Below are 71,936 nucleotides of genomic sequence, written 5' to 3'. Positions count from 1 at the left end.
GCTCTAGTCAATATATAGAAAATGCCCCAGTAAATGGCACACAAGAATACGAGGCATCACTCATGGGTGTCCTAGGAGCAAGAAAAGGGCATTGTTGTTGTGTACTGCAGGAGACTTTCTGTGTGCAGGGTTCTTTTGTCTTTTTAGGCTCTTAGCACCTGCCTTAACCCCAGGAAGCTGCTGCTTCTATCCATGTGGGACATTTACTGAGAACACAGACCATGGATGCTGCACAAGTTTTATTGCTGGATTTGATGCTCCTTCTGGGGCAGCTGACAGGGCTGCTCTGTGTCTGCTCGATCCCCTGGTCTCAGCTCCTCGCTGGCTCTCCTACATAGCTGTCACTCTCAGAAGAGCTACACAGAGATGAGTTGCAAAGTTTCTTGCCTCTTTGTATAATGGCATGTTGGTTTCTATGGGGAGAGGGGAAGGAATTGGCTACGTCATTTTAAAAATCCCTTTTTGCCAGCTGAAGCTATTTACTGAATGTGAACCAAAAGTGTGAATAATGTTTGTGCCATGAAAAATGCCCCAAAAATAAACATGCCCAGCTCTATGCATGATAAAATCGCAAGAGATGGCAACTCTGCCAGAGCCCCATTGAAACTCTCACTTGAAATTCACACCCCAAGGCTTTCACTGGGACTTTGGTTCTGTGGAAGCAGGGAAAGAAAGAGAGGGCTTAAGTGCAGCCATTTAAGTGTCAAAGACAGAGCAACTGTTCTGTCAAGTCTTAGCCTAATATCGCGAGATCTGTAGAAGCAGGGCTCACATCAGAAGCGAGTGGAAAACAGCAGAATAGTCAGCGTGACCTAGTCTTGAGATAACAATGTTTGAGAAGAGAAAGTGAGAAAATACTGGAATAGATAGCAAATAGCCTAAATAAAATGCAGATGTTTTTAATTAACGCACATCACAAAGGGGTATAAATGCTTGTGTGATTTTGCTTGTACTTGGGAGAAACTGAGGCAGAGATGCTCTCTGTCAGCTGTGGTCTTCCCTTGCAATTGCAGGTCCTGAATAAAGCTGTCTCTGATTTTGTTGCTTTCAACCTGAGAGTGGAGTTCGTTTCTTCCACAGTTCTTTGGGAAATGTTATTATTCATCTCCCATTGGCTGACAGGGCTACCTGTGTGTCAGGAGACCGGGTGGTGGGCAGTCCAGCCTAGTGGTGGGAACAAGAGTCAGGCTTAGTGTGTGGAGTGAGGATCAGACCCAGAATGAGAGATGCCAGAGACCAAGGTTGAGGCAGAAGCAGAAGCCAGGATTCAGAGCCCAAGGTCAGAACATCACCTACTTTTGTTCACCAGAAGATAAGTTACTGGAGCCAGAATCAGAAAGAAACCAGCTACAATGCACAGTACGATTTCTAGTCTCAGTCCTAGGGAAAGGAGATAAACACGAAGAGTCCTGTTCTGGCAGAGCGCCAATAACATAGGTCTCACTGCCCCAGGGAGTTTTCTGGGTTATTACTGGACAGTTCATACAACTGCTGTAACCATACATTTGTGCCCTCTCTCCCTGCCCACACTGACTGCCAAATGAGCCAGTTGTTATGTTTGAAAACATCCAAACAGAGAAGTTAAATAAAAAACATACATCCTCAACTCACCCCAACTTGCTACCAGCTGGCTCTTGGAAGACTGACTGCTTCTAGACACAAATTGCATGCTTTCCTACAGAGCGCCCTGCATGCAAGCAGGACCAGGAAAACCCCCTGAAATTGAACCTGACAGCTTACAATTTTAACATGGTTTTCCATACCCCACACCAGCAATGCCACAGCAAGAGCTGGACAAGGATGGAAGGGACCTCTGAATAAATAAAATGGGAATAGATCTAAAACCAATGTCTGCAGCTCAGGGAGGATATGGTCTCCTGGACTGTTCCCTGGCAGGGGAGAGTGGGTGGGAGAAAGGGAAGGAGAGATTACAGGGTGGGAGAAGGAATCATTAAGTGATGGAGATATTATATAAGGGGCCTTGGAGACAGAAGATACTGAACACAAATAGATGATCCACAGAGTTTCTCTCCGCACATTAGAGCCTCATTGCCCTGCCCTAGACACATGCAGAAAAGTGCTGGGCATTTTAGGGAGAGCCATACTTGGGGGAAGCAGAGAATCCCTTGGGGGGAGGGATAGCTCAGTGGTTTGAGCATTGGCCTGCTAAACCCAGCGTTATAAGTTCAATCCTTGAGGGGTCCACTTAGGGATCTTAGGCAAAAATTGGTCCTGCTAGTGTAGGCAGGGGGCTGGACTCAATGACCTTTCAAGGTCCCTTCCAGTTCTAGGAGATTGGTATATCTCCAGTTATTACCTATCCAAGATCAGGGGCCCACTATGCTAAGTGCTGTACAAACAGAGTAATAGATGGCCCCTGCCCCGCAAAGCTGACCGTTGAACAAGACCAGACAGACCCAGAGTGAGAGAAAGCACAGAGGGCACCAGCAGAACAAGGAATGCGATGTCAGCAAATATCCTGTTGGTGCCAGTTTGGGGATTTTTGGTCAGTTTAGTTAGAACAGGTCAGCAAAATGGGGAAATCTAGTGCTGCTATTCCAGCAGTTGGGGGGGCTTGCAGGGTGGCAGTGCCATGCCTTCCCTCTCACACAAGCCCTAGGAGATGCTGACAACTGTGCAGAGTGAGAGGGGGGAGCAGTTGTGGGGAGATAGATGGGTTGAGTCTCTCTCAGCCATAGCCAGTGCTGTGTGTGCTGGTTCCCCCATGCTCCCTGCTATGGAGCAGGTTGTATGGGGGCTGCACAAGAAGAGGTCTACAATGGGACACTCCCCTCCCACCTCCAAATATGGAAGATGCCCAGCATTCGGGCTTCATCCACAGCCCACTGGACTGAGTGCCAGGGCCCCCTGTGGCTCGGACACTGAGTGTGAGATTTTGAAGAGCTCTGAACCCAACAGGCTCTCAGTGTGCTGAGCACTGTGGAAACCAGGCCCGTGGTGAATACAGTCACTCATCTTCCTGAGGTAGAGTTTTCTCAGGCTGGCCAGTGACTGGGCTGTCATCAGCGGGAGCCTTTCTGTCTGGGCAATAAACACAGGAAATATCACAGTGTCTTAGCTGGGAATGAATTCAAGTGGGGTTTGCATCTTACCATGTATGAATACCTTTACATGTTTGGGTCCTGGCTCCCCGGTAGCCATAACTTGGCATGCCTACATATGTGACATCTCCAAACTTCCCTGTCTTCACTACAATATTACCTCGAGTTAGTTAATTCTAGGGATGAACACAGCTGTTTTTCTATTGAATCACAGTTTTGGGGGCAGAGAATGTTACAAACAAGCCTGAGATGGTCGGGTGGGGGAGGGGTAGCATGGAATAACGTATTAAATGCCTGATACCCACCATTTGAGCCCTTTCCCCTGCCCACAGTGTGTAGCTGACAGCCGATCACCTGTGACCTTCAGTTGCAAGGGGGCACTGTGACTGGATTGGTCACCTGTTTTTTACCCACAGGAATAGAATCACAGAATCATAGAATATCAGGGTAGGAAGGGACCTCAGGAGGTCATCTAGGGAATAACACCCTGCACTCTTCATGGAGGTTGTAAGAAGCAATGTAAAACTAATTTGTCCTGGTTTCAATTTTTGGCTGGAAAGATCCACCCCATCTTTGCAGAAAACAGCTTTGGTAATATTATAGTTTGGAAGATCTGCACATCAAGCTAAACTGGGTCTCCTCCTGAGCTGACGTCATATTCAGGAACAATGTAGGCGCGTGGAGATCACCTAGAACAACAAAGAGACAGGGACATGTGCCTGAGAGGGAAATGACAGGGAGCTGAGCGTTAGCGATCACTGAGATGAGAAATGCATTGACTGGTGAAAGGAGAAGGGTCTGTTCCCTTGGGAATTCACAGAAATATGGAGTTTAAAACAGTAAATCTGGGCACCATTTTGGAGCAATGCCCTGATTGCTGTCAAACACCACGACACGGGTCAGACTTGCTTATTTAGTCTGTTTTACTTTTGGTGGGTGTGAATCCCTGCTATGCTGGGCCAGATCCCCAGCTGCTCTGAACTGGCATTGTTCCAATTTTTATTTTTATAATTTCAGTAGACAATAATAACAGATGTTTATTTTTAACCTTTTCATTTTTTTTTTCAATTTTTGTCATGTTAAATTTTCACAGTTGCAGGAAATTATGAGAGACAGAAAATATTTATTTAATGACAATCAATGCTAAGATTCAAAAAATGAAAGCTTTAGACCCATTAAAACACAAATTGTCAACATCACCTATAAAAATATACAGAGTAAACATCCTTAAATCAAACTCAATAAAGTCTTTTTCTTACTTTGCCTAGCTAGACATTTCCATTATTAATGATAGAAGTATTTTTTCATCGGTTTCTCTGTGTGTACAGTGAAATCAACATTTATTGGTCCCTGCTGATAAAAAGCTAATCCCTCCAAGCCTAGTCTTAATAAAAAGACAGTCGCTGCCCTGGAGAGTTTACAGCTTATGTAAATGATGCATAATTTAGCCCGTGGTCCTTCAGAGTTAAGTACATGCATAACTTTACTCATGGGAGTAGCCATGTTATTTTCAAAGGGATTACTCACAAGAGGAAAGTTACGTATGTGCAGAACTGTTTTTCTTCCAAACTAGCAAAGCCGGGATTTCTCACTGAGGTGTGGCCATGTGGAAAGTGGCATTTTAACCTTCATCCAATTAAGCATAAACTTCTTTGCAAGAATGGTTTTTTGAACTGAGAAATGTCGCTTTTCCATTCTCTTCCATCTCTAAAACAATTGAACAGCTCTTTGCAAAGTCTCCCACTGGATGTAAAATAGTCTCTGATTTCTTTTCCATAGCATAGCCTTTCCACTGGAGGGCAATGTCAGCATCCCCATTGTATAGATGAGGAAACAAAGGTTGGATGAAAAATTGGGAGAAGAGAGCAGGGGGAATGAGCAAACATTTTGTCTAAAATTTTCCCATTTATTTGCAAAGTTTAAAATATTGTCAAAATTTCAACCCTGTCTAATGGTCCTTGTTTTCTGCAGACTTGATTAATTAATCTTCCCAGAATTTTTGATAACAAATAAGTCACAATCAATGTAGATGTGATAGGTCTCAACACAGATACTGGTGGAAAGACCCAGTTAGGAATATGATAAACTCTGGCTAGTTACAGAGGAGGCTTATAAAGTCTACAGCGAGTTTGAAGGTTTGACCAGAAGTCTGTTGAAGTCGATGGAAAAAACTCTCCTTGACTTCAGTGATCAGACTGTAAACAAATTACCTTTAATAAGAACGAATCCTCCAGTAATTCCCTGGGAAACTCAGAACATGGAGCATGGGAACATTTTCCAATATTTAACACCTTAATATTGGCATTGCCTAACATCAGAGTTTTTTAGTTTGAAACCTCAATAACATCCTTTTAACGTAGTTTCTGTGTATGTATTTTTAGTATTCTCTACTGCAGTGGCCTCTAGCACTGCCTGTTATAGACCAGGGGCCAATTGTGCTAGGGGCTGTACAAACACAGAACAAAAAGTTGGCGCTTACCCCAAAGAGTTTACAATCCAAGGAAACTCAGGTTCTAATTTTCAAAGCTATCTATGGGATTTGGATCCAAATTGCATAATTTTCAATGGGAAATGGGTGTTTCAACAACTAGGCTGCTCTGAAGGTACATTGTATATATGATCCTATGATGCCTTCACAAGGGCACGTAGAGAGGGGAGGTTATTACATACATTGGAAGAAGACTGAGAAATCATTTCAGACATTGTAAGAAACTGTGCACCATGAATTTATCAACAGCTTTTCAATCTGAGATGAAATAACCATCCGGATCCCACTGAAATTGCCATGTGTAGCCTCCATTTCAAATATTTTTAGCATAATTCTGACCCCAGACCAGTCCCCACATCCCCTCAACCCGGGCAGACCATAAACCTATCTCTCTCCCTGCTGCCTGCACCCAGAGATGCCCCTTTCTTGAGCCCGTTGGCAGAGAGCTCCCCAAACTTACAGAGCAGCCACAGCAGGATCATGGGGAGGGGAAGCCGGTGACCAACCCAGGGGACTCTGTAGCAGCATCTAGGCCTCAGTGAGAACCCCTGAAGCTTTGTGCATCCAGTCCCCTCATCCCGAGGGGCAGCAGAAGAGGAACTGGTGGGTTGTGGTCTCTTGTAGCATGTCTGGGAGCAGCCCTGACGTGTGTGTGGCCAGAGGGGCCCTCCCCGCATCAGATGTGAGTGGAAACATTATCCACCATTAACTCTCCCTTCCCCCAGGTTTCTGTGTTTGTGATGGCTGAATGCGCCGGTTTCCCATTCACATTTCTTTTTTTCTCCCCCAATTGGAGATATACCAATCTCCTAGAACTGGAAGAGACCTTGAAAGGTCATTGAGTCCAGCCCCCTGCCTTCACTAACAGGACCAATTTTTGCCCCAGATACCTAAGTGGCCCCCTGAAGGATTGAACTCACAACCCCCTGGGATTTAGCAGGCCAATGCTCATACCACTGAGCTATCCCTCCTCCCCCCCAGCATACAGACTACTAGCCACAGCTCAAGGCTGGTCTCACTCACAGGGAGCAGTGACACCATCTCCACCTTCAGGTCAGTGTTCACCGTGTCTCCAAGGGGGACCGCCTGGCTCACACGGGGGGCAGTGACCAACACCAATAGCATAAAATTTTCAGCATCACAAACTGGGGAACTTCCCTAGGGGCAATTTTTAGGATCGTGAAACACTCAGACAGGACACACAGGGGCATGTGGATGGCATGAGCTGATGTCTGTCCACACAGCTCCAGACACCACAGCCTCCTAGGCACATTGTGCCCAGAGCAGGAGCTTAGCATGTGGGTAAGTTTACCAGCAACCACTGAGCGAGTGACATTAACCAGGGCTCTGACCTCCAGCACCTCTCTGGTAGCATCAGTCTCATCCACTGCTCTTCACCGCACATCCTCAGCTAAGCCCCCAAGCGCCCCTCCAGGGGCCATATGTCACTATCACACAGAGCCAGTCCTGCTCGGCCCAGGCACACGGATAGGACAGACATCATGTGACTGTATGACAACCAGCCATGCACAGAGAGAGAATGGAAACCTGGCACATTGCAAGTGTTCGGGCATCCCATGGAAAAGAGGGACTGTGCTGCTAATACAGGACTTGTGGTCTCTGCACAGCACTCCCACTGGGTAGAGCTGGGGATTGAGTGGCTTCTGGAAAGTCCTGGCCATGCCCCCATTCCCAAGCCATGCCCCCTCTCCAAATTCAGAGTGATACACTAGCCAGGGACTGGCTGGGCAGAGGAATGTCCTGGCTCTGCCCCCTTTCCCAGTCCACTTCCCTATGCCAATAGCTGGGTTGTGGCTAGTCCAGTTGGCACATACTGCTTTGAGCTACTAGTGCAGCTTGTTCCATGGGAACAGGGTCAGTGGGGGGAGAGGGTCCTGCACTGCAAATGCTTCTGATGACCCCTAGATGGGTCAGTAACCACAGCTCCATCTATATTAGTTTACAGGCCGCTCCAATTCTGGCTCTCTCCTCCATCTACTTTTTCTTTTTTTATTTAGGAAACTTTTTTAAAATGTGCCTTAGAGTTTGGCCTCCCGATGGGGTGTTTGAACAGCCCGGGCCCCATAGATCCATGGAGGTTAACGTCAGAAGGGATCATTGTGTTCCTCTAGATTGACTCCCTGCATCACTAATGGTCATTAATGATTTGGAGGATGGCGTGGACTGCACTCTCAGCAAGTTTGCAGATGACACTAAACTTGGAGGAGTGGTTGATACGCTGGAGGGTAGGGATAGGATACAGAGGGACCTAGACAAATTAGAGGATTGGGCCAAAAGAAATATGATGAGGTTCAACAAGGACAAGTGCAGAGTCCTGCATTTAGGATGGAAAAATCCCATTCACTGTTACAGACTAGGGACTGAATGGCTAGGAAGCAGTTCTGCAGAAAAGGACCTAGGGGTTACAGTGGACGAGAAGCTGGATATGAGTCAACAGTGTGCCCTTGTTGCCAAGAAGGCTAACAGCATTTTGGGCTGTAGAAGTAGGAGTATTGCCAGCAGATCATGATCATTCCCCTCTATTCGACATTGGTAAGGCCTCATCTGGAGTACTGTGTCCAGTTTTGGTCCCCACACTACACGAAGGATGTGGAAAAATTGGAAAGAGTCCAGCGGAGGGCAACAAAATGATTAGGGGGCTGGAGCACATGACTTATGAGGAGAGGCTGAGGGAACTTGGATTGTATAGTCTACAGAAGAGAAGAATGAGGGGGGATTTGATAGCTGCTTTCAACTACCTGAAAGGGGGTTCCAAAGAGGATGGATCTAGACTATTCTCAGTGGTAGCAGATGACATAACAAGGAGAGATGGTCTCAAGTTGCAGTGGGGGAGGTTTAGGTTGGATATTAGGAAAAACGTTTTCACTCAGAGAGTGGTGAAGCACTGGAATGGGTTACCTAGGGAGGTGGTCGAATTTCCTTCCTTAGAGGTTTTTAAGGTCAGGCTTGACAAAGCCCTGGCTGGGATGATTTAGTTGGGAATTGGTCCTGCTTTGAGCAGGGGGTTGGACTAGATATCTCCTGAGGTCCCTTCCAACCCTGATATTCCATGATTCTATGATCACTCAGGTCAGAGAATCTCACCCACTGACCCCTGCATCCCACCCATTCCTTGAGGTTGAGTTAGAGTGTGTCTTTTAGGCACAACAATTTTGACTTACACACTCCAAGTATGACACCTCCCATGTCATAAAATCATAAGCACCTACAATCATCGCTGATAAAGTCTTCAGAGGATACAAAAAAACTGGGGTGCAGGTAAATAATGACTAGGTCAGATCACTGATTCAGAGCCACCTAGATCGATTGGTAAACTGGTAGCAAGCAAACAATATGTGTTTTAATGCGGACAAGTGTAAGTATGTACAAGTAGGGACAGAGAATGTAGGCCTCCATTACAAGGTGGGGGACTCCATCCCTGCAGTGGAAGCAGGGACTCTGAAAAAATTTGGGATCATGGGGCGTAATCAGCTGAACATCAGCTTCCAATGCAATGCTGTGGCCAAAAGGTCTAATGCAATCCCAGGATGCATAAACAGGGGAATCCTGAGTAGGATTAGAGAGGTTATTTTAGCTCTATATTTGGCAATGGTGTGACCTCTGCTGGAATACGGTGTCCAGCTCTGGTGCCCACAATTCAAGAAGGATGGTGGTAAACTGAAAAGGGTTCAGAGAAGAGCCATAAGAATTATTAAAAATTAGAAACCCTGCCTTATAGTGATAGACTTAAAGAGCTCAATTTATTTAACTTAAAATAGAGAAGTTTAAGGGATGATTGATTACAGTCTGTAGCTATCTACACAAGGAAGAAAATTTTGAATAATGGCCTGTTCAGTCAAGCAGAGAAAGATATAACACCATCCAATGGCTGGAAGTGGAAACTAGACAATTTCAGACTGGAACTAATGTGTAAATGTCATGCTATATGGAGTAAGCGAGAAAATCAGCCTTGGGGCAAACTGTTAAGAAGGGGGGCAGGAACCCCAAACTGGTGGTGAGTTCTATATTTTGATTTCACCAACCCCAGTAAAACGTGCAAACTCCTCCGGCACTGTACAGCCTTATCATGGAGTCGCAGACAGTGCCCTGGGGCATTCTGACCAAGCTTGCCATGCAGGAAAGCTTGACTTAGTCACTTCACACCAAAGATCATAAAAGTTTCAGGATACTTTCAGTTGAAAAGCCCAGTCACTTACCCAAGGTCCATTTGCACCTTACATCCCACACCAAAGGCAGTGCTTGTAGCCAATCCTATAGTGAACTAATTTAAGGAATTATTAACTAAGACAGAAAAATAAGCAAGTTATTTACAAGAGTAAAACAGGTGAACATACACACACAAATGTGTTGCAGTCTTAGGGTCCAGATGGTGATAGTGCTGTTGAAATCTACCAGCTCTGTAGATCCTTAGGGCTAACCCAAGTACATCATGGGGATCTCTTGCTTATATTTAGGAATCTTTGCCCCTTAAAGTCAAAACAGCATCAAAAGACCCCAATTCCTTCTGGTCAGGGATATTTATCCCTATTTCCCTAAAGTCCAAGCTGATGGGACGAGCACATGCAAACTGCTATTTCACACTGGGTGATGCTTCTTTGCTGACTGGATTTCAGTTTCAGAACAAACGTTTTTGCAGTTGCAGACCAGACACTTAAGCATTACCTTATAGTGTGGCTTACAGATATTATAAGCAGGCAGCAACTTACAAGCATTTCATAAAGAGTAAACACATTGTTACAAGTCAAATACCAATTTTAAGGCTACTAACACACTGGTGAGTCAGACTGGTATCCAGCTCTGCATTTCACAGTGTTCACTGGAGGCCTTGGGACCTTGGCATCAGCTGGCACCTGACGGGCTGGATTGACGGTTCTGGAGGCTTTGCTCCTCCTCCTCTGCACTCTGATCCACCCACCTCCCCAGCTCACTAACACATGTTCCCATTTCTCTTTGCACCACAGAGGCTGTCGGTGGGAGTGATGCTGTGCTCTGGTGGGGCTGGACACCCACACTCCTGCAGCTGGGTGAGCCCCATGCAGTTGGGCTGAATTTAACTGGGGACTCTGGTGGGCTGTGTGTGCTTTGAGACCCACAGGGGCAGAGACTTTTGGGTGGTGTGCTGTAGCCTGACCACTGGGGCCCCATGTGTGAGCAGCTCCATCCCTGAATGCACTGAGCTGACTGAGGAGATATCTGTCTATCAGTGATTATCCGTGAAAAGTCATGGGAAGATAGGAGAGATTCCAGAGGGCTGGAAAAGGGCAAATCTAGTGCTCACCTATAAAAAGGGGAATAAGGACAGCCCCAGGAATTACAGACCACTCAGCTTAACTTCAGTACCCAGAAAGATAATGGAGCAAATAATTAAGCAATCAATCTGCAAACACCTAAAAGATAAAAAGGCGGTAAATAACATCATGGATTTTTCAGGAACAAATCATGTAAAATTTAAAACAAACCTGATAGCTTTCTTTGACTGAGTACAAACCTTGTAGATAGGGAAGAAGTGGCAGATGTGGTATATCTTGACTTTAGTAAGGCTTTTGATATTGTCTCGCATGACCTTCTCATAAACAAACTAGGTAAATAGAACCTAGATGGAGTTAGAATAAGGGCAGCATAACTGGTTGGAAAACTGTTCCCAGAGAGTAGTTATCAGTGGTTCAGACTCAGACTGGAAGGACATAATGAGTGGGGTCCCGCAGAGATCAGTTCTGGGTCTGGGTCTGTTCAATATCACTTATAAAGTTTGTGGATGATACAAAGCTGGGAGGGGTTGCAAGTGGTTTGGAAGATAGGATTCAAATTCAAAATGATCTGGACAAACTGGATAAATGGTCTGAAGTAAATAGGATGAAATTCAATAAGGACAAAAGCAAAGTACTCCACGTAGTCAATTGCACACAGCTAAATGGGAGATGACTGCCTAGGCAGGAGTGCTGCAGAAAGGGATCTCGAGGTCATACTTTATCACAAGCTAAATATGAGTCAACAGTTTAACACTGTTGCAAAAAAACCCAAACATAATTCTGGGATATATGAGCAGGAGTGTTGTAAACAAGACATGAGAAGTAATTCCTCCACTCAACTCAGTGCCAATTGGGCCTCAGCTGGAGTATTTTGTCCAGTTCAGGAAAGATGTGGACAAATTGGAGAAAGTCCAGAGAAGTGCAACCAAACTGATTCAAATCTAGAAAACATGACCTGCGAGGGAGGATTGAAATGATTGAGTTTGTTTAGTCTGGAGAAAGGAAGACTGAGTGGAGACTTGATAACAGTTTTCAAGTGCACAAAAGGTTGTTACAAAGAGAAGTGAGAAAAATTGTTCTTGTTAACCTCTGAGGATAGGACAAGAAGCAATGGGCTTAAATTGTAGCAAGGGCAGTTTAGTTTGAACATTAGGAAAACTGTAAGACACACAATACACAATGGTCAACTAGGGAGATAAGCACCTCCTGCCTGGTGGAAACTGTCTCAAGGCACACATCCTTTGGGTGACCTGGCTTTAACTACAAGGTGTTAAGAAAACAATTTCTAATATATACCTGTCTCCTTCTATATTATCTGTGCATACATTTAGCCAAGATTCTGAGGACCAGGCTTCCAGTAGAATCCTCATGACACTCTTTGGTGAACTAGAATGTGTCTTCTATAGGCCGGGTTGCCTGGTCAGCCCATTCTTCTATAATGTGTTGTGTGGTCTTGGTGCACGGCAAGATGCATCATGGGAGTTTTGTCATCAAGCCATCATCATCATTTCATTTTGGCAAAAACACAGCTCATTGCCGGCTCCACAACAAACCTTTCTCAGACTCTATTGTTACTTCCTCAAAACAGGTCTTACTTTTGGGCCTTTCCTAAAGCATCTCCCCTTTATGCTTTCACTCCCTGCAGGTAACTCCTATTAGGGCTTCCACTTGGCAGAGCCCAATCCCAAGTCCATCCCCCAACCCTTCCCTGATTGGGCCAGCTCCTTCTTAAAGAAAGTGCCACCTCCATGCTGCCATCACCCGACAGGTACACCAGCCCCAAGCCTTGTAACAGGGCACTGGGCACATGCACTCCAGGGCCAGCATCCTTTTACACTCATCCCCAGTGTTTAATGTGCTTCTGAGGCAGAGTTATTGCATGTCATCTACTCTCAACTCCCCATGGAGCAAAACAATTCTTCCTCCTCGAATTAAAGTCACTTGTGGGATAACTGAAGCAAATCACTAATGCAGGAAACAAGTCTGGGGTAATTACAACTAGGTTTGGCAGATTTCAATTTTTATTTTTATTTTTTATAATTCCTACAGATAACATTGATGTTTTCTTTGTATTTATGTATTTACTTTTTCTCAGGTGTGGGAAATTATAGAGGCATCAGAAGACGGGGGAGGGGGGTTTAAGACAGTAAGTGTTTAATGCCAGGGCTAGCTCAGTGGTTTGAGCATTGGCCTGCTAAACACAGGGTTGTGAGTTTAATCCCTTAAGGGAGCCATCTGGGGCAAAAATTGGGGATTAGTCCTGCTTTGAGAAGGGGGTTGGACTTGATGATCTCCTGAGGCCCTTTCCAAACCTGTTCTACAATATTGATGATCAAAAAGCTTTATAACTATTAAAACACAGCTTGTCAACATCAGATGTCAAAATAGCCTTAAATCAAATAAGCTCTCAATTTTTCCTGCTTTGCTATTATTCTTCCTATGCCCAGCTGTACATTTTGATTATTATCTATAATACTTTTTTGTCAGTTTGTGTGTGTGTGTATGGTGTAATCAACCTTTACCGACATTTACCAAGGAAACTCTAACACTTCCAAGCCTAATTACAACTCATGAGGAAATAGCATAGGCTGGTTTGACATGGTTCAAGAAGACTAAGAATAAAAAGGACTTGCAAATATATAAAGTAACCACTCTAATCTAGGAGAATTTACATGTGGTATTTACTATGTGGTATTTCAGACTCTGGCTGAGCCTCTTGGGTACAATTATCTGCTGCTTCTGCCAGTTCAGCCTCGCTGGTGCCCTCTGGTGTTGGAGTTGTCGACAGGGTTGCAAGCGCTGTACTCAGTGCTGGCAATGGTTCTGGTGCTGGTTGCTTCACCAGTTCCGGTTCTTGGACTGGGTCACTACAGCTGTAACACTCATGGGCAGAAGATCCGACTCCACCACCTCTGTCTGGGTCTCTGGTAACACAGACTGGGCCCCGGTGGAAGGCTCAGGAACAGGGATAGGTGTATAAACTTGCTTAGCCTGGCTACAGGTGACCATTCCCACCTTCTTGGCTAGCTTCACATGGTTGGCCAAGTCTTCCCCCAGCAGCATGGGGATGGGATAATTATCATAGACTGCAAAAGTCCACACTCCTGACCAGCCCTTGTACTCGACCGGCAACTTGGCTGTAGGCAAGTTTAAAGAGTTTGATATGAAGGGTTGAATTGTCACTGGAGCCTCTAGGTTGATGAATTTGGGGTCCACTAGGGATTGGTGGATTGTTGACACTTGTGCTCCAGTGTCCCTCCATGTGATAACCTTCTTTCCATCCACTCTCAAGGTTTCCCTTCACTCTGAAGGTATTTGAGAGGCATCAGGGCCTGGGGACATTTGGTGTGATTGTGGTGTAATGAACTGTAATCGGTTGGGGTTCTTGGGGCAGTGGGCCTTTATATGTCCCAGTTCATTACATTTAAAACATCACCCTGTTAAGGTATCACTGGGGTGAGGTGGGTTGCTGGAGACTGGTGTGGTAGGATGATAAGAGGTTTGGGGTTTACCTTGGGATGTAGGTGGGGCCTTGGGCTGCCCCCGGTGGTAGGGTGTGGTTTGAGGGTTTCCCTTCTGATTTTCACTCGAACTGTGAACTGAGTTGTTTCTCTCTGCAGCCTCCACCCGCTTTGTGTCGATTTTCCCTGCCTCGCTGGCGGCCTGGGACTGTTCGTATTGATCAGTGTAAGAAGCAAGACTTTTGACTGAGTCTATTTTCTTATCCTATAACCACTCTTTTATGTAATCCTTGGTCATATTCAGGAATTGTTCCTGAGTCATCAAATCAATCATTCCTTCAAAGGTAGTTACACCCCTGCCATCGGCCCATTTCTTTAATAGATCCTTTATTTGGTGTTCATAAGCCACATTACTTAGTCCAAGCCCTCTCTGAAGGGTTCTAAATTTGACTCTGTAAGTGTGAGGTGTAACTTGAAATTGTTTCAAAACCAAATCCTTAAATTTACCATACTCAGAAGCCTCCCCAATAGGTATCTTGTTGAATACGTCCAAAGCTCTTCCAGTCAATTTTTCTACCAATGTGGTCATCTTTTGTTCTTCAGGAATGGTATGGAGGGTACACAGTCTCTCAAAGGTGAGGAAATATTCAGCAGTATCACTGGATTCATCATACTGTGGACATAATCACTCCAATCCATGGAGTATTGTTAGGATTGTTTGGTGTATTCTGCTGAATCCTTGCTAACTCCAGTGCATGCTTCTGGGACTCTCCCTGGATTTCCATAGCCCTCTGGTGGTCAGCCTCTTTGGCTTTTTCTTCTCTTTCTTTCTCCTCCATCTCACTGTCTTTCTCCTCCATAGCTCTCTTGTGGGCAGCCTTATCTCTGGCCATCTGTCTGTCATGTTCCTTTTGGTTTTCCTCAGCCTGTAATCTGGTTAATTCTATTTCCTTTTGCATAGATTTTTCCCCTTGTCTGACATTTCCGCCCCAGTCTACCTTAGCTATCCCTGAGAGGTAGAAAAAAACAGCTTGTAAATTTCCTGGTTACTGCAACTGGACTCCTCAGAGTAAAAAAGGAACAAGAAAAATTGGTTTTTTAATTTTTTTTTTGCAAAGTTAATTAACCTCCAGCTGTAAACCTATTCTAACAAAGCCCTGTTAGAAAAACTTAACCTCTCTGCCTCAGACCAAGAGACATAAGATCTGTATCTCTCTTTGCAGCTCAGAGAAGAGAGAAAAAAATCTACCGGCTTTTGGTTCCTTCAAATCCCATCTCGCTTTCTACCATGTCATACAAAAGCAGTTTCTCCTCCCTTGGTGTTCACACCTCAACTGCTAGAAGAGGGCCTCATCCTCCCTGATTGAGCTAACCTCGTTATTTCTAGCCTGATTCTTGCTTGCATATTTATACCTGCCTCTGGAAATTTCTACTACATGCATCCAATGAAGTGGGTATTCACCCACGAAAGGTCATGCTCCAATACGTCTATTAGTCTATAAGGTGCCATAGGACTCTTTGCTGCTTTTACTATGTCATAGATTTCACCTCCACTCTGAACTTTAGGGTACAGATGTGGGGACCTGCAAGAGAACCCCTAAGCTTAATTACCAGCTTAGATCTGGTTGCTGCCACCACCCAAATAATTTAAAACAGCTGTTTATGAGTCATTTGGGAAACTCTGTCTTCCCCCCCACCCAAATCTCTCCCTCCCAAGTACTCTAACCCTTCCCTGGGTAACCTTGAGAGACTTCTCCACCAATTTCCTGGTGAATACTGATCCAAACCCCTTGGATCTTAAAACAAGGAAAAAATCAAGCAGGTTCTTAAAAAGAAGACTTTTAATTAAGAAAAAGGGGTAAAAGAAATACCTCTGAGAGATTAGCATACAAGCTACTCTCACAGACAACAGATTCAAAACACAGAGGATGTTCCCCTGGGCAAAAAACTTAGTTACACAAAAGAAAACCCAATTTGATTATCCCTCTAATACAAAAAGACAAAGTCACAAAAGGAAATAAACATATGGTAATTCATTCCTTCTCTAATACTCATTACCCTGGTTGTTTCCTGGATCTTTTCACTCCAGCACAGAACTTAATTAATAGAACAAAGGAAGAACTTTCCTCCTTCCTCTTGAAACATCTTGTCCATCCATTGGTTCCTCTGGTCAGGTGTCAGCTAGGCTAGTCTGTTTATGACAACTACAACACTAGAAGGCTGGTTCAGAGGCTTCACACACATTTGTGGGTGACCCTAATGCAACCACAGAGGCTCCATGTGATTGGGGTATCTTGATAAACATTTGCAAAGGTGCTCCAGCTAACTCCAGTTAATTGGCAATCAAGAGCTGCAACTGATCCCCAAGCTCAAGCCTAGACATAGTTTACTAGGACAATGCAGTCCCATGGTATAATGGTTAGTACTTTGACTCTGAATCCAGCAATAGGACATTTGGGCGGTATGACTACATCATTCAGGGAGGTGTGTGTGTGAAAAATCGACGCCCCTGAGCAATGCAGTTAAACCATCCTAACTCCCGGTATAGATAGCGTTATGTTCACTGGAGACAGATTAACAACACCAATGTAAAAGCCCTCGGCACAGCTGCATGGTTTTAAGCATAGCCCTGTCCTCACTTGGACCTCTTGTTTCATAACCTGATTTTATGGGCCCCTCAGTACTGTGTGGCTGAACGTCTCAGACTGGTTTTGAGGGCGATGGAACGGCTGATTTTGATGACTGTGCAGCTGAATGAAGGGGGTGTCTCATTTTGCACCAGGAAATTAAGCATTCCAACACCTTATTAGGCTGAGTCTTGCTAAATAGTGTTTCACTTTTACTCACGCCTGGCCTTTCGGTTACATTATCAGAGCTATCTAGAGCACAGGGCGGGATTGTGCTCAGCTAATTGCTGGAGTCCCACATTTTCACAGAAAATGGTCAGTGCGGCAGCTAATTCAAAAGGGAAACAGAAAAAGTTGGGTCTGGGAGTGAGATGGTAAGATTAGGCAGCAGGATGGCTCTGGGAGGGGAGTGGGGTCTAATGACTAGAGTGGATCAGGGATGGGAGCCAGGACTCCTGGGTTCTATCCCTGGCTCAAAAGAGGAGTGAGACCGAGTGAGTTAGAAGAGGGGACCTAGGAGTCAGGACTTCTGGGTTTCATGGGGCTGCTCATAAATTACATAATGCTTTGTTGGGGGAGTCCTTCATTTTGCATGTTTGTTTCAAAGTGTTGGGGGACTTGAAAAATAGGGTTGCCAACTTTCTAATCACATAAAACCAAACACCCTAGCCCCGCCCCTTCCCTGAAGCCCCGACCCCCACTCACTACATCCCCCCTCCCTTGGTGGCTCTCTCTCCCCCACCCTCACTCACTTTCACCGGGCTGAGGCAGGGGGTTGGGGTGCAGAAGGGAGTGAGGACTCCAGCTGGGGTGTGGGTTCTGGGGTGGGACTGGGGATGAGGGGTTTGGTAGTGCAGGAGGGGGCTCCAGGCTGGGGGGTAGGGCCAAGGGATTCGGAATGTGGGAGTGGCCTCCAGGCTGAGGCAGGGAGTTGGGGTGTGGGAGGGGGTGAGGGCTGTGGCTGGGGGTGGGGCTGAAGAGGCTCCACGTGCTGCTGTCATCTGCAGATACTGACCCCCGCCCAGATCCAGTTGGTTGGTTCCCAGCCAATGGGAGTGCGGTGCTGATGCTTGGGGCAGGGGCAGCACATGGAGCCCCATGCCCCCGCCCCCCCTCCCCAGGAGCCAGACCTGCAGCCCAGAGCCAGGCCTTAGCACCGCAGCACCACTGACCAGACCTTTAACAGCCCGGGCAGCGCTGTTGACCGGAGTAGCCAGGGTCCCTTTTTGACCAGGCATTCCAGTCCAAAATCGGCCACCTGGTCACCCTATAAAAAAAATCACCAAAACTTTGTTATGTAATTTATGGACAGCCCCTAACTCCACTTCTAAGGAAGTGGGGTCTGGTGGTTAGAGTGGGGGAGGCTGGGACTGAGGACTCCTGGGTTCTACCTCCAGCTCTGGGAGGGGAGTGGGCTCGGTGGGCCAGAGGTGAAAGCTCAGAGCTAAGATCTCTGACTCGGGGGTGAGAGGTACCAGTCCAGGCAGAGCCCTGTGATACAAAGGGTGGGAAAGCAGCCAGACCACACAGGAGATTCAGACAAGCCCTGACCATGAACTCAGAGGGGGAGGGGATGGTCAGAACAAACAGCTGTGGGGAGGGCAGTGGGGCTCTGGCGCCATCTACAGGGGAGAGGGAAGCCCAACTAGGAGCTAGTATAGCCCTACTCCCAGCCCAGGGGCAGCTGGGCCGGGGTAGAAATGTCCTGGGAGGTTCCCCAGGAAACCCACAGCCTAGGCCTTGGCAGGGGATCAGTGACTCCCCATGCTGCGCACACACCCCGCAGAGGCAGGCCAGGAACCGGGGGAGCTGCAGCCCTGCTGAGGAGGCCAGTCAGTGACAAGAGGTACGTGGGCCTAAGAAGGGGGGTACTGACCCCAGCTGTAACGTGGAGACTCTAGGGATGCCCCAGGTAAGGGGCAAGGAGAGAAACTGCAAGGGGAGAGGCTGCTGCTCCCTGTTATTGCCAAGCTGCTGGGCTGTGCAGCATCCCTGCCTATGGGGCCTGCTCCTGGCCAGACTTCAGTCCAGGCTGGCTCTGCTCTGGGACTGGAATTAGGGTCCAACTGAGTGGACGAGAGCTCTGAGATTAGGACCCTGCTGTCAGGGTTGGCTCCAGCACCAGCTCAGCCAGCAGGTGCTTGGGGCAGCCAAGGGCAAGGGGTGGCATGTCAGGCTCTTTGGTGGCAATTCAGTGGCGGGTCCCTTGGTCCCTCTCGCAGGGAAGGACCGGCCATCGAATTGCCGCCGAAGAAGAAAGTGGCGCGGTGGAGCAGCCGGCGATCCCTGGAGCAGGTCCTGCCTGCTGTCCATGTGTCAGCTGGCCGGGCAGTACTGCGGGGGGGACAAACGCTAGGGCCTGTGTGTTTGAGTTTCACACAGTGAGGATCAGGATATGTTTTGGAGAACTTCATTTCCCACCCTGTGCTCTGTACCCAGCCCACTTCTGGCCAGCCCAGGCCTGTGGGGAGCACTGGGTTCATGGCTTGGCAGAATTCCATTGTTCTCGAGGGGAGCCAAGCTCCTGAGCATCCAAGAAGAAATCAGCATTGCACAAATTCACACTAGATTTATTGCAATGGGAATAAACATGCTGACATCTGTCCTGGTGTCTATAAAACTGCAGACAGTGGAGGGGAGCAGGGATGGGGGAGGCTAAGAGAAATGCATCCGGAGAGCGCTGAGATGTTGGAGAGCAGGTAAGAGCAGGGAGGGGTCTGAAGAAAGAGACATGGAGAAGAAAGACTTTCCCTAAAACTTTAGAAAGTTTGAAGGCAACTCAGTGATTAGCCCATTGGCCTCTTTGGTGCCCACCATTTCAGAGTCAATGCAGGCAGCAGGTGCAGTCTGGGCAATGTGTTTTAGAAGCCGGAGCATTAGCTGGGCCTGCCACGGACGTTCCCTACGGCGGCGTATGTAGCAGTCTCGTTTTCCTGCTCCCAAGGAAGATTTAAAAAAAAAATAAAATCCTGTTATTCGTCTGCTAACCTCCAAACCACAACAGATAGAGATGGACACCTCAGCAAAATAGCCCTTTGAAGAGAGCTACGGGCAAAGCAGCTGGTCAGAATATGGAGAAATAATTTTGCAAAAAAACATGTGGATATGTTTGCATCTCACTGGTTCAAGATGGATCCATTTTTTATTTTTGCACAATTTGCCATTAAGTTTTTATCAGAATTTTCAACAAATGTCATGAAAATCATTAAACTTTTTTTATTTACTGAAAGCCCAGTTCTCAGTAAACAATTTTAGCAACCACTTTGATTTAAATATGCTCAAATTTTTTGCAGACAGAACAGACAATTTCAAAAGATTCCTTCAAGTTTTTGTAAACATTATCATTTTAGAAAAAAAGCTCACTTGTCTACAAAAAAATCTCTTTGTTCAAAAATTTTCAATCAGCTCAAACACAGTCATGAGCAGGTAGAGATAGAAAACTGGGCTGAAGGAGAGAGAAATATTGTGTTTTTCTTTGGTAGTTAAAAGCAATAATTGCAGTGGCAGATGTTCTGGGCAGGATGCAGGAATCGCTGGATGAGACTCTGCAGAAGCACAGACCAGACCATCACAGTGGTTCCTTCTGCATTACAATCTCTGAGGCTGCTCCCTATGTCAGAACAGCAGAGAGAGGAATGCAAATCCCAGCTCACACCCCACAGCACTGAGGTCAGCCCTGCTGCGCTCCAGCATTGGACAGTGTCTAATGGTGCAAATTCCTGCTGGGACATCCCAGATCCTGAGGCTGAAATTCATGGTCAGGATTCAACTGACACCATGACTCACCCTGGCTGTGCTGAACTCGCCGATGTTGGCATCTGGGGAGAGAGTTAGCAGAGAGCAGGGGAGTAAGTGATGGTCTCTGGGAGAGCCCACCACAGAGATTTATCTATTGCTTGATCTAGTTCAGAAGTAACACAGCCTAGCACTGACTCTGAGGTACAGTCACAGCTTTAGAGTATACACTATGGGGTCTGTTCACAGTGGCTCCCCCAGCACATCATGGTGACATCACCTGCTCTCCTCCCAGACCCGACTGGTTCTTTAAATGGACACATTTCACTGGTGTGGTTTGTTCTATTTGGGGCTTGGTGTGAAATGGAAACTGCAGTGAAATAAACACAGCGGCAGCACCAGAAGCCTGAGACAGCCCAAAATAAGCACAGGCTGGGGCTGAGGGACCACATCAGGGTTCACTCTGTCAACTCTAATTGTGTCATTGCAGATGCAAGGGTGTGACTGAGAGCTGAGATGTGGACACCAGTTATTGTTATTATTATTTAACATGTCTATGGGGGTAGTGCCTAAGGACCACAGTAGGTCGGGTCCCCCGGTGCCAGGCGCTGGAGGTTAGTGTAAGGCCCAGGGGAAGTCGCTGGCCTGTGCTATACAGGAAGTCAGACTAGATAAGCCCCTGCTGGTCTGTGAATTACAGCACTGAGGTAGTTCTAACCCTCCCTCAGCACAGGGGGCTGCACTTGATGACCCCTTGACACCCCTTCAAGCCCTACAGCTCTATAATCCTCTGATCTCGCCTTTCAGATACATAACCCTCCCTGTTCCTCAGAGCCTGGGCAGCGAAATGGGGCCAGTGGAAACAGCCAGATCAGAGATGGGCTGAAGTAGGGAACCCAGTGTGGGCCATGTCAGGGTGAGTCACAGCTCAGCCATGCAGCTTTTGGGATATCAGCAGGGGACAATGGCTGGGCAGTTTCTACGTCTGCTCCATGTCACCACCCGTCCTCCCTCAACTTTTTTTTTCCAGCTCTATTCAGTCAGCAAACCCTTGTGCCCAGATCCTCAGAGGTACTGAGGTTCTAAACTTCCACTGACATAAAGTTAGGAACCTAAACATCCCCTGAGGATCTGGGCCTGGGGTCATAATCTCTTTGGGGCAGGCACTGTCTTCTGACTCTGGCTGTACAGCACCAGGCCTTACCCACACACAAGGAGTAAGGGGGAAGAACAGGTACTTACAGAGGATCTGCTCATCCGTGGGCATGTTCTCGGTGCTGCGGTTTGAAAGCTGTTTCCTGTCGGAAGCAAGTGTGAAACGTATCAGTGTGGGTGGGTATTGCTCTGTGTGTGTGGTGCACATGCTGCCGCTGGCCAGTGAGTGATGCACAAGCCTCCCTTCCCAGTAGGTGTGTCTCAGACTTCATTAGACACTGACCCCAAGAGAGAGGCTGGGCAATCCCCACTGATCCTCAGGGGATCTACTCACATTCAGTCCCTGTTCTGCTCGCCAGAGAAAATACCAGGGCAGCTGAGAACTCAGTCCCCCATCCCCCGCACCTCCCTGCATCACACCCTGGGGACACAACCAGGATCACAACCCCAGGCGAAGGTATCCTCCTTCTTACCTTGGACATCTCTGTTTAGCTGAAACTGAAAGAAAAAGGAAGACAGTTGCAGTTGGCAGGGTCCCAGCCACTCCTCGCTCCCTGCCCAACCAAGAGATGGGCTCGACGATCCTATGACCAAGGACTGGACTTTGCACCATGGTTATGGTGGGCGATTCAGAGTTGTCCAAGGGATCTGGAGGCCCATTTGCCAAATTAGTGTAACCAAATCCCCTGGGCAGCTTTGGCAATCTCAGCCTTAACGTAGCTCACCTGAATAGCCCCCTGGAGCCAAGCAGGCTTCTGGCTCAGCCAGGAGAGTAGCCAGCATCTGGCTCCTGTATGCAGGGGCGGCTCCAGACCCCAGCACGTCAAGCACGTGCTTGGGGCGGCATGCCGCGGGGGGCGCTCTGCCGGTCCTGGGAGGGTGGCAGGCGGCTCCGGTGGACCTCCCGCAGACATGCCTGCAGAGGGTCCGCTGGTCCCATGGCTTCGGTGGAGCATCTGCAGGCACATCCGCGGGACTGGCGACTGACAGAGCGCCCCCCGCGGCGTGCCGCCGTGCTTGGGGCGGCGAAATGGCTAGAGCCGCCCCTGCCTGTATGATGTATCCATCACTCCACTGGGGCCTAGGATGGACTAGGGGTGGTATTTGACAAAGTGCCCATGAGATTAGGGAGCTCACATCCCACTGTAAGGCCATGGCAGTTCAGCTCCTACTTTCCTTGGCAGTTTCTGAAATGGCCCCGTATGTATTTGGGGCAGCGTTTCTTAAAGCACCAGAGTGAGCAGGCCACTTAAGTCCCATTGAAAGCCATTGAACGTAGCTGCCTTCGTTACATAGGCTCATTGGAAAATGCTTCCCTTAGTCTCTCCCTGACATGGCCACTCACTGCCTTGGGCTGAGATCCCTGTCACCTACCTTTCTTCACCAGCACATAAATCAGTAGAGCCAGACACAGGACAGAAAGCCCTGTGATTCCCCCGATGGCCTCCGGTCCCAATCGCCTTCCTGGGAAAACCAGACAAACGTGAACGATCCTACAAGAGCCGGTGCTGAAGAGTTCATGCTGCAGGTCTCCCCGCACCGGGGGTCGTGCTGGCTGTGTGTCAATCCTGGGTTATGGCTAAGACAGTCCCAGCCATGGCTGGGCCCACACGGGCCTGTCTGTGCTCCCTGCTCCTGCCCAGGCCAACTCCTGACAGCAAAACCATCGCAAGAGCTAGCCAGGGAGTGATGGAGTAACCATGCCCAGAGAGAGCTAGGGTCTGTCAGAGACACGGGGCACATTCAGCAGAGAGAAGACAGGGAAACTAATGCACTGGGATGGGGACCTACAGACCTATGTAGCAGGGGCTGTTGTTCCCAGGACCAGCGCCCCCTTGGCCATTCTCTGGAGGGGCAGAGTGAGGGGAGATGGGAAGGAGCTAGGAACTACTCCCTGGGGGCAGGGGAGTGTGAGGATATGGGAGCAGGAATGCTGAATGTGACTCCAGACAATACAGACAGACCCATTTCCCTGGCCAGTGCTGCATACTCTGGATCCTCCTTGCTCACTTTAAGGCTAGTTCAGCTCTGGAACAGGCTTCCAAGGCAGGTTGTGGAATCCCCCTCATGGGAAGTTATTAAGAACAGGTCAGACAAATCCCTGTCAGGGATGGTTTAAGTCCTGCTTCAGCGCTGGGGGCTGAACAAGGTGACCTCTCAAGGTCCCTTCCAGCCCCATATTTCTATGACTCTGTTATTACATTCCCGATAAAGGCTTCTGTGGCTAGTAGGGGGAGGGGCTGGGCTGGAGCAGCACTGGATGCATCTCTTAACCCAGCTCTCATTGCTATATCCCCAGAGTGAGGGGTGTTTAGGGGGGCCGTGCTCTGGAGCTGCCCTGGCAGGTGGGAACATCAGCCGGGCAGGAACAGGCCTGACAATGTAAGCTCCGAGCTGATTCAAAAATGGTTTGTTTTGTTTTCTGCAGAAAATTCTGATGGAAATGAAGAAAAAATTGTTTGGTTTTGTCAACATTTTTGTGGGAAAATTTCAACTTTTCACCAAACATCAAAAACATTTTTTTTCAGGGAGTCAGAAAATCACTGAAAAACAACAAATTGTCAACCAAAGACTGAAATATTTTCACTTTTCAATTTATTGACCAAAAATAAACATGGAAAATTTCCAAGGAAAGTCAAATTTTGCCACAAAACTGTTAATTTGGACAAAGCCTCAATTTTTCATTGGAAAAAAGTGTTGATGGAATTTCTAATAGCTCTCCAGTGCAGCCCACCCGGCACGCCAGCCCTGGGAGACAATGCCAGCTGGGAGATGCAGGATGAGAGGCAGGAAGAGCTGTGGGGAGATAAATCGATAGTCTCCTGCAGCCCTGGCCACCCCTCTTTGCTGTGGACTCCCCCAAACGCTCTGCAGTGGGGAAGGTTGGAGGAAGACGCTCAGCTGGGGCTTGTTAAGGACGCCCCTGTGACGTTACACTCCAAAATGTTTTACGAAAATATGCTTTTGAGTGTGAATATAATGTAATTGGAATATGCTGCATGTAAAGGGTCTTTTGTAAGGTATCATTATGAAGCTTATGACTACTGAGTGTGTTCATCCTATTTGTTTGCATGTATTATTTCTATGACTGGAGTTAGGAAAATAAGATATAAACTTGTATTACTGGTGTAAACATATTAAGTGGAAGCTATTAAGGGTGCTTCAGAATTAATGAACTGTGAATGTGTTTGTTTACCTGCAAGCCTTCCTGTGTACCTGTCAGCCACCTCCTAGATAATGAAGAAGGAGGTCTTACAGTGACATGTGATCATGTCACTTGAACTGGAATTCATCTTAAACCTGGTGCTTTTCCATTTAGAAGGAGGGATGGGGATCCAGAGAGACAAAAGATTCCCGCCTTGTGCCAAAGATATAAAAGGGAATGGAATAGAACAAAGGGGGCTGCCAGTCATGAGAACACCCCTAGTTTCCACCTAAGATGTCTGCTAACAAGGACTGTACCAGAGGAAAGGATTGGGCCCAGACTATGAAGAAGTCTAGTCTGTGAACGAAGTTTATTGGAACATCTCTAGGGTTGTGATTTTACCTGTAAACAGTTTCTTAATGTATTAGGCTTAAACTTGCGTGTTTTCGCTTTATTTTGCTAGGTGAATTACTTTGTTCTGTCTGTTATTACTTGAAAAAACTTAAATCCTACTTTTTCTACTTAATAAAATCACTTTTATTTATTAGTAAACCCAGAGTAAGTGATTAATACCTGGGAGAGAAAACAACTGTACGTATCTCTCTATCAGTGTTATAGAGGGTGGACAATTTATGAGTTTACTCCGTATAAGCTTTAAACAGAGTAAAACAAATTTAGTTAAGGTTTGGATCCCATTGGGAACTGGGTGTCTGGGTGCTGGTGACAGGTGACCTGTAGAGCAGTTTTTGGTTAAAGTCTGCAATTTTGGGGGCATGGACCAGACTTGGGTCTGTGTAGCTAGTGTGTCTGGCTAAACAAGACAGGGTTCTGAAGTTCCAAGCTGACATGGAAAATGGACTCAGAGGTAATTCCAGCATATCAGGCGACAGTCCCAAGGGTGTCTCTGTAACCGAACCTGTCATGGTGCCATTTTATCTTGGCATGTTGGAGAGATGCTGAATTAGTGTCTCATGCACACCACAAATCACTCAGTGAAAATCCTCCCACTGCCTCCAGTGAGTTGGGAATCTGGCCATTATTGAATGCATATTATTTACTATCAGGAATTGATTTTTTGTCAGAGCTGCCACTATTGCTGTGATCAGAGTCACTGAAGTGAACACTCCTGTCTGGGAAATAAACCCACACAGAATCATAACATTTGAGCCCCTTTCAGGCAAATCTGCAGATACAGTGAATCAGATATGCGATAACTCCTACAGCTGATCACTCTGGCACAATTTTGACATCAATGAGTTCGTGCAAATCAGCATCACTGTGCTTGTCTCAAAGATCCCCATCTGATGTAAATCACTGTCACTCCACTGGAATCACTGGGCCAGATTCCAGCTGGTGTAATAATAATAATAGCAATTAATAATAACGCATTAGCACCTGAGGACCAAATCCAGGTCTGGTCTCATTGTGCTGAAAAGACCCCAACATCTTTTATTGGATCAGCTTCTTTTGGTGAGAGAGAGACAAGCTTTCGAGCCACACAGAGCTCTTTTTCTGGTCTCTCTCCTCAAGAGAAGTTGGCCCAGTAAAAGATATTATCTCACCCACCTCATCTTTCTAATATCCTGGGAACAACATGGCTACTACTGCACTGAATGCTGACAGAAGTCGTTCTTCGGCTGCTATAGCTACACCACTTCCCTGAATGACAGGCTGACAGAAGCACACTTTTGTTGGCATAGTTGCATCCACACCAGGGTTTTGCAAGTATAACTGTGTGGACTGGGGTATCTGAATTTTTCACTCTCCAAACTGAGATGGCTGTGCCGGCAGACCTTTGTAGTGTAGACTAAGCCGCAGAATGGGCTGCAGCCTCTTACCCCACAATGAAAATTACTGACTGTGTCAGAGTAAATACAAATCAGTTACCTTGATAAGGTGGATTCTTGGTTGTGCTGGTCCTGGAACTGGAACCTGCACAGATAATGCAAAAGCAGAAAATAGTTGGCACAAGAATAAATGGGGATAAAGTGGCCAGGAACAAATTCAGCTGGAAATATGAAGAAGGTTTCTAACCATCAGAGGAGGGAGCCTCCCAATGAGAAAAGTTGGGGGCAAACACAGTCACTAGTTTGAAGACAGAACTTGGTAAGCTTATGAAGGGGACGATAAGATAGGGTTACCTGCAATAGCAAGAGCTAGATTTGCTGCGGACGGAGGCCTCTTCTAGTCCTGTGCCCCATGTTCCTATGAGTGACCCTCCTTGGAAATTCTGAGCCAGCCTCTTAATCCTCTCCTTGTCTTAATGGGGGTGTTTCCAGATGAGGCAGAGGAACTGGAAAAATGTTCTGTAGCCTCAGGCAATATTAACTTTGTGCTGGATTTCCCACAGGGCTCAGGTTAACAGGGGGAACTGCGCCCTCAGCTCAGGAGAGTCAGGGTTGCAGGAATGGGCTAAATTTTCAAAATAACACAGCTCCCATTTAGACCTGGGGAGAAACAGGCCTGAAAACGTAGGCCCCAGAATTGGTTTGAAAATTATTTGTTTTGTTTTCTGCAGACTATTGTGATGAAAATGAAAAAAAAAGTTTGGTTTTCTCAACATTTTTGGTGGGAAAATTTCACCAAACATCAAAAACATTTTTTTTCCCAGAGAATCAGAAAATCACTAAAAAACAACAAATTGTCAACCAAAGACTGAAATATTTTCACTTTTCAATTTACTGACCAAAAATAAAAATTTCCAAGGAAAGTCAAATTTTGCCACAAAACTCTTCATTTGGTCAAAGCCTCAATTTTTCATTAAAAAAATGTTGATGGAATTCATAATAGTTCGCCAGTACAGCCCATCCCTCAAGCCAGCCCTGGGAGATGATGCCAGCTGGGAAGCTGCAGGATGAGAGGCAGGAGGAACAGTGGAGAGACAAACTAATAGTCTCCTGCAGCCTTGGCCACACTGTTTGCCACGGACTCCCACAAACTCTCTGCAGTGTGGCTGGCTGGAGGGAGATGCTCATCTGGGGATTTTGAAGGATGCCCCCTTTTATCTTGGCATGTTGGAGAGACACTGAATTAGTGCCTCATGCATAGCCCAAAGCGCTCAGTGGAAATCTCCCCACTGCCTCCAGTGACTTGGGAATCTGGCCATTATTGAATACAAATTATTTACCATCAGAAATTGATTTTTTCTCAGAGCTGCTGCTACTGCTGTGATCAGTGTCACTGAGTGAACACTTCTGCCTCAGAAATAAACCCACACAGAATCACAACATTTCAGCCCCTTTCAGGCAAATCTGCAGATACAGTGAATCAGATATGTGATAACTCCTACAGCTGATCACTCTGGCACAATTTTGACATCAATGAGCTTGTGCTCATCTGGTGTAAATCAGTGTCACTCCACTAGAGTCACTGGACCAGATTTCAGCTGGTGTAATAATAATAATAGCAATTAATAATAACGCATTAGCACCTGAGGACCAAATCCAGGTCAGGTTTCATTGTGCTGAAAAGACCCCAATATCTTTTATTGGATTAGCTTTTTTTAGTGAGAGAGAAATAAACCTTTGCGCCACACAGAGCTCTTTTTCTGGTCTCTCTCCCCAATAGAAGCTGGTCCAATAAAAGATATTACTTCACCCACCTTGTCTTTCTAATATCCTGGGAACAACATGGCTACTACTGCACTGAATGCTGACAGAAGTCGTTCTTCGGCTGCTATAGCTACACCACTTCCCTGAATGACAGGCTGACAGAAGCACACTTTTGTTGGCATAGTTGCGTCTACACCAGGGTTTTGCAAGTATAACTGTGTGGACTGGGGTATGTGAATTTTTCACTCTCCAAGCTGAGATGGCTGTGCCGGCAGACCTTTGTAGTGTAGACTAAGCCCCAGAATGGGCTGCAGCCTCTTACCCCACAATAAAAATTACTGACTGTGTCAGAATAAATACAAATCAGTTACCTTGATAAGGCGGATTCTTGGTTGTGCTGCTCCTGGAACTGGAACCTGCACAGATAATGCAAAAGCAGAAAATAGTTGGCACAAGAACAAATGGGGATAAAGTGGCCAGGAACAAATACAGGCTGGAAATGTGAAGAAGGTTTCTAACCATTAGAGGAGGGAGCCTCCCAATGAGAAGAGTGGGGGGGCAAACACAGTCACTAGTTTGAAGATAGAGGTTGGTAAGTTTATGAAGGGAATGATAAAATGGGGTTATCTGCAATAGCAGGAGCTAGATTTGCTGTGAAAGGAGGCCCCTTCTAGTTCTGTGCCCCATGTTCCTATGCATGACCCTCCTTGGAAATGCTGAGCCAGCCCTTTAATCCTCTCCTTATCTTGATGTGGGTGTTTCCAGATGAGGCAGAAGAACTGAAGAAATGTTTTGTAGCCTCAGGTCATATTAACTGTATGCTGGATTTCCCACAGGGCTCAGGTCAACAGGGGGAACTGCCCCCTCAGCTCAGGAGAGTCAGGGTTGCCGGAATGGGCTAGATTTTCAAAACAGCCCAGCTCCCGTTTAGACATGGTAATAAGTAGCCTGTTTACCAAAATACTGAAGCTCATTGGGAGCAAAATGGGTGCTCACCTATCCTCATGTTATCAAAGTATGTCCCTAAACATCCACATTTACAACATGTTAGGGCTGCTCTAATGTTTTTCCCTGAAAATGTTTTTCTTCACAAAAAATGCCTTTGCCACCAAAGTGAAGAATTCAAACGTGAATTATTTCTTCATTCTCCAATGAAAAATTCAGTAATCATGTTTTAGTTTTGGTAAAAATGGTCATTATTTTGTAAAAAAAACAGCTTAAACCAAAAAATGTTACCCAGAAAATCTTTGGTTTCTGTTATTTCATGAAAGAAACTGGAAAAGTTTCACAGGAAATTTTGGAAAAACTGATAAGTATTCAAAACTGCCTGTAAAAATTAGTTCACAGTTTTTCAGCTCTAGGCATTTTAATTTCTGATAAACAAGTGCAATGTTTTATACTTTAAGTAATTGCCACTGTCTTACCTGTGACATTCAGATACTGAGCGACGCTTAGCATAGATTTTAACACCTGGTTTTTGTCATTTCTGTACATGTATCCACAGGAAATATTGCCTGAGCTGCCAGCCACGCTGTGAGCTAAATCATAAGAGAATTTTCCTCTCCTGGCTTGCAGTCTTGAAATTTCCATCCCATCTTTACAAAAGAAAACAATGGTGACAGAGACTCCTGCAGGGATTAAACATCTGCTGCTAACACTTTCCCTCTCATTAGCAGAGATTGTCCCCAGGAACATCTCGGCGGCAGGAAGTGTGCCTGGAAAAATGAAAACTCAGTGACTCATCATACTTAAGTGGTTCATTTTCACATAATCAAGGACCCATTGACATGAGTGAGTGCAGGATCAGACCCTGCTAGAATTACGAGTCTAATTGACAGAGAGAAAATTTTAGACACAGATTTTCAAAGTAGCCTGAAGGAGTTAAGCGCTTAAATTGCCTTCAAATGGATTGGAAATTGAGGGGCCTAACCCCTCAAGGTCCCTTTAATGGGGTTTCCTGTGATAGCAGGGGGATTGGATTCCATGACCCAGGAGGATCTTTCCAGTCTTATGTTCAGTGTTCCTAACTAAGTTTGCAGATTGGGCCCTTTGGGAAATGTAATATTCTACTTTAGTTTTTTGTCCCGATCTTGCAATGAGCTGTGCAGGGGCAGCCTTCTGCACCCGTGTGGAGTCCGTTGACATTCATGGGACCCCATGAATGTTATAAAGTTCACTGCAGTATCTGGAGCTCTCCTGCCCCTTGGTCAAATTTTACTCTCACATTAGTTGGTTTTACTTCTGCAGCTGACACTCACCAGAAGTGCAGCTGGAATCCTGCGTTTGCTGTGAGGCAAAGATTAAACCTTGGGAAAGAAAAGAAAATGTATTTTAGGGAAAGGAAATGAAACAAAAGAAGAAACATTTTCTTTTAGGGCTTGGCTACGCTTTCAAGTTAGAGCACATTAAAGCAGCCCTGGGTGCTTTAACTTCCAATGTGTCCACACTGGCAAGGCATGTAGAGCGCCTGGACTCTGCAGCTGAAGTGCTCCTGGTAATCCACCTCCACAAGAAGCATAAAGCTTGCTGCGCCCTGGCTGAAACTCCCGGGCATCATTGTGAATTAGGTGTTGCATTACTGCTCTGTGATTGACCTCCAGAAACATCCCAAAATCCCCTGAAGTCAAGTGGCCACTCTTGTCATTGTTTTGGAATTGGCTGTAGGAATGAGGCTATGCCCTTTCAAAACTCTGTTTCTGACATACGTCATGATTATCTGCTCTGGGACAAAGGAACCATTAGTGTGGAATGCAGCTTGCTGTGAGTGTGTGTGAGAGAGAGGCAGGGAGAGAGGGGTCTGCTGCTGTCTGAACTTACAAGACAACATGCTGACAGGCTCTCACCCCCCCCCCCAAACCCACTCTCTCTCCCCCACATACACATAACACACTCCCTGTCACATTCCAACCCACCCTCCACATTTGAAAAGCATGTTGAAGCCACTTGCATGCTGGGATAGCTACCACAATGCACTGCTCTTTGTGGTGTTGCAAGAGTGGCTAATGTGGCCACTCCAGTGAGTTTGCAGCTGACAGTGTAAACACACAGCAGTGTTTTCCCTGCTGCGGTCTCCGAAGGCTGGTTTAACTCCCAGCACTCTACATCTGCAAGTGTAGCCATGCCCTTATTCTACAAGGTAGAACTTCCCTGAAGTGCAAATGAAATGAAGTTTATGAGTGGAACTAATAGATTCACTAAGATATTTCACCCCCATTGTCTGCTCTTTAGGAAGTGTAGCTATTAAATTACTTCTAGAATTGGTCACATTTTATACATGATCTTTTAAATTAAATGTTCAGTCTTGTTTTTTTAGAAAGAGAAATGAAAAATTTCTTCTCATCCAAGTCCACAGCAAATTTCTCGTTATAATGTCCAGTAAGTTTATCATATCATCAGTTAAACTGAAAAGACTTTAACTAAATAAACAGAAAGATAAGAATGATACCACATCTGTGTAGGTACTTAGGTTGAAAAATTTCCATCAGAACTGTTCAGTGGAAAGTTGGGATTTTAGCTTAGTGGAATTTTCTGCAGAAAATGTGTTCTTTTGGTATACAATTTTGACTTTCATGAAAAACCCAAAAACCTGAAAGCTCAAACTCTTTCAGATAAACCTTTTTGGTGTTGGCGTTTAGTTTTTCAATGAAAAGGTGACATTTTACATGGAAACCTTTGACAACATTTTTATGTATGTAGTTTCATTTTGTGTGGAATTCCCCCCCCCCCAAAAAAAACTAAACAGCCCCCCAGCTCTTGTACTTCTAATCACCATGGTACTGAATTGCTTCATATCCACCAAAAGCACCCTTTTAAGGAAGGGAAGAACTGTTTTGTAGGCTCTGCTCTTTTTCCTTCCCTTGCTCTAGGGAGCTCCCCTGGGACTATAAGATATTTTCTCCTTCATTTTGGTTATGATGGGAACATTTACCAAAGAGGAGAGGCCCAAAGATGATCAGACTCTGTATTACTCTGATCTCATCCCACAGAGTCCCATCGCCAGACAATGCCACATCTCCAGCTCTCCCACACTCTGCCCACGGCTAGTTGTCCCTGGAAGCATGACTCCCCTGAAGGGTGGTGGATGGAGAAGCAGCCGAGGATGTAGCTAGGACCTGCTCCATTAGTGGCTTTGAAGACAAGCCCGTGGCAGGCACTGAATGCAGGTTGGGAGCCAGGGGGACTGGAATGGAGGTGATGTACTCAGGACACCCCATCCCACAGAGGAGGCAGATTCTCTATTCTGCCCAAGCTGGAGCTTTGCATTTGGCTTGAGGGTCAATGGAACAAATAGACTGAGCCAGGCTCATGTGAGCAGCTGCATCCAGCCTGTTCAAGCTTCACCTCACTTCTAACTGGTGACTTTAAAACTCTGCATCACAGAGTGTCCCAGTTCAGGGTGCAGGGCCAGCCTCTCATTTACACTATGGCCCTCTGGCAGGGCACAGGGGCCCCAGAGAGATGCATCTACTCCCGCTTCACAGGCTCTTTGCGCTCCAGAGCAGTGTAAAGGGGCATTAGTCTAAAGCAGAATCCAGGCTACGACAACCTGAAAAAGGGCCTGCATCTGCTCTCACTCACAGCAGATCTGCTCTAGTTTAATTTCACTGGGCCCGATCCTTCATCACCCTGCACCTGGCGAGGTTCCTGTCCCAATTTGGTGTACATCATCTCACAAAGGGGAGAGGCAGCTGCTGCTCCTGGCTATCGGTGGGACGAAGGAGAGGGGAACCAGGCTGAAACTCACCGTGCATCGTTTCTCAGAGCTCCACACGCACACAACACAGCCAAGTGTCACGATACTCACAGAGAAGCCACAGACACGGTGAGAGAAGCCCTGTGAAATTTGCCATCAGCTGCCCAGCCTGAGAACTCTGGAGTGGTCTCTGTTCCCCATAGCAGGGTCTGCGTCCTGCTCCGGCTCCTCCAGAGCATCACGATGTGGAGAAACTGCTGCTGCTGTGAGCCCTGCTCTGACCCCCTCTGCTCTTCTGGTTGTGGGTGGATAAGGTGCACCTCAGCTCTCTGCTTTGCACCTCCCTCTTCTTCTGGAGGCTTGTGCAGCTCAGCAGCAGCCTCTCTGCCCTGCTCCCTGAGTAGGTGCAAGAAAACCCACAGTTTCTTTCCACGCTGACCTCTCTCCTTCTCCTTGGGGTGAGGCAGCGGGGATGCTGCTGAAGGCATGATCTCTGAGCCTGCTTTTGCTTGTAACAGTTTGGAAGGAGAATGTGCAGTCTCTCTCTCAATCCCTCTCTGCGCAGGATGGCTGCGGTGGCGAGCTGTCCACTTAAAGGCTATTACTATGCCTTTAGGTTGTCAAGAGAAAAGAGGCTTCATCCCCTCTCTGCACAAGTGATTCCAATTCTGCTGCTGGCCTATATTGTCTGTGGCCTACATCCCTCACTCAGACTAAGAGTAGAAAGATGCTTACTGCCTTTCACTCCATGAGATGCACGTGGACTTTCTCACACCTGAATGCTTTACACATGCTGGGCTTGGGTCTCCTTTCACTTTCCCTGATGTAAATCAGGAGTAGCTTGAAATGAAGACTGGAGGTTTTGCTAACAGGTGCTCTAGTTCATATAGGAATTAATTCCAGGAAGTTCTATGGCTTGTGTTATACAGGAGGCCAGACTAGATGACCGGACTCTATCCTGGGAAGCAGTGACTCTGACAAAAATGGAGAGGAGAGAAAGAGGGTGGATAATCATCTGAACATGAGCTCCCAATGTAATACTATGTTCAAAAGAGCCAGTGTGTTCCTGGGAGCATAAACAGAGGAATTCTGAATAGCAGTAGAGAGGTTATTTTACCTCTGTATTTGGCAATGGTGAGACTGCTGCTGTTTCCAGTTCTGGTGCCCATAATTCCAAGAAGGATGTTGATAAATGGGAGAGAGTTCAGAGAAGAGCCAGGAGAATGAGTAAAGGATTAGAAAACCTGCCTTATCTTGATGCACTCAAGGAGCTCAATCTATTTGGCATAACCAGGAGAAGATTAAGGGGTAACTATCCCAGTCTTTATATGGGGAACAAATATTTAATAATGGGGTCTTCAGTCTAGCAAGGAAAGAGATAACATGATCTAATGTCTGGAAGCTGAAGCTAGACAAATTCAGCCTGGAGATAAAGTGTAAATATTTAAAGGTGAGGGCAATTACGCACTGGAACAATTTACCATTGGCAGTGATGGAGTCTCCATGACTGACAATTTTTAAATTGAAATTGGATGTTTTTCTAAAAGATCTGCTCTGGGAATTCAGGGAAATTCTCGAGCCTGCCTTATACACGAGGTCTGATGATTACACTCGTCCCTTCCGGCCTTAGAATCTATGAATCTAGGGTCACAAAATGTTCTTTTTGGACCTTACAATCTATGCACTCATTGCACCATTTACCCCAGTGGAAAATGAGCTGAAAATGCTGCCAAATCACTCTGCATGCCCTGTCCATTGGGCTAAATGTTAAGTAGGGCTGGTCAAAACATTCCTAATGAAACATGTTTCCCAAGAGAAAATGTGATTTTTGGCAAAAATCAAAAAATTCTGCAGTAAAAGATCAATATTGGTGGATTTTTTTTCTATCATTAGGAGTGAAGTTGACATAAATCTCTGTGTCCACCTGAGCGACTACAATGCCTCATGGCAGTTCCAGGTCTTTCATGCCCCCATTCTCTCCTAGAAGCCTTGCTTTGTGGGTTGCAGGCACTGCACCTTTGAAACCCAAGCCCTCACAGTTGCTGAGGAAGACCCTTAAGATCTGGGCCATTTAATGCAGGGTCAGACGAGGGAAATGCAGCTAATGCCCCACTACCAGAGGCTGCACCTGCTGACTTAGACTATTATTTAATGACAGTAGATTCTGGATTCAAAAAGCAAAAGCTTATAAAATACAAACTGTCAACAGCAGATAGCAAAAGTTTAGCCTTAAATCAAACTCTATTTTTTTTACTTTGCATCTCTGAATATTTAGAGGAGAAGGAAATATTTTTCATCAATTTGTGTGCATACAGTGAAATCGACATTTATAAACATTTACCGATAAAAATCTATGTCTAGTTATTGCCCTGCTTTCTGCCCAACTGTTTTGGGTGGCTTGTGCCTTTGTAAGCAGTAGCAGAGAGAAGTCCCTGAGTACAGGAAAAGCAATTGTATCTGGCCACCATTGTGTGAAGTGTGTGTGTGTGTAACAATCTTTCTGTTACTTTGGAATACTAACAATCAGTTATTTTAGACTTCTCATAACAATACTCCCTGGCATTGTAAATGTTCCATCTAAGTAGCAGTGTCACTGTGCTTTCATCCTGAAACATGGCTCTCTGCACTTTTCCATAGATTGAATAGGGTTATTAGTGAGAATTTTAGCATTGTGTTCATTGTGAAGCAGGGTCACCGAGACTTTACACACACCTGAGATCATGTGAAAGCATATTCCGAAACCCTTCACACCAGTCAGGCTTATCTCTATACGCCGATAGAGTCTGTTCCTCAGTGTCCCCCTTCTCATCTCTGATGCTGCAGAGCATTTACCCTGCCTCCCTCTTCCCAGCTCTGATGCCGCAGAGCCTTGCCTGTTTCCCTGTTCCCCGTTCCCTATTCCCTGTTCCCATTCCTCCCTTAGCAAACATGATTCCATGCTGTCAAACTACATTTTCTTTAACCATCTTAAGATCTGTTTCTTTATCTGGTGGTGATGGGCACTATCAGGACAGGATCGTCTTCCTAACAGCCCAATAGCACCTTATTTCAATGTGACTGGTTTGGAATGTGAGGAGGTGACCATAGGCTTCTCAGCTTATGGCTGCCCCTGCTGCTTAGCCAAAGGCCTTAGCCTAAGAACAAGGCTCAGACTGTCACAGTGAGAGAAAGCCCATACATAGGCAGACTGTGATTTTGATTCTTTGTTTTATACCCCTGTAACTAGCTAAGTGATAAAAATACACCTAAGTTCATAAAGTATAGGCCTTTACAGGCAGACCTGAATATCTATATTCTAACATAGACCCTTTCATTCCAAAATAAGAGTTCCTTTGTCTGAATTAACTTAATCCAGACATTTGGCTAATTTGGAAAAAGGCATTCATTCTGGAATAAGAGTGACCACACATGTAGTAATTCTGCAATAGTTACAGTCCCTGTATGGACAAGCCCTTTCTTCAGTACTACAGAGAAACCCAATTTTGTCTTCAAGTCCCTCCTTGAACACACCTCTGCCAGAACCCTTTAAAATGTTGACCTCTCATCAAGAGCAGGTTGAATAAAATAGTCACCAGAGGACATAACCCTACCTCCCCTAGAGAAGGAAATTTCACTCTAAATTTCGCGGCCCCATCACTCCGATATTGGTGCCAATCACCCATCCCTGAGCTGTCACCTCTCCATGGGGGTCCAGATCCTTAGCTAGTGTAAATGGCTGCAGCTCCACTGAAGTCCACAAAGCTAACCTGGATTTACACCAGCTAGGGAGCTAGCCCTGTCTGCTTAGTCTCCAGTCTGGCAAATGTGCTTAATTTTACCACTGTGAAGTTGATTTCAGTGGAAATATTTCCAGTAGTAAAGTAAAACATGAACTTGTTAGGTGGTGTGTTTGCACGATCAGGGCCTTACATTGTCATCTCCGTCAGGCAGGCACCTGGTCTAAACAGTGTGTATATGTGTAATTACCCAGAATCGTTTTACTGCATATGATATAAGATGAGTCCTGTAAGTGCCCCACAACTCATTAATATTGTCCTGTCACTCAGGGTTTTATTTTGGCTGAAATATTTTGCCAGCCTTTCAATGGCAAACTTTTTTTTTCATTTACTTTTGAATTGAAAGTTCTCGTTTTTTACTTTTTGAAAGCTGAACAATTTTTGAAATTTCAGATATTTTTTCTTCTTCCTTTTTAGCAACTGAATAAACAGAATGAATGACATCTAGTTCCTGCCCCCTTACCCCCATTTCCTGGTTTTCCTTTTTTTCACAACTCCAACTTTTCAAAATTTCTCCAACTTTGAAAAAGTTAAGAAGTGGTAGAGTCATTGAGTTTCTTTTCATATTTGCTTCTGTAACAGTTCCAGAGTTGGAGATGTTTTGAAAACCTGAGAGTGGAAAAAGGAAAAAAATAGAAACAAGGGAAAAAAACAGAACCAAGAAAAGCTTTCATTTTATTGTATTTTGTTGGGTAAAATGGAGAAAGAGGAAAAAACAAAAACAAAAACATCAAAATCTTGAAAACTCCAGGGTTTGGAAACTGAAATGAAACTTCTGATTCAAAACAAATTATAAACTGATTCAAGACGAATTGAAACAAATGCCTCTTTGACTTGAAATGAAAATTTTATTTTGTTTAATTTTGAAATTTTCCCATGAAATATTTCAAATGAAAAAATTCAAATGAACATTTTTTGTTTGAAATTTTTATCGAGGGAAACAACAGGTTTTTTTACCATTTCTAATTCCTGGTCTGGCATTTCCTATTAGTCTATGAAGCAAAGATATTTGTAACATTAACATGCAGATTACATGTTTTACATATTGAATTAACCTACTATTTCAAATGAACTGACAGTGTTCTTTACATATGCTACAGTCCATATATATATGTACTATATATATATATATTTTTTTAATTGTATTATCTATGTGTATGAACCAACATTTTCTTTCCACATGGGTCTGGTATCTCACTGCCATTCAAGAAATCAGACAGGTTAAATCTTTATTTCTCCATTCAATCAACAAATGGACAAGTTCTGTTGTTCTGTATAATTTCAAGTTTCTTAAACATTTCTCCATCATCTCTGTGTCCTCTTTCCTGTAGTGCAGGGACCCACATATTTAACTCAATCTTTGAAACACTTTTCTTCCAAACTCTTCATTTAAGGGCATGTTGCTCTGTGGGAAAATCAGAGGGAATCAGCCAACCCATCTCATAATGAAGCCTATACAGATATCTCAGGCAGTTTATTATTGGTGATGAGGCATCAACTTGTGGAGCACTGGCTAGACTTTCAGATCCCAGGCTGAGTTTGCAGGGTTGGAAGAGAGATTAAAACAAAGGAATGACCTGCTCACAGACTTCAGCTATTTGAAATTTCAGCAGTGTTGGTTCATGTTGACTGGACATGCAGGCCACATGGTATAATTTCTGTTACCCGACTGGGACCCTCATTCAGTAAAACTCTTAAAGTTAAACATGTGAGTAATCCCATTGACTTTAATGGGACTATCCATGTGCTTAAATCTAAGCACATGCTTAAGAACTTTGCCAATGCAAGGCCTAAATGAGTATGTTTTGAATCAAGTTTCTGGTTCAAATACTTGCACTGATTCCAAAATTTGTTTTCTGTGCCATTCCCTGACAGCAGCTGAAAATTCTCCGGTTTTGCAAACGGGAAGGTTGGGATTTTCAATTTTTCCTTAAAAAATTAAGTGCCCAAATCCCATTGAATTTCACTGCGGAACACCCCTGAAGTCCTTTGAATGTCCCACCCTAAATGCATTCTCTGGAATGTTAGCAAACAGTGAATCCTGATGGATTGTTATCACAATCAAGGGAATCCAGTGAGACTGATTTCTGCTCACACTAAGCTGTGCTTGGCATAGGACCAGAGGGGAGTGCAAAGGTGACTCTGAGGTATCTTTAGGCTCCATGATCCTGGGGCCAATCAATGGCCAACCCTGGCACTGTGACAGGGACAAAGATGGAGCCTGAAATGGAGTCCATAGCAGCTTGGTTGGCTGATGGAACTGCCTTGGCCGGGTGGACAATGTCTTCACCTTTCTTTCTCTATGCTATCATAAGGAGTTTCAATGCTGAGATCCAGATGAATAATACAGCCTGCTCTGTTTTGAAAAGGTGGCTGGATATCACTGCAAACACGTGCTGCGGTGCATTAGTCCCTTTAAAGTGTACATGTCTCTGACCAGGAGTTTATCTCAGTTGGAGTTTGTCATAAACAGATAGTTAAGGGTTAATGTCTCTTACCTGTAAAGGGTTAAGAAGCTCAGTAAACCTGGCTGACACCCGACCAGAGGACCAATGAGGGGACAAGATACTTTCAAATCTTGGTGGGGGGAAGTTTGTGCTCTTTGTTTTGGGGGTTGTTCGCTCTTGGGACTAAGAGGGACCAGACATCAATCCAGGCTCTCCAAATCTTTCTGAATCAGTCTCTCATGTTTCAAAATTGTAAGTAATAGCCAGGCAAGGCGTGTTAGTCTTATTTTTGTTTTCTCAACTTGTAAATGTTCCTTTTTGCTGAGAGGATTTTACCTCTGTTTGCTGTAACTTTGAACCTAAGGCTAGAGGGGGTTCCTCTGAGCTATATGAATCTGATTACCCTGTAAAGTATTTTCCATCCTGATTTTACAGAGATAATTTTTACCTTTCCTTCTTTAATTAAAAGCTTTCTTTTTAAGAACCTGATTGATTTTTTCCTTGTGTTAAGATCCAAGGGGATTGGATCTGGACTCACCAGGAATTGGTGGGGGAAAGGAGCAGGGATGGTTAAATTCTCCTTGTGTTAAGATCCAAGGGATTGGATCGGTGTTCACCAGGAACTTGGTGAAAAAGCCTCTCAAGGCTGCCCAGGGAGAGGAAGGTTTTGGGGGGACAGGAAGTGCTCCAGACACTGAATTTTCTGGGTGGTGGCAGTGTTACCAGATCTAAGCTAATAATTAAGCTTAGAAGTGCCCATGCAGGTCCCCACATCTGTACCCTAAAGTTCAGAGTGGGGGAGGAACCTTGACAGAGTTGCTGTGAAACAGGAGTTCTAGAGCGCAGTGAGACTGTGGGTCCTACCCTGAAGGAAAAGAGATACTGTTTGGAGGTCTGGAAAACTGAAGGGATTCCTTCAAGGGACTGTTTAAAAGCTGGAGTGTCACACAGAGCCCGTGGATCCTTAACAGGCATAAATTAACGTAGCCTGAGGGTTACTCTAACTTACACTTCACTGTCACATAGTGCTGGCTGTGAAATGTTTCTTTTTTTTTTCTCTGTGGAAAAATGTTGGTTTTAACCAAAAACCAGAAAACTGAAAAAAGACTCATTATTTTAACAATATCCCCAAAATTTGTCATAAAAAAAGAAATTTTTTTCCAACCGTTTGACACAGCAAACATAAAAGACAAGAAATATTTATAAAGAGGTTTTTTCAGTATTTAAATAGAAAGTTGACCAAACAACAGTTGAATCAATTCCCACCCCCTTGTGCTGTAAATACAGTCAGGGGCTTTTTAGAATCAGTTTGTACATCAAGCCTGATTTTTGCTAGATTCAAAATCATAAAGCTCAAATTTTCAAAGGCTTCCAAGTCAGTTAGGCACCTAAGTCCCACTCACTCGCAGTGGGAATTAACCTCTTAAATCACATAGGTGCTCTTTGAACAAGTGACGCTATCAGATTCTGAAATCAGTTGTGATCTATGGGCATTTTAAAGCCCTTGAGCAAAGGCCTTAATCCAAAACCAAAACATCTTACCAAGTACGTGTGAAAGGAACAAACACTGGCAGGCTGGAGGCTGGTGAGTTAAGGCTGTTTGCATGCCTGGACTGTGCATTTCCAAACTTCGTATTTAAGTATCAGGCAGTGGACATGCTTCGCTCTCATTTACTCCAGGGTAAACACTGATTTCAATAACACTACACTGGGTTACACTAGAGTAAGTGAATGAGACTCAGACTCGCTGATGAGACTCTCAACCCAACTCCAATGAAAACTCTCTGTGCCTGGGAATGTCTCTATCTTAAGGTGGCTAGGTGAGCTCAGCTTCTGCTACATTGCAAACACAGTGACATGGGCAGATTCTCTGCCCCTGCTCTGACCCCTTGTACTGCCTCAGCACAGCAAAGCAGGCAGGATCTGGATGCAGGTGCCAGGCTGAGAATTCCCCAGGCACTGTTAATTTTCTGAGCAGAAGGGTAATTTCAGAAGAGACCAGAGCTACCGTGAGGAGGAGAACAAGTGCAGGAAGAGACGGCTATAAAAATAAACACAACTCTGTTGTGGCTTTGCCACAAACCCTGAGCACAAGGCACATTCTGCTTTGTGGATTCCCCCTGTTCCAGGGTGGGGAAGTAATCTGTGGCTGCTGGGGCAGGTACTTCCCCACATGTACTGGCTCAGCTGTGCTGGCCAGGGGAGGCAAGTCTCCACCCACTCCTGGACTATGCCCTGCCCACTTCGCAAACACCCTCCCCCCCAGGGAGAGTAAGTAGTGGCTGCTCTCTCCCGAGGATGCTGGTAGAACACACCATGGAGTAAGGGCTGCTTTAGATCCTGTCGCTTCCTTGCCTGAGTGTGTCACTGAGCCCCCAGAGCTGCAATGTCACAGAACAACCTGGATGATTCCAGTGACGTAAGAGGCGAAACTGACAGAGACGTATTGGATTGTGGCCCAGGGAAACAGGGCAGAGAGGGGGGAAAGTCTCTGCCAGATGGGATTTCAGAGATTACAGATAATGCAAAGTAAAGTTATAGGGCCCGATCCCCAGCTGATGTAAATCGGCCCCACACCCCTGGAGTCAATGGCACTTTGCTGATTCACACTCTCTGACAATTTGTACCACAGTGTCCATGTGACAGGCAGAAATAGACATGGCCCAGTGTCACCAGTGACTGGACAAGGTCAGTCAAGCTGGGAAATGAGGGTAAATGACCTGGCTGGAATTTGTAAAGAATCTTCGGGAGTTAGATTCACTGTCAATGGAACTTCGACTCTTCAGGGCCTGGATCCCTTGTGAAGATGAGATGTAGGCTCTGAAATCAGTTGGGCGCTGTGACATGGAGCACAGCGGTGCCTCAATAGCTTTAAATACCTGGGCCTATGTCCCTTATGCTCCTTTGGAAATCCCAGCCTAGGATTTCAATGCAGAGGGCCGTGGGTCACTTACTGAGCCGAGATGCAGAGGCGGCAGGTTCACGCTTCTGTTGCAGATGAAGTGTAGAATAAGGAGAGATCTCCAGGGCTCTGATGTTCAGAGATTCATAGTGCTCTGTATTCTTGTCTTGCCCCCGAGGTCCCTGGAAATAAAACATGTGCATATTAACATGAAGCAAAGGGGCTGGCGTCTTTCTGAGAAAGCTGAGATTTAATGGCAGAACCCAGCTGTTCTAAACATTGCAGGTGACTTTCCAAATTGCTCTAATAACTAACACACACACTGATTGTACAGTAGCGCGGGGCAAATCGTATCTGCCCAGTGCATTTTTGGCTTTTCTTTCTGTGTTTAGCAGCGTGCTCACAAACTACTCTTGTCATTTACAAATTGACTCAATATTCTAAAACATTCAGGAGATTTTGCAGGTGAGTGAAGGGCAGCCTTTGGGGTGCTGGCAAGAGCCGTCCAGAGTTGGGGTTTGACCTTCAAGCTTCACAACTGGTCACTCCACATCACTGCTAGGTTGAATGCACAAACTTCCTATGTGACCTGGGTATGCCCTTGATGTCCCTAAACTTCTGACTGCCAGATGCTGGACTGGACGATAGGGAATGGATGACTTGGAAATTGCCCTGTTCCAGAGCCGCTCAGAGAATTCAGGGAGCCTGGGGTCTTCAGCGGTGTGAGGCCCCCACTTCGGCAATAATTCAGTGGGGGGGGTCCTTCCGCTTCGGGACCCGCTGCCGAAGTACCATGAAGACCCATGGTGGGAGCCCCCCGCTGCCGAATTACTGCTGAAGCAGGACCCGCTGCTGAAGTGCCGGATCTTCGGCTGTAATTTGGCAGCGTGGGGTCCTTCCATTCTGGGGCGGAAGGACCTCACACCGCCAAAGACCCGGAGCGGAAGAAGCTCCAGGGGCCCCAGCCCCGCGAGAGTTTTCTGGGGCCCCGGGAGCAAGCGAAGGACCCCGCTCCAGGGGCCCTGAAAAACTCTCATAGAGGCCCCTGTGGGGCCCGGGGCCTGGGGCAAATTGCCCCACTTGCCCCCCACCCCCCTCGGTGGCCCTGCCCTGTTCTATTCATTCCCTCTGGAGCACCTGGCATAGGCCACTGTCAGGACAGGGCCGGCTCCAGGCACCAGCGAAGGAAGCAGGTGCCGGGGCGGCATGTCCAGGTCTTTGGCGGCAATTTGGTGGCGGGTCCCTCAGTCCCTATCTTCCTCTTTGAGCTGCTGTCGATGTGCCACCAAAGAGGAAAAGAGGGAGCGAAGGACTCGCCGCCGAATTGCCGCAAAAGAATGAAGTGGCATGATTGAGCTGCCACTGCAGTGACACTGATCGGCTTTATCTTATTGTTTTTGGGGTTTCTTTCGCTTTACCGCTTGGGGCAGCAAAAAAGCTGGAGCCAGCCCTGTGTCAGGAGAGAGGATACTGGGCCAGATGGACCTTTGGTCTGACCCAGTATGCCGTTCTTATGTTCTTATGACCTTGCTCATGTTGCTTAGCATGTCTTTGCTTCAGGTACCCATCTGTACCATGGAGATAACACGATTGTCTTACCTCACAGTGCGGTTTATCAGGACAAAAACATCAAAGACTGTGAAACGCATTGAGAGCTACTGGAGAAAAGCACAATATAAGACCTGCAAATTGTTATTATTGTTATAATCCATTTTCAGCATCCAACATGAGTATTCAACACGGAACATGTGTATTTGTGACTTTATCCATAGTCTGAGAGACTCATGGAGGCCAGCGTCAGAGCTGTGGGATTCAGGGATATGAAAGGGCATGAACATAGTCAAAATGAACCAAACTCCTGACACATTCATCTTTTTTTCCCCAGTATTTGCCCAGCTCTACTGTACACTGCAGTTTCTACCAGAGGATCTTACAGCACTATCCAAACCAGAATTAATTGAGTCCAAATATCCCTGAGGTCATTATCAGATGGTGTAGTATAGTATTATACACACTATAAAAATACGTGAACTGAGACATAGCAAGGTGACATGTTCCATATCATGCAGCAATTTAATAGCAAAGCCCCAAATGGGACACATACTCAATCCCTGTAGTAATTCCTAGACCACATTTCCATGTAGAATCCTGCTCCCGTTGATCTAATCACCAGACCCCATGAATCCTGATTGCCTGCCCCTCCTGCTCTAACCCAGGAGTCCTGGGGCCAAGCCCCTTCTGCTCTAACCATTAGACCCCACTCCCCTCCCAGAGTTGGGAACAGATCCCAGGAGCAGAGCTAGGGATATAATGGATTTTTCACTTCATTGGAAATTCTGAAAAATCAAAAAATAATTGAGTTTCAAGTTGAACCAAAACTGCTCTTTTTTGCAAGGAATTTTTTGGCAAATGGAAAAGTTGAAACAATTTCCAAGTCAAAACATTTTCATCGTGTCCACCCTGCTCTGATCACTCCCTTCCCAGAGCTGGGCCCAGAACCCAGGAGTTCTGTCTCTCTGTCCCAACCCCCGCTGTAGCCACTAGCCCCCACTCCAGTGAATTTACGGCACAAGGACTTCCTGAAATCAGCTCAATGGGAGTCTTTCCATTGACTTCAATTGACTTTGGATCAGACCCTAAGTCAGAAATGATACAATAATGGGCCAATTTAAAGATTTTTATTTTACTAGCACTCAGGTATTGTAAGGGAGTGGGGTCTCCCCAAGTCTTTAATACGTGGGAACAGATATTGGATGAGGACTTTTAATAAACAAAAATTTACTCAGTAACTTTTCCACCCAAATTTTCATAAACACTGATTCTAAAACCCCTCTAAATTAGACATTAGCCTGACACAACATTTAGGTCCTGCAACTCTGAAGCGTGTTGGAGTTGACCATGCATTTCAATGGGGGCAGGATTACTTTAGGCAGATAAATGTCTGCAGTGTCCTTGTAGCCTTATTAGTTCATCCACCTTTTCTCCCTTAGGCAGGTAAAATCATTGAACTGTGAACGCACAGTTTGTATCATGATCATGAGCCCATGGCAGGAACAAACACTTGTGAGATCTCTCACATGAGACTTTATTTTTTTTTAGTTAGTTTGTTTTGGTGTTATCCACTGACAAAATGAGCTCCAGAACCAGCCCCAAATCCTGAAAATTCTTACTGGAGACCAGAGGCTACTAGAGGAGAAGAACATAAGTACTGCTGTGCTGGGACAGACCAAGGGTCCATCTAGCCCAGTAGCCTGTCTTGGATGGTGGCCAGTACCAGAGCTTCTGGGGGAGTGTACAGAACAGGACAATTTTGGAGAGAGGTTTAGGGTCAATCCAAATATGGGGTTGTATCATTGACCATCTTGACAAATAGATATTGATGGGCTATACTTCATAAACTTATCTAATTCTGTTTTGAACCCATTTATATTTTTGGCCACCACAACATCCCATCCCATGGCAATGAGTTCGACAGGTTAGGTGTGTGCTGTGTGAAAAAGTACTTCTGCTTGTTTGTATTAAACCTCCTGCCTATTCATTTCATTGGGTGAGCTCTGGCTTTTGTATTGTGTGGAAGGGTGAATAACACTTCTCAATTTTCTTTTCCCAAACCATTCATGATTTTATAGATCTCTATCCTATTCCCCCTCTTAGTCATCTCTTTTTACTTACTGTATAATGGGAACATCCAGCAGATGATGCATCTGAAAAATAAATACTGCATTTATAGCCATTTTTATTAGTAATTGTTCAGGTCAAATAGAATCTGAATTTTAAACATCTCTTCAATCCCTGTTATGTGTGTGAGTAGTGCTGAAGGATTCAGACATCATGGGGATGATATTTCTAAAAAACTGCGTTTGATACTTAAGCTCTGAGAGAAATAAATAGTAATTCAAACAATAAATATAACATTTGAAGCACATGTATGGGAGAAATGATTTGGGGTGACTTTGGGATCTTTATCAGGAGGGCATCCATTTCATGAAAAATGGAACCTGGGATCATGGATTTGGATTTTGGGTCGTAGTGGATTCTCCATCACCAGCAATTTTAAAATCAAAAATTGAAGTTTTTTTCCTAAATGATCCGCTCTAGGAATTACTTCATGGCAGTTCTCTGGCTTATGTTACACAGGAGGTCAGACTAGATGATCACAATGGTCCCTTCTGGCCTTGGAATCTATGACTCATTGTAATGGAACAGAATAGGCCTAGGTAATGAGCTATTGTGCCATCTGCTTTTCAGCAAAAATCCCAGCCTCCAGCCACTGCTCCTACAGTTACATCATACTGTGACTCACAGAATATATTCATCCTCTGACCTGTGGTTAGAAATGTGTTGATGATGAGAAAAACAGTTTATACTGCAAGCTGATATTACAGTGTCCTGGGCCTGTGAATTAATTAACAGACTGTACTCATTTGCTCAATGATTTGCCTTGAAAATCCAAATATACTAGATGAATCAGTAGATCATAGGAGTAAGGTAATAATATGTTTGAACTTCATACCAATAAGCTTCCCTGCTGCAGTTTCGTCTGTGCTCTCCTTTGCATTTTGCTCCCTATAGAAAATGAGAGAAAACTTAAATGAGTGAATGTGGAAAGTCACCTGTATTTACTGTATTCAAACAAGAGAGGCCTGGGCTAACATCCCACCACCAATGTGATACTCTGGCTTAGAGAATGTGATTATGTCTACCTCTAATGGTTGCTCCCAGCAATTACAACAGCTTGCTACTTAAGATAATGGATTTTCCTTTAGCTCAAATGGAGAGGATTTCTTCACTGACATTGCAGGGCGCAAAACCCACTGGTGACCACGGTATGGCCATGTGTCTACAGCAGGTTACACAAAATGTCTCTTATCTTTGGTGGGTGATGAACCTGGAATCCATGTGGGAAAAAAAAAAAGAAAGAAAGAAAATGATTTGGCCAAGTTAGTGGCCACGTATAGAAATTCAAATGGAGTCGTCCCTTCCGGCAGGTGGATCATGACACAGAATGTAAGAACATTTTCTCCCCCAATTGCCAATGGGACTGAAAAGGAACTACTTTGCACAATCAGTTTGGGGTCTCAAGTACCTTCCTGAAATCTGGAAATTTTAGAGCCACCTTCCCAAGCACCTAATAACACCTAATGCTTATAAAGCACTTTTCTTCAGTAGATCTCAAAGTGCTTTACCAAGGATGTCAGCATCATTATCCCCATTGTATAGATGGGGAAACTAAGGCACATAGAGGGGAAAGGACTCACTCATGGTCACCCAGCAGCAGAGCCAGCTAGTGTGCTATCCATCAGGCCATAGTGCCTCTCACTAGCACAGAACTATGTGAGCAAAGACCACTATTTCTGAGGGTGCTTTAGCTGGGTAAGAACCTTCACAGAGGGATTCATATGTTATGGCCACCAGATTGACAGTGGGGTTAATCCCTGACTTGATTCATAATTTATCTTCTTTGCTTTTCAGTCATAATCATTTTTTGCTGAAACAGCATCTTCATAAGGGCAGGGTAATTCTATAATATAATAATAGGAGATATATCAATTGCCTAGAACTAGAAGGGACCTTGAAAGGTTATCAAGTCCAGCCCTCTACCTTCACTAGCAGGACCAAGCACTGATTTTTGCCCCTAATCCCTAAGTGGCCCCCTCAAGGATTGAACTCACAACCCTGGGTTTAACAGGCCAACGCTCAAACCACTGAGCTACCCCTCCCACCTAAAGTCTAAAACAAATACTATATTCCTGTAGTTACTAAGGCATGTTTTCCTCTTACCTTTTGTTTTTACATTGATGTGTAGCTGAAAAGACAGAAAGTGTTAGTGAAATGGTCTAAATGACTCACCATAACATTAGTAAAGAAAAAAAGGAACATAACGCACAGTATGGGGTGAGGAGGCAGGGTCTGGCGTTGTGATCTGGATTAGATTTAGGCTAGAACTGAGGGTGCAAGTTGCAGGTCACTCCAGATGTCAATGTGAGTTTGCAGTGCCAAAATTTCATCAGCTGTTCTCACAAGAATTTGGTCCTAAATGGCACATATTTCACAAGAGCAACTGGACTTAAGAAATTTCTGATCTCTCGGGCCAAATCATGCTCTGGGTGTCCCTAGCCTCTGACTTCCAGAAGCTGGGAATGGACAACAGGGGATAGATCACTCACTAATTGCCTGTTCTGTTCTTTCCCTCTGAAGCACCTGGAATTGGCCACTGTTGGAAGTCAGCCTACTGATCTAGATAGACCATTGGTCTAACCCAGCATGGCCATTCTTATAATCTTCTGCTTTAAGGTGTCAGAGCGATGCCCCAGAACAGCCGCCCATCCCAGCTCATGCTCCAACCACCGGCACCTACCTGTCTTCATCAGAAAACACCCCAGCAGTCCCAGAGCCAAGCCAGCCATGACGGCAAGTCCTACAATGAGTCCTAATCCTAGAAAACCATTGGCACAGCCAGGAACAGAGAGAAAAGAATGGGATCAGGCCAGGGAACAGGGACCAACGCAGGTGGGGCTGGGAGCATCGAGAACACAGAAGGGGAACACAAAAGTGATCCAGGATGGGGGGTGAGCCCCATGGTACAAGGATCCATGATAGGGGGCGAGCCCCAGGGGCCATGGATCCAGGATGGGGGGTGAGCCTCAGGGACATACACCCAGGGCTGGGACACCCTGGTACATCATTTTACATCCCACCAAAACTTGGTGCACATGATGAAAAACTGGGGGTGGCTATAACATGATACTAACATGAGACGCCTCACCCAGTGACACCTGCCTCTTGCCCTGTGAGGGGCAGGCAACTGTATCAGGGTGCCCCTTGTGGCACAAGGTGGCCCTGCAGATGCCTCACCCAGAAAGCCCCCTCTTGGGTCTGAAAAGACCTTCCTCCAAGGTTGGAACACTTGAATCAAGGCTCCTCTTTTATGGAGTCTTATTTATTAGATCTATTTCCATGCATCAATTTAGACCACCCCTTGATCCCCCTTGATTCAGGGTTCAGGGGCCTGTGGATACTGCCCATAACTTCCCCCAGAGGAGATGAATATCACAACCCTGCTTCTGGGCTCTGACTGACATCTCAGGGGGGTTCCCCACAGCCCTCCTTCCTGGGGCTGCGTGGGCTCCTTGAGGCCAAATTCAGCCCTCAAACAGCTCTGCATTGGCCCCTTTTAACCCAGACCATCCATCCAGGGTGACCAGTGTGAAAAGACAGGACTGGGTATACTTGCCTGTCTACAAGACAAAGCCCCTACAATCGGGATGGTCCCGATAATATCGGGGTTCTAGTTACTTCACATCCATCCATCCACCCTCCTTTGGCTCCCTGGAGGATTCTCTTTTACCCCGAAGTCTAGACTGACTTAGCTTACCTGGCCCACAGCTGTGATAATGTTCCCCACAAGGGGAGAAGTGCAGAGCGGGGCTGTACCAGCCATGCCTTCATGGTTCCAATCGCATTGGCTGCCATCACATTTCACAGCGAGGTAACGAGTTGGCTTTAGCCATCTCCTTGTGAAACACCCCATTGATCCTTGTAGATTCTTACCCCTTACTGAGCGATTCTGTTTACCTGGGGGCGATGGCTCTGCTCCAGAGCTGTCACTCCCAGAAGGACTGGGACCATCTGTGGGGCAGAAACACGGTGCTCACAGATCCCTTCAAACAGCCAGAACCCTGACGTGAAATGGCAGCGACTGCCAGGGAAATATCTGTGAGTGTCTCTGGGAGCATCCCATAGTGACATGGGAACATTTGATTAGCAAAGCAACACGCTGCTCAAGGGAGGCAGCATTGCCTTGTGGCTAGAGCACTGGGTGTGAACTCAGGAGACGTGGGTCCTAATCCCACCTCTGCGTCTGGGCGACCTTAGGTAAATCATCGTCTCTCTGGGTGCCTCAGTTTCCCCATCTGTACTATGGGATAACAATGCTGATTTCATTTGTAAAGTGTTTTGATTTCTATCCATGTGTCAGCAGGTGCTGAATGAGCTCTCCCTTGACGGCTATTGATGAACTCGAGGAGAAGGCCTCAGCAGCAGGCTGTATTTTCACATACAGGCCTGCTTTGCCTAGGAGGTCAGCAGAGGGAGCTGCTTCCCCAAAGGGATCAGTTTTGGGTTACAATTCACTTTAATCTTGAACGCAGGGCAATGAAATGTTATTATCCTTATTGTGTGAATTAAGGGCACCAGAACTGTACTGAGCGTACCCTGATCAAGGGGCTCACCCTCCCGTAACCTCACCCGCTAAGCAGGGGATATTGATGCCAAATCCAAGCAGAAGTAAGAGGTGGGTGGGAGTGGATATTCTCTCTCTGGCAGGGTGGATTCTGTAGGGAGCAGCACGTTACAAAAACCTCAGTTACTTCTGTGTGATACCGGGGAAATACACACAGGGTCGGCTCTGCTCTCTCTGAAATCAATGGAAACCTTCTACTGAATTCAAAGCGATTAGGATCTGGCTGGCTCTGGAACTACAATATTTTTGCTCTGTCTCATAAATAGATTCACAGACACTGAAACCCAGAATGGATTATTCTGATCATCTGGTCTGACCTTCTGCATAACAGGAGCCAGTCCCATATCTCCAGCCCATAATGTCTGTGGCGCAGGAGACCAGAATTCAAAAAAAGACATCTGGTCTTGCTCTAGAGACATCATGTGATGGATAATCCACCACCTCTGAAATGAGTCTCCCTGGGTGCCTGTCGCTTTACCATGTCGCCTGTAAGGAAATCAGCCCGGGAACATGAATGAGAGAGATTCAGAGTCAGATTTGGAACTTCCCCTTTTCTAGCACCAAGCAAACATGGCAGGGTTTTTAAAACCAGTGTTTTGATCAGGCTTGTTAGAGGAGAACTGCAAGATCTGGATGTGGATAATGTGTATCCAGAACTTAGATATGCAGCCACAAGTAGTTTCTAATTTGCAACATTCCCTGCTGTGCATGTGCCCAGGAGGATTTTCAAATGGTCACAACTGCATTAGTTTACCCCTGTCTGTTCTGAAATTCAAGCAAAGCCTGAGTAGACATTAATGACAATGCACCTGCCAAATTTCACATTTAAGGATTTGCCCAAGTTTTGAACAGGTCAAGGGCAGATGGAATCTTGCTCAGCTAAACTAAACTAATGGGCATTGAGCTGCAGTTCAGCACGGAGAGTTCAACACAAGAGGTGAAAGTTTAGAAACTTTTACTCTAGCTGCCACTGGCTGCTCCTACCGAGTCCCTGCTACCTGCCCCCTGCGTGCTAAGCAGCCCTCTGTTCGTTCAGCGTGTTACCTGGCGCACTCACGTGCCGGTGGGTACTGGGGAGAGAATTCTTCTCCTGGTTCTTGTCATCCTTGTGCTGGTAGCGGCAGGAATACTCCCCTGTGCTCTCTGGAGACTCTGGCTGGGCTGACTCAAAGATGTAGATGAATTTGTTTCCATCCTTGGGCAGCATTGAAATTTCCTTGCCGTCCTTACAGAAGATGATGCGCGTCACTGAGGTGTCTATAGGGACGAGGCACAGCAGTATGATGGTGTCCCCATGGCGGGCAGAGCCTTTGTCCAGTATCAGTGTTGGGGCAGGGAGATCACCTAGGTGGGGAGGAAACATTATTTGGTGAAATGGCTCCTCTCTCATGGAATTACGGCAAAGAGTAGCCAGGCCCTTGTGTGTCACCCTGGATTGGGCCCATCTCAGCCTGGGACTTTATGTGACAGAGAAAAAGGTTCTCCCTCTCACCAGCTGGATTTGTAAATTCAAATCAATTTGACCCACATGGATCAGAGGGAGCTGCCCCCTCCTGCTTTACAATCCATCAGCTCCAAATGGCTCCTCCGCTTTTATCCCTCTTGGGCCAGCTCTTCAGCGGGGGTAAATCAGCAAAGCACCGGCTCTTTGCACAGGGGCTCAGGCTGTCGTGTCCTCGCCGCTGTTATTCGAATGGGCTCAGGTGTGTCTACATGCTCCAGTCACAAACTGGTGCAAATTCCACTGCTTTGCCACTTACAACCTCTTACCTCTTTCCCGATCAATTTATCCTCACTCCCGTGTAAACTGGGCCACCATTTACACTCCCATTGGATTTGGGCCCCTTGCACTCATCCTGTGGGTCTGACTCTGGTCGTACTGAAGTCAGACTGAATCTGACCCAGTGAAACAGCACCAGGCTTTTTAAACAGTCAGTGGCGGTATCTAAAATGTCCCTCATAAGACCTGATCCTCAGGCCTCTGCTCTCCCCGCTGGACACACAGGGCCTGATTCTTATTTACACTAAATCCCCGTCCACTGGTAAAGTGAGTGTGAATTTACACCCTCTTTTCACCTCCTTACACTGCCCAAGTGCTAACAACAGCCTTAGTATGTCCGAGGATCAGGCCCTTCTGTTCTATAATTAACGTTGTTACATGGCACCAACACTCACCGGGAGAGCTGCAGATTTCCTGGCTTCCAGCCAGCGCCCCTGTGCAATAAAATATAAATACCCACCATTAGTGCAGCCAGGGCAACTGGGAGCTCATCAGAACTACAAAAAATTAAAATAAATGGAGCTTCTGCGGTCATGGCAATAAGCACACAGGGCGTCCTCCCGGTCTCGCGCTGCTAAGTGCCTCTGGGGGGAATCCCATCCCCAGGGCTGGTTTCCTCCACTACCCATTTGTTCTGTCCTCCATCAGTTCTGCCATCTTCCTAGTCAAGCACCTGCACCTCCCCCCTCAGATCAATAGCTACGCCAGCAACCCCAGCCCTTTATTCACCCGCCCCAGACTTCCCCACTTGTCTGTGAGCTCTCTGGGGTAGGGAGAGTCTGTTTGTTCTGGGTCTGTACAACGCCTCATGCAGTGGGGGGCTGGGCCATGACTGGGGCTCCTACGGGCTATTGTAATACACTTGATAAATCATCTCAGTCAACATCCTAACCAGAGAATAAATTCCTACAATAATGCCACCGTGCAACGAACTAATCTGGTTTTTATTAGCTGCCCTCTGCCCACAGTAACTCCCTCTCGGGATGCTCAGAATGTTCCAGACAGCCCCTTTCCTCCGTCTCCTGAAATGGGGATCAGGTAAATCAGGCATTTAAAGTGACTCTGGCAAAATTCAGTGCTGGGTTAAGGCTGGTACTGCACTGACAATCGGGGCTAGCATTTCTGCTTGTCTCATTGCAGCTCTTTTGGATGGTTGTTGCCGTGTCCGGGGTTCTCTGCTCGGTGTCCCCGTCAGGCTCCCTTCTTATGACCCTTTGACCGCACTCCTGTCCCTGTTCTTTTATTAGTTGTCCCCCGCAATTAGTGGGTTTCTGAGGCCCTGTGGAACCTCCCCTTAGGCTGGGGGGGGATCCGTTAGCATGGGGTGGGCTTCGCCCGCCCCGTTTCCCGGAAACCAAATAGATACAGTATGGAAAAAGGTGTATGAGTAAAGAGTGGAAGTTTCCTTTGTAGGTTAAAAGAAGCCAAGAAGGGGGGAAAAAAAAGGACTGCAGTTTATTTGCTGTGTCCTGCAGCTCTAAATTCCTGAGAGTCTGCTCTGCTCTTGCCTACTCTGAGGAAACTGAGAAAAAATCTGACTGGTACCAGCCCCAGTTCAGCTGAATGGATGTTAGCATTTGTGGAGGCTAACTTCATTAAACTAAAACAGTGATAAAAATGGTTAAAGCCATAGAAGTCTTAACTACATGAGGTTTCATATGGTGTAAATGCACTAATGGGACTTTTGGGGTAAATTTCCCAGAGTACACAGGGTTACTGTGTACAGTTCAGAACCAGCCCATTACACAGGACTCACACACACACACATATTATGCACTCTCCTGGAGATTTTAGTTTAGTTCTTCCTTGTTTTGCTGTCTTTCCCTTAGGTCGTGTCTTCACTGAAAACAATGTATTTTGACATCATGATAGCTAAATTGTCAAAACATCCTCGTGGAGACAAGGATTGTTTCAGCAATGCAGCTCTGCAAGGTCAGCCCCAGCTGTGGGGTTTATGACTGATACTGACTTGCCATGCTGAGGTAACAACTAGTTGTGCCTTGTCTTCACTAGGACTGTACTCGGTGGTTGCCTTCTTGATGTACAAACAAACCTCTTTTTTCAGTGAAAATGTAGCTTTAGTCTAAATGAAAGTAATTCCAGCTGCCAACATATGATTAGTAGACAAACAAATAAAACAAAGATTGTTCACATTACAATAATTCTTTTTCCTTTGGCACTTTATGTGAAGTAGATCTTAAAATTACTGCTCTGTGACTCATAAACAAGTTAACAGCAGATACATTAGCGAACATTGGAAAATGTCTTGGTTGAAATCTTCTTTTACTTGAGGCTTGTACTTGCAGCTAAACTGATCCTGACTGATTATAAGGGTGATTTGGGGTGATATGTGCATGGATGGTTATTGAAGGAAGTAACATTCAAACAGCAATCAAAAGTAGCAAATTTGTGATTGAGCTGCATTCTCAGATTTTCTAGGAGAGTCCAGTACAGATCCTAAGTGCAAGACTCTTAAGTTAATACAAAAATGTAAATCCTGCATAAATCCTACTGTCATGCTGGGTCAGCGTTAAAGCTCTTCTTCATGGATTATCCTGCTGCAAACAACATATTTCGCAGCGTTTGCCTCTGAATTCAAACGTGCAGCAAAAATAAAAAGTTGAAAGCATTTTACAGTTGCTAACCATGATGGCAATACAAGGTTGTGCTCTGCGAAACAGCGTTTAGAGGCTCCTGAACCGCATGCCTTCACTGGCGCTGGCATGGATGCACACGATTCCTAGATTCATAGAGTCCAAGACCAAAGGGACCATTGTGATCATCTAGAACTTCTCCACAATCGTCCTGGTTGAACAGAGCAGACCTGCTAGAAAACCACCCAATGTTGGTATAAAAACTACCAGTGATGGAGAATCTACCACAACCCTTGTGAAATTGTTCCAATGGTAATTGGTGGAGCTGCGGATGCCAAGAAAGCAGACCCTGAACATACCTCCTAAAAGGGGCTCAGCACACCCTACAGGATTAGTACTAATTAAATGACTCATTATCTGTTTTCAGTCTCCCTCAAAGCCAAGCTAAACCCAGCCAGTTGTGTCCATACTCACAGAGCAGGCAGAGGCCCAGTGGCAGGACCATTGGGAGCAGTGATGAGAATCACAGCAGCCCCTCAGGGATTCGGCAGCAGGGAGAGACGTCTCGGTGGCTGTCTGATCTGACTTCTCCCCTTCTGATCTGCAGGGAGAAGGGAACAGAGAAGCTGCAGGTGCTCTCTGATCTGCCACGTGCTCCCCGAGGTTAGAGAGAAGAAAAGCCACAGCCCCTGTGAGAGATGGGGCCGTGTCTGCTACTGGCCTCATGACCCAGGGGACCTCACTCCCTGGGGGGAGGGGAATGCTGCTCTCCTAGCTGGTCAGTCACAGACCTTACACTAAACATTGTGGTTTCTGACCCGAGCCAGGGTCACACAGGAGAGGAATGGCAGCTGGGTGATCGCCTCACCAGATATGTCCCTGCTTAAAGCTGAATTTGGTTCCCTCTTCAAACCCCTGTGAAAAGTCAGATTGGCCTGAAAATCGGTAAATCAGCTCAGGGACTAGGGTAGAGTTTGTGTGGGAAATTGGAAGATAATTTAACAAGACATTACTGAGATAATGTCTGTTCTAATGCTGCTAAGTCCTTCAGGCATCCGCTAGACAAGGATTGTCAAAAGCTTGAGACTAGGGAGGGTCTGTGCTGGTGAGAATTTCCACTGACATCCATGGCCAAGCTCTCACTGGCAGCTGTCAGATCAGGCCCTTTCTTTGTAACTTAGCCAAAGCATCCAATGGACTGATTGTCCCTTCACCTTCAGTAGAGTCTCACTTGTGCTTAAATACCACACCCAGGGCAGCATTTTTTATTGTCATTACTGTGTGGATTTCCCCATCCATTTGTGTGTTTAGAGATGATTGAAGTCCTCTCCAGGGGCTTGCCTACAGATTTCAAGCTCTTATGTGAAATGAGCTGAGTGGCCTAAAAAGAGGAAAGCTCTCAAATATCTTTCCTTACAAATATGCTGTTACTGATGTCATCATGGCCCACAAAGCACACCTGCCCTCGGTTCCCGTGTCCTCAGCTGTCACCTTTCTTGGGAGGAGACCTGTGTGTCTCTCCTGCCTGGCTGGGGGTTTGCCAGACTGCACAGTTCCCTGCATTTCACTGTGATATCCTCAGCAAGCTGAGGCTAAAAGGCCAGTGTCTGTACTTTGCTTTCTGTCCAAGGGCTGTGACCCCTGTATTGTCAGCAGTTACCACACAGACCTTCTAAGCCTGTACATTTATTCTGTATGTGAAAACATTACAGAGAAAACATATTAAAACACTAAAGAACCTAGGCTAAATAATCTACCAGAAATCAATCCTTAGCTCCAGCCATGGGGTGTGGTAGGTTTCAGTCCTTCAAAACCTACCATTGGGTTTTCCCTGAGGTTACCAATTTGTAGTTGTCTCAGAACCAGAACCCAGACTGGACAGATCAACCAGTTCCTTTATTGAGCTCAGTCCTTTGATCTTCAACTTCCAGGAAGAGATAATCACCTCTTCTCATGACCTAGCTGCCCCTTCCCCATCTCTTACCCTGTGGTGGTCTGTAGCAGGGTGGACCCCCACTCCTGCCCTGAAAGGTTAAAATCAGCCCTGGAGAAAGCAGCTTTTAGACTGGGCTGATTGGGGGAAGTGGCTGCAGCCGGGGCCACACCCCAAACAGACTCAGCTGGCCCTATAAAGGCAAAGAAGCCAGAGGCAGACAGGAGTTTCCCTCTGCCTGTAGACAGAGAAGGGCCTGGCTGCAGGGAGTGAGAGACAAAGTACCTGAGGGGAGCAGGGCTGGGGACAGGCTGGGGGTGCTTCAGCCTGGAAAGCCCCAGGCTGCGGCCTAACATTGGGCTAAAAGGTACTGGGGGTTGCAGAGGGCAGCCCTGGGTAGGCCACGGCAACAGGTCCAAACCCAGCCTTGCCAGTGATGATGGGGCTGATACTGCAGTCTGCCCCAGGGCGCAGGGGCTAGACAATGACTGGCAGTAGCCATATACTGAGGCGAAGTGGAGATAGAGGGTGGGGGTTCCCTGGGGAGGGGAGACCCTGAGAGAAAGAGGTAACTGCCAGGGGGCAGCACCCCATGTGTAAAAGGGCACCAGGTCCAATGAGGGACACAGGGGCCAGAAGACAGGCAGATCACTGGCCTGCAGAGAGTGCTCCAGAGCTGGAGCAAGCTAATTCCCAGGAGTCACCAGCAGGAGGCACCGCAGGGGTGAGTCTACATGGTCCCAATACCTACTGTACAGTACAGCCACTGGTCATAATCTCTGGTTTCCTAGGCCTTATGATAATAGAAGAATCATAGAAGATTAGGGTTGGAAGAGATCTCAGAATGTCATCTAGTCCAACCCCCTGCTCAAGGCAGGGACAACACAAATGAAATCATCCCAGTCAGGACTTTGTCAAGCTGGGCCTTAAAAACCTCTAAGGATGGAGATTCTACCACCTCCCTAAGTAACCCATTCCAGTGCTTCCCCACCCTTTCAGTGAAATAGTTTTTCCTAATTATCCAACCTAGTCTTGTCCCACAGCAACTTGAGGCCGTTGCTCCTTGTTCTGTCATCTGCCACCACTGAGAACAGCTGAGCTCCATCCTCTTTGGAACCTTCCTCCAGGTATCTGAAGGCTGCTATCAAATCCCCCCCCTCACTCTTCTCTTATGCAGACTAAAAAAGCCCAGGTCCCTCAGTCATGTGTTCCAGCCCCCTAATAATTTTTGTTGCCCTCCGCTGGACTCTCTCCAATTTTTCCACATTCTTTCTGTAGCGGGGGGCCCAAAACTGGACACAATACTCCAGATGTGGCCTCACCTGTGCCGAACAGAGGGGAATAATCACTTCCCTTGATCTACTGGTAACACTCCTACTAATGCATCCGAATATGCAATTAGCCTTCTCGGCAACAAGGGCACGCTGCTGACTCATATCCAGCTTCTTGTCCACTGTAATCCCCAGGTCCTTTTCTACAGAACTGCTGCTTAGCCAGTCAGTCCCCAGCCTGTAGCAGTGCATGGTATTCTTCCATACTGAATTCTGCACTTGTCCTAGTTCAACTTCATCAGATTTCTTTTGGTCCAATCCTCCAATTAGTCTAGCACACTCAGGACCCTATCCCTACCTCTCCCCTCAGCCTTGTGTCATCCGCAAACTTGCTGAGGGTGCAATCTATCCCATCATCTAGATAATTAATGAAGATGTTGAATAAAACTGGCCCCAGGACTGACTTCTGGGACACAGCTTGATACCAGCTGCCAAATAGACATTGAGCCATTGATCACTACCCGTTTTGCCTGACGATCTAGCCAGATTTCTAGCCACCTCATAGTCCATTCATCCAATCAGTACTTTTTTTAATTGCTGGCAAGAATACTGTGGGAGACCATATCAAAAGCTTTGCTAAAGTCAAGGTATATCATGTCCACTGCTTTCCCCATATTCCCTGAACCAGTTATCTCATCATGGAAGGCAATCAGGTTGGTCAGGCATGACTTGTCCTTGGTGAATCCATGCTGACTGTTCCTGATCACCTTCCTCTCCTCCAAGTTCTTCAAAATGGATTCCTTAAGGACCTGCTCCATGATTTTTCCAGAGACTGAGGTGAGTCTGTAGATCCCCAGATTCTCCTCCTTTCCTTTTTTAAAGATGGGCACTATATTTGCCTTTTTCCAGTCATCCGGGACCTCCCACGATCACCATGAGTTTTCAAGTATAATGGCCAATGGCTCTGCAATCACATCAGCCAACTCCCTCAGCACCCTCGGATGCATTCGATCCGGACTCATTGATTTGTGCATGTCCAGCTTTTCTAAATAGTCCTTAACCTGTTCTTACACCACTGAGGGCTGCTCGCCTCCTTCTCATACTGTGCTGCCCAGTGCAGCAGTCTGAGAGCTGACCCTGTCTGTGAAGACTGAGGCGAAAAAAAATCATTGAGTACTTCAGCTTTTTCCACATGATGTGTCACTAGGTTGCCATCCCCATTCAGTAAGGGTCCCACACTTTCCCTGACCACCTTCTTGTTACTAACATACCTGTAGAAACCTGTCTTGTTACCCTTCACGTCCCTTGCTAGCTACAACTCCAGTTGTGATTTGGCCTTCCTAACTCCACCCCTGCATGCTTGAGCAATATTTTTATACTCCTCCCTAGTAATCTGTCCACATTTTCATTTCTTCTACTTCCATTACAAAACCTCAAGTACTTCAGTGTGATACTGGGGAGAGAAATACACACAGGGCTGGCTCTGCTCTTGGCAGATCAGCCTGTTCCTTTATAGAGCTCAGGCCTTTGATTTTGAACCTCCAGGAAGAAGGAATCACCTCATTTCATGGCCTAGCTGTACCTTTCCCATCCCTCACCCTCTGGTGGTCCCAGTGCCCATTGCACAGCACAGCCGCCAGTCATAACCTCTGGTTTCCTAGGCCTTTTGCTTATGTAAGTCCTGCCACTACTGAGCTTCATGCTGGGAAATTTTACTAGTGTCGCCCCTCACTCTACTCCTTTATTCCCAGAGCCCTGGCCCCAGGAGTGGGACACTCCCTGATAAATACGGTAGGTGATCTTCAAAGCCATGGCTGGTATGGTCACCAGAGCTCCACTCCAGGCTTGTTTAACAAACTTTTACTTTATTACTTGTACATAAAGCCAGGAGTGAATTCAGTGACTGTCCATTTAGGGGTGTCCTCTTTACCCTCTCAAGTCAGGAAATTCTCACTGCAGATCCCAGGCCAGACATTCTTCTCAGAAGCTCCTGGGTCTTACGTCCTCCAAAATTGGTCTCAGGGACACCTTCCCAATTGCCTGACCATACAGCCCCCCCTGGACTACTCTCTGATGTCTTAAGCATCCATTCCTGGCATCTTCAGCCAGGCCCCAGAAAAACCCCACATCTAGCCATCAACCCTCAGCTCTGTTCCCACGGTCCTCAGCCACCTGCTGAAACTGGCATGAAAGTGTCATGTCATCTCCTAGCAACCCAATAGCCTCAAATCTGTGCTAATGAAATTTTGTGTGTGTGTGTGTGTGTGTGTGTGTGTGTGTGTGTGTGTGTGAGAATTTATTCTTACAGCCCTGTCCTCCTAGATCTGTGATGTTCCTGACTCTCTGCATCTGGGTGTCTCTGCGGCCCCTGTGAGGATGAGAAAATGCTGCTTGAACTGACTCTATTTCACTGCGAAATTTTCCCCAGGACCCCATCAGACTCGGGGAGGTAATTGCTCCATGTGTGTCTCACCGTAACGCCTGGGCCCAGGTGATGCTTAGCGATGCTCCCAGGAGGCAGACTGGGCAGAGAGAAGGCAAAGCACTTTGTCCACTGCACAAGAGCCAGCTCAGACCCAGCCTGCCAGAGACCCCTTAGGGACAGGTTTTTAAATGGACTTATTTACATCTATGTGAGTTAGGCACTTCAATACCTTCAAAAACTCTGCCCCCTTGTTCATCCCGTATGTGCTCAGAGGCTCTACACAGACCCCACCACATCCCCCCCCCCAGCAGCATTACAGCATGTTGCTGGCACAGCTACACCCACACAGGCATCCCCATGCTACCCCTCTCCCCACCCCCACCATCAGGTTGGCACCAGAGAGATTTGACTCAACATCTGTGCCCTGGACACTCAGTAAATGCAAGAACCTTTTGCTGCCACATTTAAACCCATTTGGGACCCTGAATTTACATTCCCCGTGACCAGGATGGCACTTCAGGCAGCCACCTGTGCAAATGGCTTGTGGCTACCTGTCTCTATACATGCCTAGTCACCCAGGGGATTTTATGTGCAGACCTTTGGGGTGGGAACTTCGGCCAGGAAGATTCTGGCATAACTAGAACAACGGCCTCGGCCACACCCAGCTCCTGCTACCCACAAAGTGTCTGAGCTTCCTGTGTACCATTGACTGATCCAAACGCTGCTTCTTGCTGGCTGGTTAGCAAACTCCATCACCATCTCCTTCCTGTGGCTCTGCTCAGGCTGGCACCAAGTGTGGGGCTCATGTAGGCTTGTGGGGTACTGGGAATCCCGTGGGGAAGTGATAGGGAATCCTACTGACCGGCTCTTATGCAGCTGCCTCCCACCCCCTCCCAGGGGGACAGCGCTGAGTGCCCTAGGTTATCAGTCTGTTCCCTGACCTACAGGGAGAGCTGGGCAGTTTGGGAAGGGCAGAGACTCAGGCTATAGGCAAGTGAGCCATGGGGCCTGGAAGGGGGGTGCCAGTGAGGGGTCCCAGCACAGACCGCGCCCTTGGTAGCAGATGAAGGAGATGGAGGCTCTCAGTTGGCAGGGAGGTTGGGTTAGATCCTGCACCCCCGACCAGTCTCTGCACTGGCTTTGTGGGGAGAACAACCCCCATCCCATATGGGCCCATTCACAAAGCATTGCCCTTACCCAGAGCTATGGAGTTGTCCGGGTGTCCCGCACTTGCAATCCACCCTGTCTCACCACAGCGTATGTCACTGCCATGTCCCTGTCCCTGGGCTGCTGGGACATCAATATAACACGGACAGGATGAGAGTCCTGGTGAGCTGGCTGGGAAACACTCCCACACAGAGAGGCCATCCAGGAATCCTGGGTTCATGTATTCCAAGGGCAGAAGGGACCATTGAGACCCCCCCATCTGACCCCCTGTGTGACACTGGCTGGAGACGTCCCCACAATAACTCCTCAATCTGTTAGGCCTGGTCTACACTAGGACTTTAATTCGAATTTAGCAGCGTTAATTCAAACTAACCGCTCAACCGTCCACACCAGAAAGCCATTTAATTCGAACTAGAGGGCTCTTTAGTTCGAATTTGGTACTCCACCCCGGCAGGTGGAGTAACGCTAAATTCGACATGGCTAGCTCGAATTAGGCTAGGTGTGGATGCAAATCGAACTTAGTAGCTCCGGGAGCTATCCCACACTGCACCACTCTGTTGACGCTCTGGACAGCAGTCCGAGCTTGGATTCTCTGGCTAGCCACACAGGAAATGACCCGGGAAAATTTGAATTCATTTTCCTGTCTGGGCACTTTGAATCTGACGTCCTGGTTGGACATCGGGGCGAGCTCCGCAGCACCTGCAACGATGCAGAGCTCTCCAGCAGAGGAGTCCGGGCAATCCCAGAATAGAAAGAGGGCCCCAGCATGGACTGACCGGGAAGTCATGGATCTGATCGCTGTGTGGGGCAAGGAGTCTGTGCTCTCGGAGCTGCGCTCCAGCAAGCGGAATGCAAAGACCTTCGAGAAGCTCTCGAAAGCCATGAAAGACAAAGGATACAGCCGGGATGCGATGCAGTGCCGCGTGAAAGTCAAGGACCTAAGACAAGGGTATCAAAAAGTCAGAGCGGCAAACGGACGCTCCGGAGCCAAGCCCCAGACATGCCGCTTCTACGAGGCACTGCATGCCATTCTAGGTGGGTCTGCCACCACTGCCCCACCAGTGACGGTGGACTCCGAGGACGGAATAGTGTACCGGGACAGTTCCTCCTCGATGTTCGGCGATGGGGAAGATGAGGAATGGTCTTTGGAGGACGGCGCAGGCGACAGCGAACCCACTCCCGCTTTCCCTGACAGCCAGGATCTCTTCATCACCCTCACAGAGATCCCCTACCAACCGTCCCCGCCCGTTAACCCGGACTCAGAATCAGGGGAAGGATCAGGCGGTAAGTGCTACAAACAGGGAAACATTTATTTTTTAAGAAACAGGTATATAAAAAATAGAAATACTATATAAAAAATTTTAAATCTCAAACTATACAAAAAGTAGGTCAACACATATAGGAATAGAGCAATAATCCTCTTGGGACAGTTCAAAAAAGCTCTCAGAGAGCAGCTCGAAAAGCCTCAGCAGGAGGTTCCTGGGGAGAGGTGCCTTATTGGGTGCTCCGTGGAAGCACACTCTTCCGCGCCAGGCCATCCTAATGTAAAGGGGTCATCGCCTAGACAAGCATGGCAGCATATGGTCCTGGTCTGTGCAGGGCTTCTCTTAGCATCCGCTCTCTCTGACTCCGAGTGACACGCCTCAGGGTAATGTCGTTCTGGAAGTGCTGCATCTAATTAGGGGAATTAGTGTACTGTTACTATTGTGAATGGTAGACTTTTACTTTGCATAAGAATGACCCTCGCTTAACAGCCACGTGTTGGAGGCCACAGAGGAAAAGCATACAGTGATCTTTCCCGTGCACTGCCGGGAGGGGCTGGAAAAGGCTCAGACTTTATGCTTTCCAGATTGCCTTTAGCGGGAGGGCACAGCTATCGATTAACTGTTAAGCAGACTCTACTGTAAGGCTTACCAGGACTGGCTGCTAGACGGATTCAGCTGTCCCTCCCCGCTTGGCATCTCTCCTGTGCAAGACCGCAACCACTGAAAGCGTATTCCGAAATCTCGAACTTGGCCTGAGATCTCGTGAGACTAGGTGCCCTGTATGGTCTTGTTCACAGAAACTGACTAGACTGTGTTCACTGTTCGCAAACATGTATCTGTTCAAGGAAATCACTTACTTTTTCCCATCACACAGCTTCGGCTCTTTCCCGGACTGCCCCGTCATCCATCTCGCAGAGGCTGGCTAACATTAGGCGGCGAAAGAAAAAGACTAGGGACGACATGTTCGCGGAACTGATGGCCTGTTCCACAGCCGAGGTGGCAGAGCAGAGACAGTGGAGGGAGACCCTGTGTCAGCAGCATCGCACACACATCGAACGGGAGGATAGGTGGCGGCAGGAAGACCAGCAGGCGACTCAAACGCTGCTTGGTCTAATGAGGGAGCAAACGGACACGCTCCGGCGCCTTGTAGATGTTCTGCAGGACCGCAGGCAGGAGGAGAGAGCCCCCCTGCACTGCATCTGCAACCGCCCTCCAACGCCAAGAAGTCCTGTCCCCCCCTCACCCAAAGTTACAAGAAGGAGGGGCGGTAGGGGCCGTGAGAACTGTCACTGCACCGCAGCAGAGCGCTAATGTACAAGACACCTCTCGCGCTCTAAATTTGTAGAAGTTCTTCCCTTACAGGATCACCCAGTCCCAAATCCAAGTTTCAACCCCCCACTGTGTATAACATTATTAAAAGCGGTTTGCTGTTACTCTCTGTTTCCGTCACCTTTCTCGTGTCAGAAGACTTTGTGGGGGGGGGGATTTTTAATTGCAGTGCATAGCCCACATTACCAGGGTACAGACTTGGGGGCAGGGTCAACTGCAGGGCACACACAGACTGCAGTCACTAGTCACCAGGGTCAGTCTGTGTGGTGTATGCTGCCCCGGGTCATTCGTTGATGTGTATGCTTGTCCAGGGTCCTGGCGCCTGCCATCCCCGAATGTAAAGGCAGGCTTCCCTTACCATGCACTTCGACCGTAGCCACGAGCCTCTCCGCTGCCCTGAGCCCCAAAAAGAGCCCTCATCCAGGGACAGATACTCACCCGTCCCCCACACCCCTCACCCCTTCCAACGCCCAAACCCACAGCCCACAGCCATCATGCAAACCCCTATCCAAAGACGGCACCCCTCGCCCCTTCCTGCAAACCCACCCATTCCTGCAAACCCACCCGTACATGCACAATCACTGTAAACCGTCCCCCACCCCACAGACCTATGTAGGAGCAGGAGGCTGTCCGTCCTGTATTGGACAAGCGGTCTGTACATCAGTGCACACCGAACCCAGCACAGTATGCTTCCATGTTTCAACCCAGGAACAGAAATGCAAAGTCAACGAAAGATTTATTATTAATTACTGTTACATGTCATTAGTTTTAAAACGTGCTTTGGAAGTGGGGGAAACTTGGAGAACCGGGTTTGTGAGCTCAGATCTAACTCGACACATACAGACACAGGCCCATGATCAGGCTCTCTTAAAATCAAGTGGACAGTCACAGGTTACCCTGCTCTGCGAGGAAACTAGCTTTCAAAGCCTCCCGGATGCACAGCGCTTCCCGCTGGGATATTCTCTCGGCACGGGTGTCTGGCTGATCGTAAACAGCAGCCAGGCGATTTGCCTCAACCTCCCATCCGGCCAAAAAGGTCTCGCCCTTGCTCTCACACAGATTGTGGAGCACACAGCAAGCAGCAATAACTACGGGGATATTCTTTTCGCTGATGTCCGAGCGAGTCAGTAAGCTCCGCCATCTCCCCTTGAGACGTCCGAAAGCACACTCCACCACCATTCTGCACTTGCTCAGCCGGTAGTTGAAGAGTTCCTTCTCACTATCCAAGGCGCCTGTATAGGGCTTCATGAGCCAGGGCATTAGTGGGTAGGCCGGGTCCCCGAGGATCACTGTAGGCATCTGCACATCCCCAACCGTTATTTTGTGGTCCGGGAAGAAAGTACCTGCCTGGAGGCGTTTGAAGAGACCAGAGTTCCTGAACACACGCGTGTCATGAACCTTGCCCGCCCACCCGACGAAGATGTTGGTAAAACGTCCCCTATGGTCCACCAGTGCTTGCAGCACCATTGAAAAGTAGCCCTTTCGGTTAATGTACTCGCTGGCCTGGTGGGCTGGTGCCAGGATAGGGATGTGAGTCCCATCTATAGCCCCACCGCAGTTTGGGAATCCCATCGCGGCGAAGCCATCTATGATGACCTGGACGTTTCCGAGAGTCACTACCTTTGAGAGCAGATGCTCAACGATTGCGTGGGCTACTTGAATCACAGCAACCCCCACGGTAGATTTGCCCACGCCAAAGTGGTTCGCTACTGACCGGTGGCTGTCTGGCATTGCAAGTTTCCAGAGGGCTATGGCCACTCGCTTCTGCACACTCAGGGCTGCTCGCATCTGTGTGTCCTGGCGCTTCAGGGCAGGGGTCAGCAAGTCACAGAGTTCAAGGAAAGTGCCCTTACGCATCCTGAAGTTTCGCAGCCACTCTGTTTCATCCCAGACCTGCAGCACTATGCGGTCCCACCAGTCCGTGCTTGTTTCCCGGGCCCAGAATCGCCGTTCCACACCATGAACTTGACCCATTGCCACCATGATCTCCACGGCGCGGCGTACCCTGCTTTCTGAGAGGTCTGCGCCACTCTCCTCACCGTGCTGCCGGAGCCTCCTCGCCCAATTTCTCAGCATCTGACTGTGGAAGAGGTGGACGATAAGGTGCGAGGAGTTGACAACGGCCATAAGTGCAGCGATGATCGCAGCGGGCTCCATGCTCGCAGTGCTGTGGCGTCCGCGCTGTAACCGACCAGAGAAGGGCGCGATCAGATTTCCCGCCGGCGCTTTCAGGGAGGGAGGGCGTGATTGACGGTTCAATGACGACAATATCCCAAAACCGCCCTCGACACATTTTTTCCCCCAGCAGGCATTGCGAGCTCTACCCAGCATTCCAATGGGCAGCGGGGACTGCGGGAACTGTGGGATAGCTTCCCACAGTGCACCGCTTCCAAAGTCGACGCTGGCCCCGTGAATGTGGACTCAGAAATTCGAATTTGTGTATTTAGTATGGATACACAAATTCGACTTCATAAGGTCAAATCCACAAATTCGAACTAAGTTGATTCGAAATAGTCTTGTAGTGTAGACAAGGCCTTAGACACACGTCCAATCCTGAGGTATAAATTGTCAGAGATGGACAATCCCAGTGGTTTATCGCTCTCCCCGTTAAATGTTTACATCTTATTCCCAGTCTGAATTAGTCTCCTGGGGAGCACCAGAGCAGGACCCCCGACCAGGGCCCCGGGACACAGCGAGAGGGGAGGGAGAGGAACGGCCCCTCCTTAGAACCAGGGCAGGGGAGCGCCAGGTTCAGGAGGGTGCTGGAGCACATGCTCCGGTTGGGAGGGGGATAGCTCAGTGGTTTGAGCATTGGTTTGCTAAACCCAGGGTTCAATCATTGAGGGGGCCACCTAGGTATCTGGGGCAAAATCAGTACTTGGTCCTCTTAGTGAAGGCAGGGGACTGGACTCAATGACCTTTCAGGGTCCTTTCCAGTTCTATGAGATAGATATATCTCAAATTATTACTTTATTAGTCCTTTTGGAATCAATGGGATGGACACAGGCACTTGGAGTTACCCATAGGATCAAGGGCTCCCCTCAGCCAGGGTTTCCTGGGATGAGACAATTCATGGGTCAGTCAGGAAAACTTCCCTATCTGAGTCAGATGTCATCAGGGACCCACAGACAAACCTCCTCCTCTCTTCTATTGCATCTGGGGATCCAGCCCTTTGACACCCATGGAGTGACACCAATTTACATCAGTGGGGGATCTGGCCCCATTGATTGCAGTAGAGCTAAAGTGACATAAAAGCAGTAGTAGTGACTGGAGAATTAGAATTGGAGAGTCTGGACTTTTCTCCCTTCATGCCAGGATGGTCACCCTGCAATGATCTTCACTCCTGGCCAGGCTAGAGGTGCCGTTCATAGATCAGCCCATGGGGTTCCCCGGGTTTAGCTGTGTCTCCTGGAGCCTGTTTCCATGGGAACATTTTGCCATACCCGGCTCCCTAGGCTCTGTCTGCCCTGCAGGCACCAGCACAGTGATTCACCTGGTCAGCGCTGGCTTTGGTGACCTCAGCATATGGTGGACCCAGTGCAACCTGGAGCTGGCCCTGGTGAGGATTTCTGCTGCCCCAAGCAGAGCAAAAAAAAAAAAAAAGCTGTGGCAGCGTGATTGTGCTGCTCTGCTCTTTGGCGGCCATTCAGTGGCAGGTCCTTTGCTCTGAGAGGGACTGAGGGACCCGCCACCAAATTGTCACCTAAGACCTGGATGTGCCCCCCCAGTAGCAGGTGGAGTTCCACCCCTTGGTAATAGGTAATAAGGTAATAATTGGAGATATACCAATCTCCTAGAACTGGAAGGGACCTTCAAAGGTCATCTAGTCCAGCCCCCTGCCTTCACTAGCAGGACCAATTTTTGTCCCAGATCCCTAAGTGGCCTCCTCAAGGATTAAACTCACAACCCTGGATTTAGCAGGCCAATGCTCAAACCACTGAGCTATCTCTCCCCTGCCCCAACCATCTGCTTCTTTAGCCGCCCCTGATCATCAACAGCCTCACCACACTCTGGAGAGAACCCGACCCACGTCCCCCAGAGACACAGACTCATCCCTGACCCCAGCCAGGCTCACTGGGCAGAGAGAGCACCAGGAACCATCTGGCCAGTGTGAGACCTAATGAGCTGGCTGGGCCTATAACACTGGGTTCCCTGTCTGCTGCCATGTTAGGTGGGGAATAGAACTGGGACAGGCCCCATGGACAAAGGTTGTCAATTGCTTAAGGAGTGATGCTCTGGCTGTTCCTGGCATGTGTCTTCTTTCTCCCCATGCAGGGAGGTGTCTGCCCAGGCCCCTGTGCCCACCCTGCAGTTTCCAACAGGAGCTGCCAGGGCTCCCCACTAGTCCTGTCCCTGCCCACAGCTGGGGGCTCCCATCATCCCATAATTGGGCTGGGTACAGGCAGAGGAACGAGAGAGAACATTCCCCATTACGGCAGGACTGTCTGTCCTGGCTACCCAGGGCCCCTTGTGCTCCCAACACCTCAAACTCTGATGCCGGACAGACAGACAGACAAACAGCTGAACTCCCACGAGGACAGTACCAGAACAACAGGCTCTTACAATGAATCTGATCTTCAGTGGCCAGGCTGCTTTGGTCTGGGCTGGAATCCCTGTGTGGAACGAAAGCTGTGTCAGTCCCATGTGCAGCACCTGGCGCTGGGGGCAGGGCCCTGCTGCCCTTAGCCATGGGGGCAGGAGGACAACAGAACCATCACCATCACTATGGCCAGGAGAGACGAGGCTCCCAGACTAGGGTCAGGCCCCCACAGAACCCAGGAGCATTTGTATTGTGGTTAGCTGGGGGCTACGGCCCAGGTCAGCTCCCCAGGGTGGAGTCCCAGGCAGAGCAGCAATAACCCCCCCTCCCAGACCTGGGCATCACCTGGGGAGCAGCCCCTGAAGGGAACTGGGGGTCAGGGCGAGGTTCCCTCCTACCTGTGAGTCCTGCAGCGCGACACAACTACCGAGAGAAAGAAAATAGTGTTAGGGAAGATCAGCACACGTCACGTCCTGTGGTGACAGTCAGGACAGAGCCAGTGTAGAGCGTGCACCTCTGCCCCTGAAGTGCTGCACCTCTTCGCTGGTCTGTGGGGTCTAGCTACCCATAAAGCCCTGCAGCTGCAGATCCATGGAGGCAGCACAGGTCAGTGGTTGGTGCAGGGGACTGTAACCGGGTCCTTTCCTGGCCTGCCCCCCTGGTGCTCTGGGCTCCTTTAATAAAGCTCCGTCAGGCTTCTCCTTTGCAGCACCCGTGGTTTATTCACAGAATAGTTCCCACCACCAGCAATACTATATACAAACTTTACAGGCTTTTCTCCTCTTTACAGGGTTTCTCCCTTCTGTCTGGATACTAGCCCTTTCCTGGCCATTCCCCCCCTGCACTGGCTGCCAGCCAGGCTTTATAGCTCCTTCCTGAGCAGGCCCACAGGTGCAGCCAGTTTCTGGGGCCAGGCACCAGCCTTCTCCCCAGCCCCAATCCATTTCCTCTGATTGAGGCTGGCTGAGCAGGGGCTGGTTAGGTGCTTCTGCAGCAGCACCCTGCTACAGGGACAGATGCCCAGAGACCTCAGTACTGGGCAATCTCAAACCAGTCGGCTCTCAGCAGGGTTACAACAGGCAAATATGCCTTTCACTGCCATTGAACTGTGATTTAAATTAGTTGTTAACACTCAAGAAAGAGATCTGGGAGTCACAGTGGACAGTTCACTGAAAACATCTGCTCAGTGTGCAGCAGCAGTCAAAAAAGCAAGCAGAATGTTGGGAACCATTAGGAAAGAGAAAGATAAGACACAAAATATCATAATGCCACTGTATAAATCCATGGCACAACCACACCTGGAATACTGTGTGCAATTCTGGTTGCCCCATCTCAAGATGCATTAGATTTGGGAAAGGTATGGAGAAGTGCAAGAAAATGATGATGGGTAGGGAACAGTTTGTGTATGGGGAGAAATTTAAAAGTTTGGGACTTTTCAGCTTGGAAAAGAGACGACCAAGAGGGGATATGACAGGTGTCTATGAACTCGTGACTGGTGTGGAGAAAGAGAACCTCACCCTCACATAACCTCGCCCGCTAAGCAAGGGATATTGATTTCAAATCCAAGCAGAAGGAGACGTGGGTGGGTGTGGGTGTTCTCTCTCTGGCAGGGTAGATTCTGTAGGGAGTGGCACATTACAAAAACTTCAGTTGCTTTTGTGTGATACTGGGGAGAGGAATACACACAGGGCTGGCTCTGCTCTCCCTGAAATCATAGACTCTCAGGGTTTGAAGGGACCTCAGGAGGTCATCTAGTCCAACCCCTTGCTCAAATCAGGACCAATCCCCAACTAAATCATCCCAGCCAGGACTTAGTGAAGCCTGTCCTTAAAAACCTCTAAGACCACCTCCCTAGGTAACCCATTCCAGTACTTCACCACCCTCCTAGTGAAAAAGTTTTTCCTAATATCCAACCTAAACCTCCCCCACTGCAACTTGAGACCATTACTCCTTGTTCTCTCATCTGCTACTGCTGAGAACAGTCTAGATCCATCCTCTTTGGAACCCCCTTTCAGGTAGTTCAAAGCAGCTATCAAATCTCCCCCTCCCTCATTCTTCTCTTCTGCAGACTAGATAATCCCAGTTCCCTCAGTCTCTCCTCATAAATCATGTGCTCCAGCCCCCTAATCATTTTTGTTGCCCTCCTCTGGACTCTTTCCAATTTTTCCACATCCTCCTTGTAATGTGGGGCCCAAAACTGGACACAGTATTCCAGATGCGGCCTCACCAATGTTGAATAGAGGGGAATGATCACGTTCCTTGATCTGATGACCTACTTATTGTTAGGGAGCTTATTCCTTCACCCTCTCACTTCCCTGGTCCTTCTCGCATGAACAGAGAGCAACAATACCCAAAGTCCAAAAGCACAAACAATTCAGTGTTTATTGGGGTGAACTTCCAGCAAGCATGATTCCAGTTTCCTTCCTTAGTGTCCCCCTTTCAAGCTCTGACACCACAGAGCGTAGCCTGTGTCTCTGTTCCTGTTCCCATCCCCTGTTCCCATTCCCCTCCTTAGCAAAACATGATCCCAATTCCCCAACCCCCATCCCCAGTCCCTGTTCCCATTTCCCCCACACACACACTTCCTGATTGATTGCAGACTATATAGTAAAACTTGAGTTCTGCTTAGCTATACCTTAACCAATCATTTTACTGAAATTTAACTAACCAATCCTAAAATATTGTAACATGGTTATTTAACCAATTGTATCACACCACCTTAACTGGTTTACACCCAACCAAATTAATTATACAGCAGACAGAAACAATCACAGAACCAGACAGAGATTATACAGACAAACAATAGGAAAGTGGAGACTACAGTGATAGAACAATACAGGAATGAGGATTTTGCACCCCTGCTATTAAGTGAGTTCTTGCCAGACAGGATTCTATAAAACTAAGTTTCCTTTTACATTTTTAGGCTCTTCCCTTTCTCTGGAGGTGATAGGAATATCAGGACAGGATTGTATTCCTAACAGCCCAATAGCACCTTATTTCAATGTGACTAGTTTGGAATGTGAGGATGTGATCATACATTTCCCAGTTTATGGTTGGCCTCTGCTGCTCAGCTGAAGA

At 47.2% G+C, this 71,936-nt stretch overlaps 1 protein-coding gene across 1 annotated transcript; it reads right to left on the bottom strand.

The window, feature by feature from the left end:
- Window positions 1-38,231: 38,231 nt before the first annotated feature.
- Window positions 38,232-55,433, bottom strand: LOC123350590. Its single transcript, XM_044989239.1, has 10 exons — window positions 55,403-55,433; window positions 52,730-52,768; window positions 51,599-51,898; window positions 49,888-49,941; window positions 48,671-48,748; window positions 48,094-48,118; window positions 46,826-46,878; window positions 45,985-46,016; window positions 42,365-42,494; window positions 38,232-38,368 (listed from the first exon to the last, which is right to left on the bottom strand). Exons 1-10 carry the CDS (start codon window positions 55,431-55,433, stop codon window positions 38,349-38,351), a joined length of 762 nt encoding a protein of 253 aa, XP_044845174.1. The 3' UTR covers window positions 38,232-38,348.
- Between the last annotated feature and the right edge of the window lie 16,503 nt (window positions 55,434-71,936).

This window comes from Mauremys mutica, chromosome 15, assembly GCF_020497125.1.
Source record: "Mauremys mutica isolate MM-2020 ecotype Southern chromosome 15, ASM2049712v1, whole genome shotgun sequence".
NCBI lineage: Eukaryota > Metazoa > Chordata > Testudines > Geoemydidae > Mauremys > Mauremys mutica.
The sequence above is the reverse complement of the archived record's forward strand: the minus strand, read 5'-3'. Positions and strand labels throughout refer to the sequence as shown.

Bases quoted from the DNA above. Each gene is read 5' to 3' on its own strand.
- LOC123350590 (XM_044989239.1), bottom strand. From the start codon at position 55,433: ATGGTCCTGCCACTGGGCCTCTGCCTGCTCT. The intron at 46,879-48,093 runs GTAAGAGGAAAA...CATTTTCTATAG, and splicing joins CATCAATGTAAAAACAAAAG to GGAGCAAAATGCAAAGGAGA. The intron at 38,369-42,364 runs GTAAGTGACCCA...ATTTTCCCACAG, and splicing joins CGCCTCTGCATCTCGGCTCA to AGCAACATGCCCTTAAATGA.